This window comes from Xiphophorus couchianus, chromosome 2, assembly GCF_001444195.1.
Source record: "Xiphophorus couchianus chromosome 2, X_couchianus-1.0, whole genome shotgun sequence".
NCBI classification, from domain to species: Eukaryota; Metazoa; Chordata; class Actinopteri; order Cyprinodontiformes; family Poeciliidae; genus Xiphophorus; species Xiphophorus couchianus.
The window spans coordinates 8,911,131-8,980,628 of NC_040229.1; the positions used below are offsets into that span (position 1 = coordinate 8,911,131).

General features: G+C 39.4%; 6 protein-coding genes across 10 annotated transcripts; 3 read left to right on the top strand and 3 right to left on the bottom strand.

The window, feature by feature from the left end:
* The first annotated feature begins 253 nt into the window (after positions 1 to 253).
* Positions 254 to 15,021, top strand: LOC114152801 (uncharacterized). The gene is given in 11 exon segments (XM_075410504.1): positions 254 to 390; positions 663 to 887; positions 1,704 to 1,761; positions 8,663 to 9,032; positions 9,615 to 9,773; positions 9,776 to 9,873; positions 11,027 to 11,102; positions 11,601 to 11,692; positions 12,456 to 12,574; positions 12,659 to 12,758; positions 14,786 to 15,021. Coding segments are annotated over 10 exon segments (1,278 nt in total). The 5' UTR covers positions 254 to 390; positions 663 to 753; the 3' UTR covers positions 14,858 to 15,021.
* lyrm5b (LYR motif containing 5b) lies at positions 14,938 to 17,136 on the bottom strand. Of its 2 annotated transcripts, none has more exons than XM_028030888.1 (3): positions 16,459 to 17,136; positions 16,128 to 16,183; positions 14,938 to 15,257 (listed from the first exon to the last, which is right to left on the bottom strand). In XM_028030888.1, the coding sequence occupies exons 2-3, from the start codon at positions 16,173 to 16,175 to the stop codon at positions 15,051 to 15,053; spliced, it is 255 nt and encodes an 84-aa protein (XP_027886689.1). In that variant the 5' UTR covers positions 16,176 to 16,183; positions 16,459 to 17,136; the 3' UTR covers positions 14,938 to 15,050. The 2 variants fall into 2 exon arrangements, with proteins under 2 accessions (XP_027886689.1, XP_027886698.1); XM_028030897.1 differs by having other exon boundaries at positions 16,128 to 16,233.
* A 115-nt stretch (positions 17,137 to 17,251) lies between these two features.
* On the bottom strand, positions 17,252 to 27,756 carry nedd1 (NEDD1 gamma-tubulin ring complex targeting factor). Of its 3 annotated transcripts, none has more exons than XM_028030818.1 (16): positions 27,615 to 27,756; positions 26,613 to 26,756; positions 25,469 to 25,563; positions 25,087 to 25,203; positions 24,861 to 25,001; positions 23,229 to 23,458; positions 22,928 to 23,129; positions 21,863 to 21,983; positions 20,893 to 21,021; positions 20,465 to 20,521; positions 20,309 to 20,383; positions 19,526 to 19,692; positions 18,712 to 18,886; positions 18,494 to 18,641; positions 17,796 to 17,862; positions 17,252 to 17,690 (listed from the first exon to the last, which is right to left on the bottom strand). In XM_028030818.1, exons 2-16 carry the CDS (start codon positions 26,746 to 26,748, stop codon positions 17,586 to 17,588), a joined length of 1,965 nt encoding a protein of 654 aa, XP_027886619.1. In that variant the 5' UTR covers positions 26,749 to 26,756; positions 27,615 to 27,756; the 3' UTR covers positions 17,252 to 17,585. The 3 variants fall into 3 exon arrangements, with proteins under 3 accessions (XP_027886619.1, XP_027886607.1, XP_027886628.1); XM_028030806.1 differs by having other exon boundaries at positions 20,893 to 21,024; XM_028030827.1 differs by lacking the exons at positions 26,613 to 26,756; positions 27,615 to 27,756 and having other exon boundaries at positions 20,893 to 21,024; positions 25,465 to 25,563.
* Positions 27,757 to 28,202: 446 nt separating this feature from the next.
* Positions 28,203 to 31,412, top strand: pclaf (PCNA clamp associated factor). Its single transcript, XM_028030875.1, has 4 exons — positions 28,203 to 28,367; positions 29,497 to 29,583; positions 29,662 to 29,839; positions 31,178 to 31,412. The coding sequence occupies exons 1-4, from the start codon at positions 28,322 to 28,324 to the stop codon at positions 31,218 to 31,220; spliced, it is 354 nt and encodes a 117-aa protein (XP_027886676.1). The 5' UTR covers positions 28,203 to 28,321; the 3' UTR covers positions 31,221 to 31,412.
* A 401-nt stretch (positions 31,413 to 31,813) lies between these two features.
* Positions 31,814 to 48,227, top strand: fcsk (fucose kinase). The gene is made up of 23 exons (XM_028030795.1): positions 31,814 to 32,181; positions 33,008 to 33,159; positions 34,398 to 34,448; positions 34,522 to 34,647; positions 34,730 to 34,802; positions 35,363 to 35,460; positions 35,542 to 35,622; positions 35,701 to 35,820; positions 36,792 to 36,963; positions 37,039 to 37,148; positions 37,388 to 37,489; positions 38,013 to 38,186; positions 39,061 to 39,134; positions 39,246 to 39,601; positions 40,407 to 40,641; positions 40,711 to 40,877; positions 41,147 to 41,374; positions 42,407 to 42,550; positions 43,475 to 43,594; positions 43,664 to 43,851; positions 45,799 to 45,898; positions 46,283 to 46,506; positions 47,779 to 48,227. Exons 1-23 carry the CDS (start codon positions 32,100 to 32,102, stop codon positions 47,866 to 47,868), a joined length of 3,267 nt encoding a protein of 1,088 aa, XP_027886596.1. The 5' UTR covers positions 31,814 to 32,099; the 3' UTR covers positions 47,869 to 48,227.
* A 331-nt stretch (positions 48,228 to 48,558) lies between these two features.
* On the bottom strand, positions 48,559 to 56,508 carry actr6 (actin related protein 6). 2 transcript variants are annotated; one of them, XM_028030852.1, is made up of 11 exons: positions 56,327 to 56,508; positions 55,431 to 55,548; positions 55,280 to 55,348; positions 55,059 to 55,182; positions 53,309 to 53,444; positions 53,162 to 53,218; positions 51,849 to 51,947; positions 51,681 to 51,759; positions 50,665 to 50,836; positions 49,248 to 49,386; positions 48,559 to 48,992 (listed from the first exon to the last, which is right to left on the bottom strand). In XM_028030852.1, the coding sequence occupies exons 1-11, from the start codon at positions 56,392 to 56,394 to the stop codon at positions 48,863 to 48,865; spliced, it is 1,191 nt and encodes a 396-aa protein (XP_027886653.1). In that variant the 5' UTR covers positions 56,395 to 56,508; the 3' UTR covers positions 48,559 to 48,862. The 2 variants fall into 2 exon arrangements, with proteins under 2 accessions (XP_027886653.1, XP_027886662.1); XM_028030861.1 differs by having other exon boundaries at positions 55,280 to 55,355; positions 56,327 to 56,506.
* Positions 56,509 to 69,498: the final 12,990 nt, after the last annotated feature.

Consider the following 69,498-nt stretch of genomic DNA (forward strand, 5'->3'; position numbering starts at 1 on the left):
AGGACTGGAGTTTGAGACCCCTGGAAGCGCTGAAAATGAATCAAGGACATTAAATACAAAAAAAGATTTTTTTAAAAATGCAGTTGCTTTTCATACCAAAGGGAATTTTTTGTCTTAAACGTTTGAGAAAAAATAATTGGGTCCTTTGTTTCAGTCTGAATTCGGTGGGATCTTTACTAATAAATAAATCTATAAATTTCTTTCTTCTTTCTTATGTCATATTGAAACCGACAGTCTTTTATTGTGAAGGGGGATTTTTCGGTACTTTCTCCATAGAGTGCTACCGGAAGTAGCTCACCTTATTTTGAAAAGGACTTTCTGTTGTGAGCTAAGCGGCGGTTCTCTGGCTGTATGTCCGTTAAGAAACCGAAAAGAAGGCAGAAATTGAAGGTAAACTCGTTTTTAATCTTATCATGTTTCCTGCTCTAGCGAAGGCAGTGAAGTTTAATTAATCTCTGATGATTTAATTGTCTTGTTTGTCTTTAAACCGCTTATTAATTAGCCTGTTGCAGCTAACTGAGCTAGCTATCACTGAAACTACTCTCAATTTTAAATGAATTATTTTCTCTGTTTTTAAAACAAATTTCACTGCGATATTTGAGGTATCAGTACGGCAGGTATTTCGGGTTTTATACCGGTGTAAATCTGGTTGTCTGCTACAGGCGACCTGCTCTTTATCCTCGTCGCCATCCCGTTGATATGAGACTGAACCGCAGGTGATTGGTCAGTTTGGAGACAGGTTTGTGAAACGCGATGGCTGAGAGGTTCCCTGCCAGCCCTGGTTCTTCAGAACCGGACAGTCCCGGAGGTCTGAATCGAGGATGTCTGCTGGACCCCACAGAGGCCCTCTTCAGTGATCTGTCCGTCATTGTTCCAGAAACCCCCAGGTACAGACACACGGTTGTTTTTGTTTCACTAAACATGGGGATCCGCTATGAACAGACCTGTTCACAGCCCAGGCTACATCTCTGGCTGTAGCTTTAGACCAGAGTCGGTTTGTTGATTCTGGGTCACAAATTTTAGTTTAGTTCAGAGTTTTGTCCATTTTGTCAACAGACAGCTGTCACAAAATATACAAGGTTTACTTTTTTGAGTCTAATCTGTTAAAATTTAAAGATGGCACAGTCTGACAGATGGAATATGGAAAGTAGATGTGGGCGATACAGACTCAGAATTTTATCGCGATATTGTGTGGTACTATTGTGATAATGAAAATGATTTAAAAATGCTATTTATTACTTACTTCTTTTAGGTAACAGTATGTCTGACACAAATATATGTGCCCCAAACACAAATATTGTTCTTTCAAAACAATCCCATTTCAAACTGGGTCCTTCAGGAGACCTTCTATTTTTTTTTTTTTTAATAGTGTGATTTTATATTACTGAGCTGCACAAAGTAACTGCATTTAGTCATATTTTAAAATTTACTGATATTTTTCATGGTCTTGTGAAACAAACAGTGGGCGGAGAAAATGCCAAATTTAGCATTTCCAATCAATCTATAAGTGTTTTGTTTCTTAAGGTTGATAACTGAAATTCATCATAACATCGATTTTTATCATAAGAAATTTTTCAGGATAAATGATAACAATAAATGCTCAAACATGAGTTTTCCTCCATGTTGGTCAGTTTTAGACTGCAACTGAAGGCAAGAGAAATATGAAGCTCACAGCTATTTGGTTCTGACTCTTTTTCTTTCAGCCCACAGCTCGGCAAACGGAGGAGACACCGCCGTACCGCGGAGGATCTCTCCAGCCCCGTGAGTCCCGTTCTGGCTGAACATGATGTTTTATCACAATATTTGCAGTGATATTATGATGGTCATGGAAGTGACAAAAACTATTAATTACATCTTTTTAGGTAACTGTATGGCTAACACAGCAAACACACAAACACAAATACTTCTGTTGAAAAACATTCCTTTTGTAATACGCGTCTTTAGGACACCAGTCATGTAAATAAGTGTGATTTGTATCACTAACCTGCTCACACATTTTCAAATTTATGAAATGAAATGAAATGAAATGAAATTTATTCGAACATGATACAAATATAAAAATAAAATAGTGCACAGTAACAAGAAGTGCATAAAAAAGAAGAGGAAATACAGATTTTTTGTTTCAGTTAACATATCATGCTCAAAATGGGGTAGGAAGAAGTGAGAACTTATAAACTCCTACCCCCTAAACACTTGAAACTTTAGAGTCCTACTGTCATTAAAAAAATCAAAATCAAAATGGCAGTCAGAAGTAACAGTTACTAATATTTACCCATACATTTTCCTATTTTTTGCTGGTTTGTCTTTCTAAACCCTTACACCAAGTTGTTATCTGCAATACACACCTTATTGCTTTCTGTCACCCATATGTGTATCTATTGAAAATTACCTCCTTGTACTTTCTTTTGAATTGTATTAAGCTATTGCTTTGTTTTAAATCTTCATGTAACTTGTTCCATAACTTTACACCTTTAATTGAAATACAGAAGCTCTTTCTTGTTGTTCTAAAATTGCGGATCTTGAAGTTTGAGTGACCCCTTAAGTTATACCCCCCTTCTCTTTCAAAAAACGTGCTCTGTATGTACTCAGGTAACAACTTTTTAGATACTTTGAACATAAATTGAGCCATTTTAAATTCTACAAGCTCCTCAAATTTGAGAATTCTAGATATTATGAAGAGCGGGTTTGTATGCTCATAATAACCGACATTATGGATGATTCTAATGGCTCGTTTCTGTAGGACGGTTACCGGATGTAAAGAGCTCTTGTAATTAACTCCCCACACTTCACAACAATATGATAGATATGGTAAAACCAGAGAGTTATATAGAATATGAAGTGATTCAGCATTCAATACATGTCTAGCTCTAGCCAATATGGATATACTTCTACTGAGTTTACTCTGTAAATATTTAATATGAGGTTTCCAACTGATTTTGTCATCTATTATTAAACCGAGGAACTTATTAGTAAAAACCCTTTCTAGAGTTACGTCCTCTATTTGAACTTGGATTTCAGTATTTTTATAACAGTTCCCAAAGACCATGATTTTCGTCTTGTCCAAATTTAGGGATAATTTATTATGGTCAAACCATATCTTTAACTTACTAATCTCTGAGGTGACTGTTGAGAGAAGACGCTCTAAATTGTCGCCAGAGACTAGAATATTTGTGTCATCAGCAAATAAGATAAATTTTAATACATTGGACACTTTACTGATATCATTTATATAAAGATTAAATAAAACTGGTCCCAATACTGATCCTTGTGGTACTCCACAGACAGTCTCCTGCCAGTCAGATTCCACATCTCCCAATATCACAAATTGTTTTCGGCTCTTTAAATAACTCCTCATCCAGTCAGAAACTACTCCCCTAATTCCATAGCGTTCTAATTTTTTAAGTAGGATTTCATGATTTATTGTATCAAAAGCTTTCTTTAGATCTATAAATATCCCTACTGCCAGTTTCTTACTATCTGTTGCGTTGGTTATTTCTTCTATTAAGTCAGTTACGGCCAGCGATGTTGACCGGTTTGCTCTGAATCCATATTGACTGCTGATAAGTAGCGAATGTTTTTCTATGAATTGTTCCACTCTTTTCTTAAAGAGTTTTTCCAGGATTTTAGAAAATTGTGGGAGAAGAGAGACAGGCCTGTAGTTAGTGAAGAGGTGTTTGTTGCCAGTTTTATACATTGGTTTAACCTTAGCTATTTTCATTTTGTTGGGAAATGATCCCGTTTGAAATGATAAATTGCAAATATAAGTTAGTGGTTTAGAGATTCCTTTAATTACTATTTTAATAGTTTTCATGTCCAGATCATCACAGTCAGTGGATGTCTTATTTTTACATTTATTCACAATGTTTATGATTTCTTCTTCTAGTACAGGGTTGAGATATAAGGAGCTGGAATTATTCTCAATTTGATATTGCTGAGTTGCAGTTTTTGTAATCGGTATTTTTTCTGCTAATTGAGGTCCTATATTAACAAAATAACTATTGAATTTATTGACGACACTTTTCAAATCAGTAATATTCTGTTCATTATCTATGAAATAGTCTGGATAGTTGTTATTGTTAGATTTTCTAATAACTCTATTTAAAATATTCCATGTTTCCTTAATGTTGTTTTTATTCCTATCCAGTAATTTATGATAATAGTCCTTTTTACATGTTTTTATAATATTAGTTAACTTATTTTTATATTTCTTATATTTATTTTCTGATTCAGACGTTCTATGTTTTAGAAATTCTCTATAAAGTTTGTTTTTCTTTTTACATGCCTTTTGTATTCCTTTTGTGATCCACTGTTCATTATTTTTGATTGCTTTTCCTGTTATATTGTTTGATTGGGCAGTGCTTGTTATATAATATTTTAAATGTTTTTAAAAATTCTTCATATGCTGAATTCACATCATTCATTTTATATATTAATCTCCAATCGTAGGCCAACAACTCAGCTTCTAGAGCTTTTAATGTCTCTTCAGACGTAACCCGTCTGTAATGCGTCTCTATTTTTTGATCGTCTGTTTTGCACTTACAGTCGTAGACTATGAACACTGGTAAGTGATCAGTTATGTCATTCATTAATATTCCACTAGTTAAATTATTTTCCAGCACATTTGTAAAAATATTATCAATTAAGGTAGCGCAGTGCGATGTAATGCGACTGGGCCTGGTGATTTTAGGATACAGGCTTAGACTGAACATGGTGTTAATAAATTCTTCAGTCATTCTATGTTTATTTGGATTAAGAAGGTCAATATTGAAATCCCCACAGAAAAATGTTATTTTTTGATTAATTGTTATAAATTTTTCTTCTATCCAGTTGTTGAGTACTTCAATGTTTGATCCAGGGGCTCTATAAATGCAACTCACTAAGACATTTTTCCTTTTTTCCACGAGTATTTCTATAGTCACACATTCAAACATGTTGTCCATCACAGTTGACATTGTTTCGATCAACTTATAATTAATCTTCTTGTCAACATATAAAGCTACCCCCCCTCCATTTTTGTTTTCTCTGTTCTTACAAACCATTTCATAACCATTGATTTCAAAGTCTATGCCCTTATCACTATTGAGCCAAGTTTCTGATAAGGCAATAACATTGAAGGTCTGTGAAAGTTGTTGGAGGTATTGTTTGATGCTGTCAAAATTTGCATAAAGGCTTCTGCTATTAAAGTGAATTATTGACAGCTTTTGTTCTGTTTTAATGCTGTTGTTGAACTGATCATCGCTGTAATAGTGACAACTATCATTGCTGACATTGTAGAAGTTGTTATCAGGATCAGTGTCAGTTTCAATATCTTGCTGATGATAGTTTCTGTGTTGGAATACGGGTAGCTCTATATCCTCATAGGCCGCGATCTGTTGCATGTTTCTCTTTCAGAAGTGAACGTCAGCTATGTCTGGCTGTCTGTCATACATTGTTGGATAATTTAGGGGTACTAGTACGTGGATGGGTGATCAACTTATCATAACGTAGGTAAGCAATGTCCCCTCTTTGACGTGCTGCTCTTAAGTCCGGCATTAGTTCCGCCCTCCTTTTCCTTACTGCATCCGTGAAGTCTTCGTTAATGAAAATCTTAGATCCCTTAAGTGCCTTGGTGCTCTGCAGAATAGTTGATCTGTCCTTGTATCGTAAACATTTGACAACAATGGGCCTGGGTCTGTCTCCTCTAGGTTTACCTGTGCGGTGAGCTCTCTCAATGTCAACCTTATGTTGAAAGTGTAGCTTTTCATTTAAAATAGTTTTCACTTTCTCCTCAGTCTCAGCCCAAGTCTCATTTGGTGATTCAGTAATTCCATCAAAAACCAGATTGTTTCTCCTTGATTGCCCCTCAAGGTACTCCATTTTATCAGTGATAGTCATCATGCCCTCACATACTTTAAATATGTCTGACTGCACCGTGTCACTTCGGTCCTTGTGCTTAGCACTTTCTACTTTAATATCGTCAACGTCTTTCTGTGTAAATTGCAGGCTGGTTTTAATGTCCTGTAGTTCTCGTGTCATTGCGTCCATTCTAGTGTTAGTAGTGTCCACAATGATTTTAACAAAACCTTTAAAATTGTCCTGTTGTTGTTGGAGTAACTCCATATACATTTGCTTTTGCTGGCTCAGCAGCTCTTTGACTTGCGTGAGTGATACATAGTCCTCATCTTGTCTCCCGTCGGTCTTGGATCCTTTTGGAGGCATTATTTCGCTTCTTTTTGCCTGTCGCTTCCTTAAGGCTCCTGCTCAGCAGTTGGAGGCCACTGCGCTGTCTCTCTCTGCTTGCTGTCAATCCAACGTGTCGTTTTCCACTGGTTGTTTTCTCGGTTAGCTCGGTTAGCTGCCGGACGTTGGCCTCGTCCCGGTTAGCAGCCGCGATGTTAGTAAGCTAGCCGCAGCAAGCTAGCCGCAATGAGGTGATTGCTCAACAAACGGCGTAGCAGATTCAGGCGAACAATCCCCATCGCCTTCAGGTCACCTCGCAGGATTTTGCCGTTCAGGAGGCTCTGCAGCTGCTCGGCGTCCACTTCTTGTCTGTTTGGGTCCACTTCAGAGTAAACTCAGACGTTTCTTTGGACTCAGTCAGGCCAGTTCACATTCCACTTGGTATTGGTATTTATAAAAGAAAATGTTGAGAAAATAGAAACACTAACATTCCTAACAATATGGACATTTTTGGGGGGGAGGACAGGAGGTTATGCATCATAATTAAAAATGATGCATAAAACAATAAATCAAAATTCTTATTATAACAAATTTATCATGATAAATGATTTGTATAGCACATTTCAGTAACAAGGCAGTTCAAAGTGCTTTACATCATAAAAACACCAAAAATATAAAATATTTGAAACAATTAGGCCTGTCGCGATAAACGATAAATCGATTAATCGTACGATAAATTAAAACTATCGATGTCATTTCAATTATCGGCATTATCGTCTCTTCTGACCTTTTTCTCTTTCTGTTGATGACACCAATGAAAAAAAGGCTAAACTCCGGTGCTCTCCACTGACCCTCCTTCCTCATTTCCTTAGTGTAAAGCCCAGCGCACACCACACGATCTTAAAGCTGTCGGCCGATTGTCGGCCCATTTTCAAACCTGACAGATCACACGTTAGCGGACAGAAATCCTAGGTATAACGGTTCGATCGGTTCGTTACTGCCGTGTGGTGTCCAACAATGGGAACAAAATAATGGCTACAAGTTCAGTTAACTAATTTTAAAACCAGACATTAATCAATGCTTTACTACAATCTACCTGCAATGCATGTGGCTAGTGTCAGCGTAAAGTCCTGACTGAATGAAAATCGTTATAACTTATTTACGTCACGTTAACGAAGAACAGCTGAAAAGTTACCGGGTTTATCAACTGCGGTAGCAATTTTGCTCCAGCTGCTCCCCTTGTCATTTCTATATTCTTTGCATGTTGAATAAACATTAATGTTGTTTCCACATATCATCTCCAATGTCTGCTGGACTTCGGGTTGCTCCGTGTCAGCTGTTTGGGATTCTCCTCAGTAATTTCCCCTCAGAAAACACTGAGGAGAATCCGTGCTTTCTGATTGGCTACCTGTCACATTCAACAGGCTGCGTTAAGATCCCAGTCGGGGAAAACCCCTGATTTAGATCGGAGAGGCAACAACGATCTACCATAACACACCACACAATCTTAGAAAGATCAACGTTTTAAGATTGTTGTAAGGGGAAAAATAGGAGCAAAAAATCGTGTAGTGTGAATTATTGCATCAGGTAGTCGATGTGCCCATCTTCTCTATTTAAATCTAATTATTACTGATGGGCAACATAATATACAGACTTCATAATCTGCACTCTTTTGGTTGAATGCAGTATTTATTTCCACTTTGGCTTTATGTTGTTTAGTTTTTATTAAGTACATTTTTTGTTAATGGAGACTGAGAATCCATTTTGTTTTTGGTTGTTTTGTTTATTTTGTTTATCAGTTCCAGTGTTTAATGTTCTTTTGAAAATAAAGTGTATCTATCTTTGGCAGGAAATCACATGCATTATTACCTCATTTCCATTAAATCAGTGTAAAAAAGTCTTCAAACAATATTATCGTTTATCGCAATAATTCTTTGAGACAATTAATCGCTCAGCAAAATTTGCTATTGTGACAGGCCTAGAAACAATTGAAACTTTACATTTTGCTAAATGCCATCATTACACATCAAAATGTTCATTTATGTTTCATTTATTATGTTTCAAAAGCAACTCTAAGCAGGTGGGCTTTTAGTTTTGATTTAAAGGAACTAAATGTTTCGGCTGTTTTGCAGTTTTCTGGAAGTTTGTTCCAGATTTGTGGTGCATAGAAGCTGAATGCTGCTTCTCCATGTTTGGTTCTGGTTCTGGTCTTCTAGTTCCAGAACTAGAAGACCTGAGAGGTTCTGGAAGGTTGCTATGACAACAGCAGATCTTTAATGTGTTGTGGTGCTGAGCCGTTCAGTGATTTATAAACTAACAACAGTATTTTAAAGTCTATCCTCTGAGCTGCAGGGAGCCAGTGTAGAACTGGGTGATGTGCTCCATCTTCCTGGTTTTAGTCAGAACAGCAGCAGCAGCGTTCTGGATCAGCTGATTAGTTTTTTAAGCAGACCTGTGAAGAAGAATGATAAATGCTCAGTCAGCGTTCTCTCTCTTTGTTTAGGGACCTCAGGTGGCGGCCGGCGGCTCTCCAGGATCAGAGAAGTCCATGGGGGGCGGCGAAGGTTTTTCACGTAAATTTAAGCGCCGGCGACTGGTCGACCCGAGCGTCGGCTTCCTTCCAGCATCATCTCTCAGGAGTTTTCCTCCGGGCGGCTGGCTGGAAGCCCCGTCCTCCTCATCCTCCTCGTCTTCGTCGTCTTCCTCCTCCTCCGTCTCCTACCTCACTCCAGAGTCAGTCCTCAGGTCAAAACGTATCGATGCATCAGCTTCAGCGTTTACCCCTGCAGCAGCTTCCTCATCCAGCTCACTGTCCTTCCTCACCGATGAGGAGAGGAAATGGCTGAACGAAGGACAAGGAGACGCCGCTCTAGGTCAGGACACAGCGGAGCTCAGCGATGGGGCTTAGAAATAAAACCCTCATGTATTCATACCAGATTTTAATCAATTTATTTTTTCTCACTTTCTTTTCTAAAATATATGACAAAAAATATGTTCAAAAAATGGCTTTTATTTTAGTAATCCCTTCTATGAGAAGCATTAGGGAGTTTTAGAGTCTTAAAAAAAGACAATTTTCTGAAAGAACAAAAATATTCAGAGCAGAAATTAAGCCAAAACTGTACAAAAAATATTTGCATTTAATTGTTCCTACGGCTGGACAATAAATCAGTTTATAGAATTTTTGGATTTTGAAGATTAATTTTTTTGCAAATCTGGATTTTCTTTCCACCAATGCACTCATTTAGTTTCCCTAGTTTAGCGTCAAACACGATGGCCGCCCTGTGCTGATATCATTCTGAACTATGGAAACCAAAGGGGCGCATTGGTGGAAAAAATCCAGATTTTCCAGATATTAAAATTTCAAAAATCCAATAAATCAATAAGATCGATTTGTCTCCCGGTCGTAGATCACAGTTTGGACATTACGTAGCTTCATCTGTCTGTTTGTGCTGCAGACATGGTGGAGCAGATCGTCATCAGCGACGACGAGGAGGCGACGGTTCGCTCATTACAGATGAAGGAAGACGAGGCGCTGGCGCGGAGCCTGCAGGTGGGACTTACTTCCTGCTGCAGACTCAGCAGCTCACCTGAACAGGTGGAACCAACTTCCTGTTTTGTTTGTTTCAGGCTCAGTTCGACCAAGAGGGGTCGTTCAGCACACATTATTATCACAGCCATCATCATCATCTTCATCATCAGCACAGCCCCCAAAGGGTGAGGAGAACAATTTATCAAAAATAAAATGCCTGCATATTTAAACCTGATTTATTTATTTAGTGTTGGTTGTAGAGCAGGGGTGTGCAAAGTGCGGCCCGGGGCCATTTGTGGCCGTTGGACTGATTTTGTGCGGCCTCAGACTGCAGTTCAAAGATGATGCACTTATAGTTGACGCGGATGGAGACTTTTTTTTATTGGTAATTAACTTTTTTATTGGTCGTATTTAACATTTTCCATTGTTAAATACGACATCAAGTATTGGTATTTTTATAACCAACATTTTATAATAAGTGGAATAGAGTCTATCCGGAGACTTTGTCAACTTTGTAGCGTCCAGATCAACTTTTATTTATGTTATTAAACTTTACTAAATGTTGCGAGTGTTTTGAAAGGAAGTGACACAAATCCTGTTCTTGTAACTGAAAATAAAAATTTGTCCAACCGACTTCAAAAAAATTTGGAAACTAGATGTTTCTTTCAATACAGCAAATGTGCAAAAAAAGTAACACATACGTGGTAAAACAGAAAATCTTTAATTTCAGAGTCAGAGTTTCCCCCAGTGTATTATAAGCCTGGTGGGCAATTAGGCTTTTTGTGCCCCCTGCCAGGCTTAGTGTTGTTTATTTACTTTAAATACAGTACAGACCAAAAGTTTGGACACACAGTTGTGTCCAAACTTTTGGTCTGTACTGTATTTCTTTATATACCACTAACAGTGACAGCAAAGATGGATTAAGCTGGGTTTATATATAACAAGACATCTGTAATCTTTAGCAGACAATTATCTATTTAAAAATCTGATGGCATGTGATTATACAAACATAATTTATAGAAAAACTAGTTTTGTTTAGGTCAGTGCTGTATTTCCTTTGCTGTTTGTTTTATTTCCATAATTGTTATCTTTTAACATGTTTCAACAGAAATAGTTTTAACCTGAAATATATTCTGCTTATTAATGCAGTGATGACCAAAGTGGAGCGTTAGTCGAGTTCATCTTTACAGGCAAAATATCAGTGAATATTAATGTGACAAGTTTCATATTTACTGAACTGTTACTTTTGCTCCAGTTGGATCTTTGACACTCAGCTCCTGCTGTTTGGTTTAACCCGGTTCTGGTTCTGGTGTTGACGGTGCTTCTCTCTGTGTGCAGTGTTTATCCTACATGCAGCCCAGCTGGATGTCTCAGGTGTTGGCCGCCGTCTCTCCTCTAGTTGGATTTGAAGATGGTATGATCAGAAAGTTGTTGGACTAATTTCCGCTTTATTTACATCATTAGCTGCGTTTCCATTACAAATGAGCACAAGATTTTGTTGATATTCCGCTAAAGTAAAAAAAAAAAAAAAACACAATTTTGCTATTGCTTTGTTTCCATTTAATTAGAAATGCAATAAAATAACATGTTAATAAGCTTGTTTACACAATAAGTCATTAACAAACATGCAAGGTTTACATCTTAAATACTAAATGTGTGTTTTTTGTACGGTTTTGTCTTAATTACAGCTCTGAGTGTGTTATTTCAGTAATGATCTATTTTAGAGTCTGTACACTTCAATTAACAATTAAGTACTACATTAGTTGACTATTTCAATAATTGATTAATTTGATAAATCGTTTCAGGACACAGAAACGTTTTGAAAGTAATCATATTACATGTCATAGAGATGATATAAACTAGCACTTGATTTGTTTATTTTTTAACCAATGCACCTGGTGTGTTTCTATAGATCTGATTGGTCAGCACAGGCGGCGTGGGCGGGGCCGAAGGAGGAGCCGGTTACCCAACTACGCAGAAGATCTTCAGGGGAACGACTACGAGGTGAGAAAACGACGTCGTCTCCAAACCTCAGACGGCGTTTTTTTGTCTTTCTGTAAAGTTCCGGAAGGTTTCCCCCAGAGCAGGGAACCATGGAAACTAGAGGTGTGCCGATCGATCGGCCGATTTCCGTGAAAAATGTATAATCGGTGATCACCGATCACGGTCTCTTGTTGCCGATCACCAAAACGAATCACATTTATCTCACTTCGCAGCCACAGCTAATCTCTTCTTTCCTTCACACTGCTGAAGCGCGCAGCAACAAATCCTGTCGTGTGGAACTTTAACGCTCTGAGACTGAATGGGACGTTTGCGTGTTGCAGCGGAAAATTACCTCAGACTGAGGGTAATTTTCGTTAAAATGCATCAACAAAACAAATCTAATGTGACATTTAAAAAAAAAGCACTTGACAGAGTTTGGCTGCGTCGAGGCTTAATGCAGGAACAAAAGAACATCCGGAGCGGCCAGATAGCAGGTAAAGTAACGCACCACTACCAACACTCACCTGGATTAGCATCACAATCAGAAAGCTAAAAAAAAAAAAGACCCGAAAAATAATTAAAGTCTTCGAGCTGGCGGTTCTGCTCTCGCTCTTGGACCACTGCTACGCGCTACTAGTAGTAATGTTTCAAATCAGCCTCATGAATGATCGGTATCGGAATCGGCAGCAAAAAACCTGATCGGAGCATCCCTTATGGAAACGCCTGGTTTCCGTGGTAACCGGAGTAAGCGGTCTCAGTCTGGATTCCTTTCTTTTCCTCTCAGACTCTCCTGGAGTTCGAAGAGCGGCAGGGCGCCGTTGTGTCAAAGAAAATGAGTCGCAGGGAAATCCAGAGGTTTCCAACCAAAACCTTCTGCTCTGCGACCAACAGCGGGAACACCCAGTGAGTCCAGAACCCGGTCTGGGCCGGCTCGACCCGATCTCAACCGGAAGATTTGACCCGCCTCTCTGTTTGACCCGTCCGCAGGTGCCAGATATGTTTCTGCGAATATGCTGACAAGGAGAAGCTGAGGATGCTGCCCTGTTTCCATGACTACCACGTCCAATGCATCGACAGGTGGTTAAAGGTACAGGCACAGAGAAAACCAACATCCAAGTTTTTATTGTCAAGTTGCTAAATTATCTCCAAACTCTTAAAATATATGATGTGTAACGGTTATTTTAGTAATCAATTATTTTATCGACTTTAATGACGATTAATCGCACATTCTCCAGGGTTTTCATTTAAACATTTGAGCCTTTTTTTATACAATATTATAAATGCATTAGAAAGTGTGAATAAACAATTACGTTTCGTTTAGTGTAAAGCAAAACATTTTATTGCCCAAAATGCAATAATATATTATTCTGTTGATCAATTGCAGCTAAAAAAAAATGCTTCTAACATAAACATATGGAAAGCTCAACCATTTCTGCTCAAGTTGGTATCAATTAACTGATTAATTGATGCCAATTAATCATTTATTGGCATCAATTAATGATTGATATGTAATCCAATATAATAATTGGATTATATTAAATAATTGAAGATCGATTGATTTATTTTACAGAATTTGAACCAGGTGAAGCTGGAAGAGTTCTTTGTAAAACATATTTACAGACAGAAGATTTTTCATCTTAAATGCAAAATGTGCATCTTTTTATACAGTTTCGGTTTAATTACTTGTCTGAAGATCTTGTTCTTCCAGCAAATGTCCTTCTTTTGAGTCTGTGTATTCCAGTTAACAACCAGTCCCTATGTTAGTAAACATTATTTAAATAATCGATTAATCATGATTAATCGTTTCAGCCTTATTGATGTTTTCCATTTCCGGTAAAGCCGTTAATCACTACATTTCCCCACCAAACCAAATTATTCATACAGTAAACTTGCAAAATCATTTTAATTTTGGATCAACTAAGAAAATAAAAATAAAACAGATTTTTTTTTTTGTTTGTTTTTTTGGTCCGACTCGACAGTTTTTTCCCACGCAACCAACAGTTTGGACACCGCTTTAGATCAGGGATGTCAAACTCCTTTTTGTTTTGGGCCATGTCAAAATTCTGAATGTTCTTAAAGGGCCAGTTGTGCCAGAATATATTGATTAAATCAATCAAACTGTTAAAATATCAATAAATAGCTGTTCCTCCAGAATTTTGTGATTGTTTTAGTGTTTTTTTGCAATCAAAATTGCAAAGAATTTTGTGGCGCAAATTTAGAAATGTTTGATTTATGATGTTAAATGTGTCTGTAAATGTCTGTAATTGATACTCACTGTATCAATTAGACCAGTGGTTCTCAAATGGGGGTACGTGTACCCCTGGGGGTACGTGGAGGTACTGCAGGGGGTACGTGAAGCTTTTCAAAATATCTTTAAAAAATCAGTAGGCTCCTCATAATAAGTCTTGGGAAAAATTATTTTGTAAAAAGTTTGATAAAATATAAATGTGTGTTCATGCACTGAATTTTATATTCAGTATTTAGTTTCAATATCCTTTAAAATAAAACGGTTTGACTGGTTTTATACCTTCCTGGTGGTCACCGTCTTCTGTTTTTCTTTTTTGTTTAACCATGCAATGTTTGCAATATGGATGTATTTGTCAGGTTCACTGATATAAGTTGTTTGGCTTTAATAAATCAGACAGTGATTTTACAGCACTGTACCTCTTTTTAATTCCAAAAATGTTTTGCCTGTGTCAGGGGGTACTTGACTAAAAATATATTTTTAAGGGGGTACATCACTGAAAAAAGTTTGAGAACCACTGAATTAGACTATAGCTTGGCATCAAGGTATATAGTCTTGAGTTGAAGCAGCAGTCACTTGCACTCAATGATTTTGACCAATTTTGCAAAAAATGTCAGTACAATCAGAGAAAATGTGGAGATTTGTTGGTTTTGTGTGAATTTTGCAGATTTATGAAAAACTGGATGAACTTATTGATGTAATCTGGAGTCTAGAGGGCCACATAAAAAGCTACGGTGGGCCAGATTTGGCCCCTGGGCCTTGAGTTTTGACACATGTGCTTTAGATAAACCCTGCTGATTTTCTGACAGAGTGAGATGTCTGTCTGTGATGAACATCTCTGTATTAACCTGCCTGTTTTCTCCTGACAGGACAACACCACCTGTCCCATCTGCAGGGCCAACCTGGCTGATGAAGACTCTCTAGTGCCCCCTACGCTGTGACCAGAAACTCCTCCCCGTTTTCTAAAGAATAACAGATCAACTTGATTATTTTTCGACTTTCATTCCCATTGTGTGTTTTGTTTTTTTATATTAAACTCTGCAGGGTCAGTTGAAGCTGCTGCTGTTTGATCTGTTCTTCAATAAAAATGTTTCTATTTTCTTTATTTTCTATGTGAGTCTTTGCAGAGCGTCTTCACTCCTCGTAGTAACGCTTCTTCATCGCCCGGTACTTCCTCAGGTAGTAGAGCGCCTCCAGCTCCCGCGCCACGTACTCCCCCCGGGCGATCATGGCCTTGATCTGTTCCGGGTCCTGGACCGACTTGTTCTTAATAAACGCCGCTCTCAGACGGTCCTTGAAGTAGTTGCTGCCTTTCGGGTATTCCCGGCCGAGGTAGAGGAGCTGAGGAGGAAGATTGGTGAATTAAATTTAAAGGGGACCCATCACGCAAAATTCATATTTTGCATGTTTTTGTACTTCCATTCTGGTCTCAACTACTTCTAAAAACGCCCAGCTGTTTTTGGCAATAAGTTAATCTTTTTTTTGATGTCTGGAAATTGAGCCATTAAAAAAAAAAAAAAAAATCTAGCAAAACTCTGCTGTTACCTAGCAACCCTGGCAGAACCCTGCTCAGTACCTAGCAACCCCAGCTTAGTTCCAGCATGTTTGGTCAGCTGGTTTTACTGTTATATGCACTGTACAATGGCTGCTGAAAAAGAGAAGTGCTTTGTTGCTGACTTACCATCCACAAACTACTTGCTAAATTCTTGTTGGTTGCGCAGGAGGCTCTATTTCTGCTTTTCAAAGATATACGGCTGTATAACTGTTTTCAGCCATTTTCACATGTCGGTGTAAAACGCTTAGTTAGCCGTGTAGCCAGCAGCACCTTATTTGGATTTAAATTTACAAGAGCTCTAAAACAGCTCAAAATAAGCAGACTAACGAGACCTAACATGTTCAAAGTAGCATATCGGGTCACCTGTAAACTGCTTTCATCTTTGTGTTGTCTCAGGTTGTTTTTATTATATTAGAACTAGAATATTGATGATCATGAGAAAACAGTTAAAGTGCAACAGAACCGACACATTTGGACCTCTGATTCACTCTGAGCTTATTTGATGTCCTAACATGTTCACAGATGTGACTCTAAACTCCCCATTTATCAGAGGAATAGAATCACAGGAACTCATTGGATGTTCTGCTGCTTCACCTTAGTGACTTCACTGATAATCTGTCAACTGGTTGGTTAATAATGAGGAACTGAAAACCCACGTTCTTGTAGAGCCGAACCACCTCAGGCCGCAGAGGGTTTGCCATCATCCAAAGAGCTGCGAAACAAAACAACGTGAATATATCTGAAACTTCTGTTGACGAACAGCTGAAATGGACCAGAAAATAAGTCAATATTTTTGCATTTCTACACATTTTCTCTGCATAGTAGTGAGACAGAATTCGGTTCGCTCGGATTACATGTAAAAGGATATTTTTGTACTACAGTGGAGGTTAAACGGCTCTTCGAGCAGGAAGTTCACAGTTGGACTCGGGATAGTTACAAAATGACGACTAACTCCCCTCTGTCCAGTTAAAACCAGCAGCTTCTCACCTGTCCAGGTGACCTCCGGACTCTCCGGTGAACCGAAGGGGAAACCTGGAAAATGGTTCGGTTCGGCCTCAGTTTGCAACAGTTTGTGTGGAAAATAAATTTGGAGCGAACCGCGCAGACAGGCTGATTTAAAGTTCAAACTTTTTTCTGTAAACCTGAACCTTGAAAACGAGAGTAAACAACCAACCAAAGAGTAGCGAACATCAAGATGGTAACCTCCTGAAACGGACACAAAAAGGCCGACGACGATAAAACTGACAGCTTAGAATCAAAGAGCCGCGAAGGTTGGATGGTGATCTTCCAAACACTGACAAAACGTCTAAAAATCTAAATATGGCGAACGTGAAGCTGATAAAGCGTAATAAGTATAAGGGTAACTAATTACATTACCTTCTTCGAGTAGTTTTAGTAGTTATACCATACTTTTAATTTTTCTTGAGTAGTGTTTTAAAGTGCTGGGACTCAATTACATTTTTTAACCGAAATTAATCGCATGAAAATCCAGACGTTCAGGACAATAAATGGTAATCCTCCAAACTGACCAAAACCGAAATTGAATTGAAATAAAAGCGTTAAATGTACACTTCTGATTCTGAATATTAATAAACACATATGAGATTCTCATTATTGTGGCATTTAACAAATACAAATAACATTGGTAATTCTAACTGACCTAAAACAAGAGACGTTTGCTTTAATTTAACTTCATAGAGGAAAAACAGTTGGAAGTCTTGATTCGGTGTATGTAAACTCCTAGTTTTAGTTCATTACAAGCGATATATGACTCTCCAGATTGTTTTTAAATAAGAGTCAATTTATTTGAGGTTCATATTAAGAAACTTCCTAACAAATTTAATTTGTAGTGAAAAACAGCTTCTCTTTTACAATTCTCTATTTTTCACCCAAGATGTTTCTTGATAAAAATACAAACACAGACGAACCGCTCACAATTTCATGCATCAACAGACAAAATATTAAATTACAACAACATAACACGTTGAGTCAAAATGCTTGTTTCTGTCGGTCATTTGCTGAATTTGACGCCGACAAACAGAACAACCAGTTTGGGATAAAGGCACTGCAGCCTGTCAGACGCGACTCGGGGCTAAAGACTCGATGGCAGCGGCTCAGTAGTTCGCTCTGAGCCGGCGGTTTTCCTCCCGCAGCTTCTCGATCTCCTCCACCAGAGACTCGTTGACAGAATATTTCTCGATCAGACTGTGGATCTCCGTCTGGAACACAACATGTCAAACAAACGTCACCGGTTTTAGCTAAATAAAAGGACCAAATTGTACGTAAATCCTGAAGTCCTCAGAATGAAAAACAGAAGTTTTTACCAGCTGGATGTAAAACTGCCGGATCATTTCCACCTGCAGGTTGAGGATGTCTTTGTGACAGGCAGTCCTAATGACAGAGGGGAAAAAACAACCTTTAAATTCAGCATTTCCAAGTTTTCTGTTCAGGTGAGGAAGCTTTTCAACTAATGTTGGTCAAAGTGAGGAGCGGGGGCCATTTACGGCCCCTGGACTGATTTATTTGCAGCCCTCTAACCACAATTCAAGAAAAAATTAGGACAAAACTACGACTTTTAAATGAAAATCTACTAACAAAAATGTTAGATGCAACACAAAGCAATAAACTTTTCCAAACTTTCTGGTTTCCTTCTGTTGTCATGGCGACTAGGACCATATCTACTCATTGGCTCTAAAGTAAACCTTGGTGAACCACAGTCTGCTTTTAATTGCTGCGTTAAGACTTGGCTAAATACAGCAGGTGTTTTCAGATGGGGACTGAACTAGATTCTGCTTTTATTGCTGAGAACAGAAAATATTTCTCAGGATTCTTCAAAAATAACTGGATGTCTTTTATTAAAGAAGGAAAACATGCAACAATTTTGTATCAACAACCCCATTCCTACAAAAAATGTGTTTAAGATAGTTAATTTATTTAAAATATGTTTTTTTTATTTTAGTTTTTAAAAAAGATTTTATTTTTGGCCCGCTAATAGAGTCCAAATGATAAAACGTTTGGACACCTGAACTCCTCCAGCGTTTCGTGGATCATGTTCTGGATGAAGTGGATCTGCAGGGACGTGAGCGGAGCGGCGCCGTCCTGTCCGACCACGTCTGCGATGTTCTGGGACAGAGACGAGCACGCCGCTGCCATCGCAGCTGAACCTGAAGCTTAACGCAGAAATCAGGGTATTAGAAACAGACCCAGACTGATGCCGTAACCATGGAAACCAAGCTGTACCTGCTGCGGTGGCAGGTGAGTTGTAACTGAGCTGAGTCTGAATGCCGTTGGTTCTACGAAGGTTTGGTTCTGGAGTGAAAATAGGCGGCGGCGCCTGACTCTGATTGGTCTGCTGGGTTGTGGTGGGCGGAGTCTGAGGCCCCTCTTCCTGGCTGGAGCCACTGCTCCTCTCAGGCTGAAACAAGAGGGGTCAGAGGTCAGACCTTTGCTTCAGACTAGAGTCTATCAAAGTGTGGGGCCACCAGGGGGCGCCTCAGAAAGTTGGAGAGAAAATGAGAATAAACATGCAAAAAACCCAACTTTTATTTTTAAATTTATCATAATTTTTGTTTTTCAATAACATTTTCAAAATAAAAGTTAAAATAATTATTTCTGATGCTCATTTTCTGATTGGCTGCCAGTTAAATTAATTGCTAGTTTTGCTCCTCAAACTAACGTAGCAATCAAAAAACGGAAAAGATTCAGACAAGAAAGAGACCAGAAGAATTGGAAGAATAAAATAAAATCTTATGTATTTAATGTGAAATATTACATGTTTTCTTTTAATCAAAAAAGGGAATTGCATTGAAGAATTGTATTATTTGGTAATAAAGCCATAATTATCTCATGATCAAATTTTCCGTCACAGAACACATGACCATCTAAAAATCAGCATTTATGCTAAATTAATGTAATAATTATTGAATAATGAATAAAAACACTATAAAAACTGATGTTTGTTTACATTTTGTAGCGTTTTTCCTTGTTGAGGAAAAAGTTTTGCAATCCTCCTGCTACAGTCAGCAGCAGCGATACGAGCCCCTGACTAACTGACCTTCCTGTCAGACGGCTCAATGGCGGCGGCGGCGTTGGTCGGCTCCTCCTCTTTGATCGTCTGCGGGGACTGGAAGACGGACAGCGGGCTGTAGGACCGGCCCCCGGCGGCACTCCGGTGGGTCCCCAGAGGCGTCCGGCGCTGTGAGCCGCCACCCGTCTGAGAGTCTGACAGCAGCCAGAGAGGTCATCGCCATGGCAACAAACACAAAGTTAAAATGAGATCAATGATTTCCTTTCTGATTATTAATATTTATTATTATAATAAGGGCAGCTTTGTTTACAAACACTTTATAATCAATTTAGTGTTTTTTATTTCTGTTCTGTGGAGAGTTTATTAAAAAAATGTAGTTTATTAGTGTTTTTGAGAGGGAAAACTTACACTATTTGCCATTATCATTTGAAAATCATCACAATAATTACTGAGACAATTTATCGTCCAGTAAAATTTGTTTTCGTGACACAACAACGAACAGCGGTGTGAAAAAGTGCCACTTCCTGACTTCTTTTGTGCTTATTTTTCACATTTAAATGTTTAAAAACTTCAAACCAATTTAAATATTAGTTAAAAGAAACAAAAGGTTTTAAACAGAGGTGTTTATTGTATAACGTGCTGTCATTGGCTCGATGTTCTTAAACCCTTAAATGTGACAAATATGCAAAAAACAGGAAATCAAGACATTTTTCACATCACTGTAGATTTATTGCCATGGCAACAGGCAAACACATGTAGATTAATCTGCTAAAAATCGCATCAGAACAGGATTTTCAGTAAAACTCTGACCTTCTCTGACCGGAGAGAAGATGTCCAGGCTGGCCCGTCCCACCAGCTCCTGACCTTCGCCCTCCAAACCGGTAACTATGGAAACACAGACAAGGCGTTAATCCAGAACCAGACGATTTATGAGGAGGTGGAAGGAAGTGACGTGTTCTGCGGTACCTTGTGATCTTCCAAAGGCAGCGTCTCCTCCAACCCCCTGAGTCCCCGGGTCTGGACCTGCAGCAGCAGCAGAGAAACCAAATGAAACACATCTGTCTGCAGCTGGGATGGAGCATAAAAATTTAGATTTAAAAGTTAAACAGAGAAAGAAAATGTGAAACAGCTTCATAACTATTAGCAGCAGAACAAACCACTGTTGTGCTGTGATGGCCCTTTAACATATTGATAATGAAAATTGTAACATTTTCCCAAATTTACAAAACATAAGTTCAGTAAAGGTTTGAGTCGCCCTCTGCTGGCCGTTGCATAGAATAATAAAGTTGTTTCTTAATAAAGTTCTGTACTGATTTCATATTTTCTGTTTTATTAAAGTAAATATAAATTCAGAAAAAAATGTTAATTTATAAAACTTTAAAAGATTTTTGTACCTTCACGAGTAGGAGAGAAGATGTCCAGACTGTTCCGTCCCACGATCCCGAACTTCTCCCCTTGAGGACGTTGCTCTGCCCCCTGCTGGCCTTCACCCTCACGACACATCACCTCCGCACTGGCGCCCCCTGCTGGACAGAACACTCCAATCACTGTCTGGATTTCCTTCACAGAACAGGGTGACACGTTTCAAATGGGAAAACCCTCACAGAACCAGAACTTTCCAAACAAGTGTTTTGAGAAACGTTAAATTTCTCAAGACTGCCCTCTGTTGAGGTTGCATTAATAGTTTTTGTTTTGTATCCTAATTGCCATTTTTTAAGCATTTTGCTCATTGTTATACTTTTTATTTCTTTGGTTTATTCTTCTGTTTGTTATGCTGAACAGGATTCAAGATAAATCCCATTCAAACAAACAGGAGCTTAAAATTTGAGAAAAGAAAATTCCAACACAAATCTGATGTTCAGGTTGGAAACATCATTTAAAGAGTTTTGAGCCTTAACATTTGTTTTTAAAAATGGCAGTAGATCAAATTCCTGTGAAAATTATTGGAGTAATATTTCAAGTTTTTTATTCCTTCAGTTCAGAAATGATTGGACTTTATTCCAATAAGAGACAAAAAACAGGAAACTTTAACACACAGATTGTTTATTTTTCCACTTCGTCCAGACGCAGAAAATGGTCTCCAGTTAAAATTGGATTATTATTTTATGTATTGAATAGAGCTGCTTATATTTTTGCTATATTTTTCTAAAACAAATATTTGCAGCAGAGTCTGCAGACACGCTCAAAAGAAAACAATCATAATCAAACCTCATTGAATTTGCTTAACAAATGATTTATATACTTTTTTAAATTTAAAGAGGGAAAAACAGTTTTAACTTCTCACTCACATGAACCCCTCTAACTGAAGCGTTTAGGTCAGACAGCAGGGAAGCACCTAAACTGTGAAGAACAGTTGTGGGTTACCTGTGCAGGTGACCTGTCTCTGGGGGGCGGGGCCTGTGCTGGGGGCGGGGTCAGGCTGGCTGCCCAGTTTGGAACTGGATCTCTTTGAACTGGAAATCTTGGCAGACCCGAGTTTACTGGACTGAAGCAGGACAGACAGAAAGAAAGAATGAGTGTAAATGTTTTCACGTTAAATAAATGTCATCTCAGATTCGTCAACTAGGGATGCAAGTTGGCGATTAATGAGTTAATTGACTAACTTGATCAGGAGCCATTTTCTTAAAAACTTGAGTTTTCTCTTACAACTGAATTTCCATAACATGAAGGGCTACATTTTTTGTTACAGGCTAAATTTAAAAAAGAGAAAACATCAATAAATTTAGACGTTATTTTTAAATACTGACTGCATAAACAGAAGCATGTTTTTCCTCACATTATTAAAATTAGACAAATTTATAAAATATAACAAAACGGGAACCTTTTGGGTTGATGAATAGAAAAATAATATGTGAAACACTTGAAACGGAGATACGTTAATAAATAAATACCGTCTGCAGTTGCTTTTGAAAGAAAGTTAAAACTTCCCTCCATGAAGCAGATTAACTCAGAAAAGTCTTAAAAATTATTGGTATCATGTTTTTTTCGATCATGTTATAATTTTCCTGTGTTTCTCTCATCACGTCCTCCCGGCCTCCGTAGCACATCAGTAAATTTTAGGATGCTATCGCTGCTCCGTTAAGTATCTCGGCCGAATGAGTGACATTAAAATGAAACTTAACTTATCGAGTGTTTATATCTAGAACTGAACCTCATAAAGTGAATTTCTATCCCACACCGGACTCTATTTGGACCGTTTCTCTTTCCGGTTCTTGTTTGGCCGCCATCTTTGTTTCTGTATCAAAGGATCTGCTTATTACGTGTGAGCAGCGGCGCCCTCTGCTGGATGGTGACCAAACAAATCAAATAAGGCCTAATCAGACATTTTCATTGGAACCAATTTTAAACTAATAAAACATTAATCGACAATTTATTGTAAGTTGATTAATTGTTTGCATCCCTACTCTGATAATCCAGGTTTTACTGCACCTTGTGTCTGCTGGCGTTACTCTGGAAGCGCAGGCAGGTGACGGAGGTTTTGTGGGCCACTGTGATTCTGGTGGGGCTGCTGGAGTTCCTCAGGTCGTACTGGTAGATTTTCCCCTGAGTGGACCCGACCACCAGGCCGGTGCCATCCAGCGCGAAGTCCACCGAGGTCAGAGGGCCGTCCACACGGATCGCCCGCAGGATTCTGCAGGGCGATCAATTCAACACAGACATGTTCCAGATCTCATTGCGTCAGCGTGAAATATCAGAACTGGACCGATGTCTCAAAGCGAACAGAACTCACAGCTTGCTGGCCGTGTCGTAGCAGATGATCTTCTTATCGAGGCCGACGCTGACGACGAGCAGGTCGCTGGTCGGGGAGAAAGCCAAACCCGAGCCGGGCGCCTTGTGGGCGCCGTCGAACATCTGCAGCTCCCTCTGAGTGTTGGCGTCCCACAGCACCATGGTGCCGCTGTCAGACACGCTTCCCAGCAGCGAGCGCTTCACCGTGGACAGCCGCAGGTCGTGGATGGGCTGGAGAGGAAGAATAGGGAAGGGTGGGCATTTATTGTATCGTTTATTATGTATTGTTATAAATTATGTATCATGATAAGATTTTTTATTTATTGTTTTCACAATATATTCCAATTAATGACATTTAAAATCCACAAAACTGTCCGTATATTGTTGGAATTGCTATTTTCTCTGCCGATGGTTAAAGAGATCAATAAATTAAAAAATATGATTAAATGCTATGTGGAGTTTAGTGGCACAAATCACACTTCTTTATCTGACTGGTGTCCTAAAGAAGCCCATTATAAATGTGAATGTTTATTAAGAGCATTGTTCATGTTGGCTATGAATGGTGTGCAAATCTAATTTTACTTGTGATTAGGGCTGCAACTAGCAATTATTTTAGGAGGCGTCCAGGAGGCATCCTGACCAGATGCCCCTCAACTGGCTCCTCTCGATGTGAAGGAGCAGCGGCTCTACTCTGAGTCCCTCCCGGATGACTGAGCTTCTCACCCTATCTCTAAGGGAGAGCCCAGACACCCTGCGGAAAAAACCCATTTCAGCCGCTTGTATCCGCGATCTCGTTCTTTCGGTCATGACCCAAAGCTCATGACCATAGAAGAGGGTGGGAACGTAGATCGACCGGTAAATCGAGAGCTTCGCTTTTTGGCTCAGCTCTCTCTTCACCACGACGGACCGGTACAGCGCCCGCTTGACGGCAGACGCTGCGCCAATCCGCCTGTCGGTCTCCCGCTCCCTTCTTCCCTCATTCGTGAACAAGATCCCGAGATACTTAAACTCCACCACTTGGGGCAGGACAACCACCCTGACCTGGAGAAGGCACTCTGCCCTTTTCAGGCTCAAGACCATGGCCTCGGATTTGGAGGCACTGATCCTCATCCCGGCCGCTTCACACTCGGCTGCGAACCGCTCCAGCGAGAGCTGCAGATCATGACCCGATGAAGCCAAAAGGACCACATCATCTGCAAAAAGCAGAGATGAGATCCTAAGGCCACTAAATCGGATCCCCTCAACACCTCGGCTGTGCCTAGAAATTCTGTCCATGAAAGTGATGAACAGAATCGGTGACAAAGGGCAGCACTGGCGGAGTCCAACTCTCACCGGAAATGAGCCCGACTTTCTGCTGGCAATGCGGACCAGACTCTGAAGAACCCTTTCTCCTGATATTTGAAAGTGAATATGACAGCTAGAGCATCCTTCAGGAAAATATTTTCCTGAACTTTAAATCAGGAAAATGTCAGTTATTGTTTTGTTTTTTATCTTAAATGCAAAATGTATAAATTTTTGTACAGTTTTGGCTAAATTAATAGTTACCTTAATAGTTGATGATTATTTGAATAATTGTTTAATCACAATTAATAATGACTTGTGATTTAATTCAAACTCCTAATATCTCTCTCACCTGGTTGCTGCCGTGGCCGAAGGCTCTGCTGGACAGGTTGGTGGTCAGGCTGTGCAGGACCAGGTCACCGCTGGTGGATCCAGAGACGATGCAGCTGTCGTTAGCGTTGAAGGACACACAGGTGACCTCTTCTTTGTGGTCCTGAGAGACAGAAACAGGAAGCATCAGCAGCTCAGACTCCCAGCTGGTGGGTCGGGTGGGTTTCTGTGCGGTCAGGTCTTCTTACTTTGAGGGAGCGGTGCAGCCTCTTGCTCTTCAGGTCCCACATGTGGACGCAGTGGTCCAGACCGCCACTGATCAAAAACTGAGATGAGGAACTCAGACACACCCGGGTCTGTTTTTTCTGCATCAGAAACAAGAATGTGGAAAAAATGTGAACAAAAAACTAATAATAATCACACTAAACATTTTAAACCGCTGACAGCGTTTCCCACAGTGTATGAGAAGCCTGGCGGGCCACCAGGCTTGACTTGCGCCCCCACCAAGCTAGATAAAAAACAGTTGAATTAGGATGAAACCACTGATATACCCCCTACCGGCAGGCTCGGTGATTTTTCTTCTGGTTTTAAATTTAGCTCAAAGATAAAACAACCAGAGAGAGGACTCACCCCATCAGCCAGTTCAACCACTGGAACAGGAGCCGACTTGAGACTGGAAACCACCAGCTTGTCTCCGCTGCTGCTGGCACTCACCAGGTACTGGTCTGAGGGAACTGGGTCAAGGATGGAGACGTTTATAACTTGGTCGGCTAAGAACAAAAATAAAACACTGAAGTAAAATAAAACATTAATATGAGAAGCAACACTGGTTCTGGCTTCCTCCCACGTTTCGAAAGCACAACTGTTAGTTGCAGGGGAGGGTTGCTCTGTGAGGCTCTGAAGCTTTTAAAATGCAGCTCAGGGGAGGAGCTGCACCTGGAATGAGGGGCTAGATCCACCCAGACGTTTTGTACAGTTGCCATGGGAATTAAAGGACTTCCCAAACATTCACAGAAGACTTAAAGCAACACTCCAGATTTGTTTTGGATCAGGGAATAACGTTATAACATGATGTAAAGCTAAAAAAAGCTGATTTTCATTAATAGTGACCCTTTGAAACAGGGGTGGGCAACTCCAGGCCTCGAGGGCCAGAGTCCTGCAACCTTTACATGTGTCTCTACTTCAACACACCTGAGTCTAACAATGAGGTCATTAGCAGGACTGTGGAGAACCTGACTGCACTTAGGAGGTGATTCAACAATTTGATTGAAGCGTGTTGGACCTGAAGATATCTAAGAGTTGCAGGACACCGGCCCTCGATTGCCCACCCCTGCTTCAAAGAGAAGTAGCAAAAGCAAATGAGCCGGATCAGCAATGTTTGTCAACAACTGATGGTATCAACCCAGACATGTTAGTGTGGAATATAATCTATGCTGGACGGATATTGAGCTGTCATACAGTCTTCAGTCAGAGGCCTCTTCAGGCTCGTTGCAAGACTGACTGCTACTGGAGCTCCTTCCTGCCCACAGCATCACCATCCACAATGCATCTTTGAGGAAACTTGGATGATATACGTTTCAACAATATTTAACTTCCCTTTGGGATAAACAAACTATTAATTCCAATGCTTTTGATGTTTTGCTGCAAATTTAATTAAAAAAATAAATGAATAAAATTTGAATAAATATATATGAGGAGATAGAAACACTTTTTTCCCCCCATGAAGCGTTAGATTATCCATTCAGATCTCAGCTGCAACCATTCATCAGGATACTGTTGGAGCTCCAGCAGGCCTGAGCTACGGGATGGCTGCCGCTGTGGGGGTTAAACTGCTCCAGGGTCGCCATGGAAACCGCATCCCAGATCTTCACACAGTCTCCGGTTGACACCAGGCGCGTCACCTCCTCCATGGCAGCAGCTGGAGGTTAAAACAAACACACCTCAATGTGGTTACCAATCAAAAAATCCATGAACTTTCCACATTAAAAACTAATCCTGCATCTGCGGTGGTAACATATTACAGAAAGGTTTGGGTGGGGTAATTTACAGCAAACATAGCGGCAACAATTTTAGAAATCATGACGTTCAGAAGTTGAACTATAATCCTCACTTGTACCTAAAGCAGCCGAGTCTCTGAAGAGCAAAGATGAACAGCAGATCTCTTTGACAACAAATGTGCACATTCATCACTGAATTCATTAAAAACAGAGTTTCTGGAGAACTTCTCCGTTTTTTCCTCTATCGAGCAGAATTTCATGTCTAAAACTCCCCAAAAACGTTGAAAAGCTGGAAAATAAATTCATTGAAAGTTTAAATTAAAACCACTCATAAGTCTTTTTATTTATTGTCTTTTATGTATGCTTTATTTAAAGTATGTTTATTTTGTAAAGCACTCTAAGTCACTCTGTGTATGAATGGTGTATTATAATCAGGTTTTATTGTAGTTTTCAGATTTTTTGTGAGGATATAAAAACTCAGGTGTTTTTTGTTGTTTATATCACAATGAAACTAAATTTGCTGACAAAATCATTTAAATGTTAGCAAATATACCAAATCTCCCCGCAGCAAACATCAGTTTTTTTTAACCATTATACTAAAAGTTTGTTGGTTAACATTGACCAACCTGACCAACCCAGCTACAACTAGTCAACGTTAACTAGCTAACGTCTGTGAGCTACTGGAGGTTTAAAGTTCCCGAGAAGCCAGAAAAGTGCCGTGAACAACATGAAAGTTTTCCGGAATCGTTAAGGATTTTGGATAAGAAAGTTATACAAACCCTGTAAGTAAAGAGGATCCGCAAAAACTGATGAATATGTTTAGTTTTCGATCCTCCTGCAGCCGCTAACCGCCACTACGGAACACCAGGAGGTATAAAACACACAACAGGCGCCTGTCTCAGCTGCAGTAACACGTCAGCGAGGCCGCCATCTTGGAAGGGGAAACGACACCGAACGCGCAGACATCTTCCATCGGAAGATGACATTTTTTAAATTAAATATATGTCCTCCTTCCATTTCATCTTTCCGCAATCATTTACATGCGGTTTGGATGGTCTTTATTTCTAAACAGAACTTTTGGTCACGTAAGATTTGTAAGTTTTATATGGAATAAATGTTTGTCGTCGTGGTAGTTCACCTGTTTACCAAACTATTTGCATTTCTGTGTGCAAATAGTTTGCAAAAGAAAGCACCACAAAGATAGTGTATATTTACAGCGAAGATTGACATAAGGCTGTTTGGTGTGAGAGAAAAAAAACGTTTAAAGAGCTATTTCTACCGCTTAGACTCTAAGAGCTGCTGTAGCACATCTCCACCGCTAGGGCGCAGACTCGCGTCATGTTGAATCTTAATGTTCCATTAACGGAAGAGAAGAATAAATCTCCCGCCCCATCCGCAGATGGTTTTAAACGGAGGCGGGACGTTTTTCTTTACTTGCTGTAATTTCATCTGAATTATCGATTTACTGTACAGGGTCGCCGCCAACATGGTGAGGACTAAAGCCGACAGTGTTCCTGCATCATACAGAAAAGGTAAAAGTAACGACATTTATTTAAATTCTACCAAGACGTGCTTTTTTATTTCGTATTGTTTAAAAATCTTGATTTTTGTATTGAATCTGGTGACCTGGAATCTGTCAGACACGCTTCATAAACCGACATAAAGAAGAATTCTTTTTAGATTAAGTTTGTACTAGATGTATTTTATTTCCTCCCACATGTGATTAGTGTAACTCTCAATGAGTTAAATCATCGGCTGGTGATGCATCTTTAAACAACCTCCCGCCAACAGGACACTGGTTCCGCACTTTTCGACTCATACTGAATAAAACATATTAAAACACTTTAAAGGTCGTTGTAGTGGTAAAAGAATGTTTATTACAACAGATTCGGACTTATCTGACACCTTGTCAGCTGACAAAAATGTTTATATTGTTTCGTTTTCAGCTTTATGCCAAACTGGCGCCAGTTTTTAGCGCCTTAGAGCGTCTCTGTGTGAATGTTCCACCAAACTCCATTCAGAAGTTTCATAATTACATCTGTTCACGCTAATAACAAGAGATAGATTGATGATAAAATATGATAAACTCGATATTTCTATTTTATTAAATGTTTTTCAAATTCGGCGTAAAAATAAATCACATTTTCACTTCTTTAGTATGTTTAAGCTGTATAATTTGATCAGTACCTTTTATAAATGCCGATATTTACAGAGCTGTTGAGCATAAATGCTCAGGCTTTAGTTATGGTTACATTTTTCACAAAAGTATGGAAATTGCTTGAAGGATTTTCCTGGTCTGGAACTACAGAAACAAGAGATTAAATGATGGAAAAGCAACTATGTTACCTTATATTTGAGTGAAACGTAACTCTTAGTTCTTCGGTTAATTGGTTAGTAATCACCAGTTTTTGGATGCATTTCAGTAATGCAGATTCTGTACCAAGAATCTAGTAAATATTCTTGAAAGTTAGAAAATGCACAAACATGCTGATGAAATCCTAAAAATATCTAAATTGTTTAAAATATTTCAATTTTCTAGAATACAAACGTATTCGTTTGCACTTTTTGCATCATAATCAAGACAAATACATGAGTGGGTTCTTCTAAGTGTGTGTTTCTCTCTCTCTCTCTCTCATCAGTCTGTTGCATCTTATTTTCCAGCTGTTGCGGCATCTGCGCCTCGTAAGTCACTGGGGTCCAGTTTGGCCAACGCGTCGTCGTCGTCCAGCGGCCACTCGTCCACTCTGGGTGAGTCCAAGTTCACCCACAGTCACAGCTGAACGCCGACTGTACATGACGCAACTGACACTGAAGTTTGTTCCACAGCAAAGAACAAATACGCCGGCGGGAACGCCGTGTGTCCCCGCCCGACCCCCACCTGGCAGAAAGGCATTGGGGATTTCTTTGGCGGGCCGCCCAGAAAGCCCGAGAAGGAGAACCAGAAACCCACAGAATCTGATGAAGAAGAGGCCGGCGGCAGCGGCATGTCAAAGGCCAGCAGGAAGTATGTTTGATGAAACCGCAGATTGACATCTGGTCAGATTTCTGAGACTTGGCAGTTAAAGACGATGTTGAATTGAGTCTGATTTTATCCTGATTGTTTAAAAACAGTAAGATGTGATATAAGTGCAGTTAGAGGCGTGTTTGATATCGACTACAGATTTTAACACTTTGACACTAAACTGCAGAGCTTTTTTGTAAAGTTTGAGCATTCATTTATTCATTTGAGATGTTTACTTCAGGTAAAATGGTTTGTGCGCTCCAGGGTTCATACAGGTGATTGAAATCCTTGAAAATGCTTGCATTTCAATTTGGTGTTTGGAAGGTGCTTTTTAAAAATCGTCCATAAAACTACAATCAGTGCAACCCTAAAACTAGACGTCATCTACAGTTGAGTAGACATGTTTATGCATCTAATAAAAGGGCAAACCTTTTCTGTTTCTGTCTGAAGTTAAATCGGAATAAACGTATCCTGTTTTAGGCCAGGTAGAATTACCAAAACTATATGCGAGACATACAATTTTCTTCTATTTTAGTTACTGCAGAATGTCAGATGCCATCACAAGATGTTATTAATAACAGTAATAAATGATATAATAGTGAATTGAATCTTTTTTCTTTTTTTTTTAGTTCAATTGTATAATTTTTTTTATCTCAAATGTGTGGTGGGAAACTTAAACTGCTTAAATGTAATTTTAAGAAAAGTACAAACCCTGGTGTTAATCAGGTTTGATTTGATGAGGATTGTGTTTTTGTTTGAATTCCAACTGTTTTATTTATTTTAAAAAAAATTGATTTAACCTCTGCTATGAGTTGGGATGCACAACATAGTGCTGTTAACATCGGTAAAGGCAGATGTTAGAGATTTTTTGACACATCTGTCATTCAGATAGGTAAAATGGGCCGATATTAATTTATTTTGGGCCTGTGTTTATTTTGGTTTCTTCCTATTTTATATTGATGCAACCCAGGATTTTGGATTTTTAAAGCAGAAGCAATGTCGGTGATCTGGTCACTTTTTTCACTGAGAAATCTGTGAATTGGTCTGGAAAGCCTCAACTTCTGGATGTTTTTTTTTATTATTATTTTTTTCCCCTAATTTCCTTTATGAGCAAAAGCGTAAATGAGCAAATGTTTTTTTTCCACACGTTTTTCTAACATGTGGGGGGAAAAAAAGATTCTTTTTCTTTATTTGTAGCCTTGATCTCCATCTTTCCAGCACATTTGATTATTCTCTTTTCAGATGATTGTTTGTGGAATCTTTCTCACAGAGTGAAGCTCTCCAGCAGGTGGGTTTTGGTCTAGTTCTCAGTTTAATCTCATACGTCTTTGTTTTGTTCAGGTCCAGACCTCTGCCTGCCGAGGATGAGGAGGAAGATGACTGAGAACGCCTGACTTCTCTACCCAGGAGAGAATTTTAATGTACATCTGTATATAAATCCTACTGAATTTTGTTGTATAGCTCATCAAACATTAATTGTTTTTACTGTTTATTTTTACGTCCTGCAGTCAGGATTATGATTTGTGGCTTGACTTCTGCTCAGCTGTTTTCTATTAAAGATTAACTGAATGTCTGATCAGTAGTCTCAAATCTTTACGAATGTGGGATTTTCTCAGACATGCCGGATAATCTGTGGACCTAATCCAGATTGACACATGTTTGTCTGTTCGGTTCTTGGGCTTCATTCCAGAAGAATAACCTGAAATCAAGTGAGATTTTAGGTTGCTTATGCTATTAAAGATGCTTTAATTTTTTTTCACTTAACATCCACTATAAACTAGTCAAAGTGTGAAAAGAAGCTGTTTTGTGTGCAAAATTTAATTAAATGACTAGATTATCCTGCAAATACAAAACTTTAAGGAAATAGATGTCTCATTAATTTGATTAAATTTTCCCCATTAAGCAGAACTGAAGGCCCTTTTTTTACTTTGATACACCGCCCCAACGGATGGGCGGGTAGTAGAAAACAAACGCCTACGGAAGCCCGCGCAGTCACACTATTCCGATAAACATGAGCAAGGGTTAAACAGACGCCATGGATTAGATTTATACGCTTTTTAAGACTAACTACATTTCAAAAAATATAAAAATGAACGAGTTTAATGCTGACAGGTGTTGGTTTTACTTTATTCCGCCTGAAGATCCTCTAACCCGCCCCGCTTTTGCTAGTTTCGTTAACTAGTCGCTGATGCTCGTTCGTGCGGAGTATTAGTAGTTAAACCAGTCAAACAACTTCTGTTGTGTCCATTTTAACCGGGGGAAGATGTCGCAGAACGGCGACTTTCCGTGGACGGTGGTCGTCCTCACCTGCCAACACAAAGACAGCGTGTACGCTTTCCAGAGAGGTGAGAAGCATCTGTTCAATTTACGATCTAAAAGGAATCTTACTGTGCAGTTGCATCAGTCGGCCTGAGGGTGTCGCTGATGTACGGAATGAATTACAGTGAGAAGAATCTGCTTTATTCAAGAAATTTGACTTGGGTTCCACTTCGCTTTCAATGAAGACATTTTAAATCTGACTATATGTAAAAATATATATTATTTTGTTAATCGTAACGATGTGATGGTTTTTACAAAAGACAAAGACGAGATTAAATTAGTGCCAAGGGTGAAACTAGAGCGTCACTCTAGTTTTAGGTATTTTTTTAGTTAGTTATGAAGTTATTGAATTAAAATAGTAAGAAAAATAAGATAACTTTTTTTTTTTTTTTTTTACAACTTTAACTGTGATTAACTACAGCGAGTTTTTATTTATACAGTCAACAAATATAATCCCAATTTTTGGATTAATTGGTTAATGTTTGTTCAATGGGAGATTTTTTTATGTACTGAATTTAAGCCAGGTGAAGCTAAGACTATACCACTTGAGTTCTGGGTAGAACATATTTACGAAGACTTTCTTAATCTTAAAGGCAAAATGTATATTTTTTTTATACAGTTTTGACTTAATTATTGCTCTAAAAATGTTTTTTCTTACTGGACAATGCCATTTTTAGTCTACTCCAGTTAACGATTAATCGGCTATTAAATTAGTTGTTGATTACTTCAATAATCACGTTAAACTGATTTAACTTTTTCAGCGCTAATACAAAGTAAAATGATAAAGCAGAGGCATTCACTAATTCACAGTATCCAGAGGGTTTCCAATATTTTGTGCTCTTGTGTGTGAAGAGTTGGAGTTGCGGCAGAAACGCGGCACCTTAGCTCGGGATGCGTTGCTTCTGACCGTGAGGGACCGCCAGGAGCCGCTGGGCAGCGGAGGGGCGACGCTGAACGCCTTGCTGGTCGCTGCTGAACACCTGAGCAGCAGAGCTGGATACACGGTGAGTCACAGCTAGCTTAGCTTCGTAGAGAGTCCCAACTCTCGACTATTTAGAAACCATGGCTAACGTTTGCCTGTGACGCGTGTAACGCGCCAGTTCGATGCTAGCTTACCGGAAATTGCCGACTTTGTAAATAAATAGCCACTCCCCACTGTAAATAGAGAACTGCTAAGCTAGGACAAGATGGCAGTTAATGTTAAGTCAATATTTGGAAGTTTGGCCACCACGGACTGAGCGGCTTTGTTCACTTCCATCCATCCATCCATTTTCTGGTCACCCTTGTCCCTAATGGGGTCGGGAGGGTTGCTGGTGCCCATCTCCAGCTACGTTCCAGGCGGGAGGCGGGGTACACCCTGGACAGGTCGCCAGTCTGTCGCAGGGCAGCTTTGTTCACTTCTCCGCTGCTATTGTTAAAACTACAGAGACTACAATTCTAACGCGCCGCAGGAAATCGACGTCATCGTCACGACTTCTTCTGCTCACTGATTGGCCCAGTAGAAATTATACCGGAGAAATACATTTCAATGGAAGAAAACCGAGACGGGGCGACGAAAAATTGAGGGATCGATTTCCGCCAAAAAAAAAAAACTCAGAAATTTTGAGATTAGTCTCAGACGTTTTGTAGAAAAAACAAGAAAATTTCTGAGCTCCAAAAGTTGAAATAGCTGCAAAATTTTCTTTGTAGCAGATTAATCTAAACATTTTTCCATTAAAAAAACATGGACATTTCCGAATTTTAAAAGTAAAAATTTTTTAGGAAAAATAAGTCGAAAATTTTTCACTCTAACTCCGAAATTTCCAAGTTTTCTTTGGAGAAAATTTATGAGTGTACGCTGTCCTTTTTTGTTATCTACAATGACCCTATAAGCAGTCATAATGGCCATGTATAAAATCATAAGTAAAAACATTACACTTAAAATAATGTCAAATGTATTATTTTAGCATAAAATAAGCACAAAAATTCAAATATATTTCATGTATTATAAGTGTACATAAAGTTGTTCCATTTTAGCACATAAAAGTAAATGAACTTTACATTTAATTTTAATTGTATTTAAATTCAGCTAAAGTACAAAACAAATTGTTTCAAAATAGAGCTTTTATTATAATATTTCAAATATATTTAGTATATTAGATTTTAGAAAACTTAAGTGTAAATATTTTTCAATTTTTTTCCAATAACATTTCAAACTGTTATTGGAGCTAATCTGCCTCCTTTATTCTTTGTTTGTTTCCAGGTGGTGACCGCCGACGTCCTGGATGACGCTCACATCCTCATCCTGCACACAGTGAGTCCAGAACTGAGTTCGGTTCTGTTCTGGTGTTTCCTTGCTGTAGATTTTATTTTTTTTCCTCTCCCAGGGTCGGGATTTTCCCTGGAGCTCCTGTAGCCGAGCCTTCTGTTGGCTTCCTGAAGAGAAACCCGGGCAGAAAGTCCAGGCGCCGGTTTGTGTTCTGGATCTGCTGCTGGACCGGCTCAGCACCCAGGTCTGCTCAGTGAAACAGAAGAATCAGAAGCAGACTGGTACTGCAGAGTTCTGTTCCATCATTCATCCTGTTTGGCTTTCAGATCTGTCCGGGTTCTCCTCCTGGAGTTTGGGTCTGCAGCACCGACATGATCCTCTCAGTCCCGACACACTGTGGTGAGTTTGTCTTCACTGACGCTGCAGATCTGGTTCTGATCCAGATTAGGCCTGTCACAATAATGAATTTTGCTAAACAATAAATTGTTCCAGAAATTATTGCAACATATTGTTGTTTTGAGACCATTTTCAATTAATATAACAGTAATACCATAATAATAATAACAGATTCTCAAAGATCAGTAAGCTTTAAATTCCGATCAACATTTATCACTGGAACTGGAAAACATTTTAAATATCCAAAATAGATAAACAAAACAACAGAAACAACAGGTAATATAAATTACGACGTCTCTGTAAACAAAATTGTCCTTCAAGTAAAGATCTAGTTGAGACTGAAGCACCAGACTAAACACTTTGATCATCCAGTTTTTAAAAAAAAGAAAAATAATTAATCATGCCAATTAAAATTATTACGTTTGTTTCAACTTATCATGCGATTAATTGATTTATTGGTTATTGTAACAGACCTTGGCTGGATCAGGAAAAAGTCACAGTTTATCATTTGTTCAGTTGCATCAGTCACCAGTTTTCTGATTGTTAAATGATTTTGTGATCAGTTTTATCCTGGGAAGGGTTCTCTGGAGTTCGGGTTTTGGCGGTACCGGGCGATGTCTCGTACGCAGCCGATCATGGAGTCTACCGGAGCGACTCGCAGGTGCCCACCATGTGGAAACCTTCTGTGTGATTTCTCTGGCTGCTGGGGTCAGCTGATGATGTCAGGGGTCGTTGTCTCCAGGGTCGGGTCCGCGACATCATCTACAGAGGAACCAGGGAGGAGATCCGACGAGCCCTGATGCCTGATGGGAAAGTCCCGCTGGTGCGTCCTCGAATGTTTATAGACGCACCACCGTAGGCAGCAGCAGCAGCTTAAACAAATCCTGTGAAATCCTTGCAGGTGTCAGGCCCAGTCTTCTTCTGCAGGTCCGTCTCAGAGAAGCTGCTGCAGACTCACGTCAGTCCTCCCCTGGACGGCTGCACCTACCTGGGCGTGGACTCTGGAGCTCCGCCCCTCCAGGTAGCTTCCTTCATCAGATCACATCATTAACTGAAAAACCTATCATGATTTAAGCGTTTCATATCAGTAGATATCGATAACTGTAGATTCAGTTTTGGTTTTAATGATCTGGAATACTGCCAAACTGATGTCCTGACCAGTTGAGTGAACTGGAGTTACTCAACAAAACTCCAGTTTAGAAGCTGAGTAATCATTATTTGGTTACCTAGCGACATACTTTAGTTTCCTAGCAACAACTTGTTGAGTAACTTGCGAAGCAGCAGGTAAAGGTTTCGCCACCGGGCCTCATAAATGTTTAAAAATTAAACAAAGGCATGGAGTGAAAACTATGGATGAAACTGGAAAGGTCACAGCGCAAGTTTGGCAGTTTTTCAGGTATTTAGAAAAAACAACAACTAATAAATAATTGTCCAAAATTTTTGTTGTTTTTAAAATCTATTGTTTGGTTTTTTTAAAACAAAAAAAAAACAACAAATCGATAATTTTCGACATTATGTTCAAAAATTAAACAAAGGCATGGAGTGAGTTCACTCCATGCCTTTGGTTAGATTTAAAGTAGTTATGAGGCACAATATCAATAATTATTGATATTTGTTTTGTTTTAAATATCTGAAACACTGGCACCATGACATTTCCTGTTTTTTCCAGTTTTTACTCCATGCCTTTAATTTTTAAGCAGTTATGAGGCACAGTGGCAAAACCTTAAACTGCTGCTGCACAGTTTACTCATCAAGGTGTTGCTAGGTAACCAAAGAATAAGTGAGTTGCTAGGTAACCAAAGAGTGAGTGAGAAGTTGATGCCACCACTTTGCTTAGCGACATGGTGACAGTTTCAACAAATATGCTGCAACTTTAAGTTGTTGACTAATAATTTATTAATTAATGATGTTCAGCTGATTAGCGGCTCAAATTAAAGCTTGAATGTTAACAGCTTTTTTTGTTTAAAAACAGCTTTCCGTCTCTGTCCACAGATCTCCCTCTTCTTGGACTTGTTGAAGTGTCTCTGCTCAGATCTGACCCAGGATCAGTTTGTGAATGAGGGGAGAGCAGGCTGCAGTCCCACAGACGGTCTCCAGGGGGCGACAGTGAGGGCAGGCAGGGCGGAGCTGTGGAGGATCCTGAGAGGAGCTCCACTCTCACTGGGTCAGCATCAGATGTTGCTTAAATCTGCAGGTAGTTGGTCTGAGTTTAAACATATCCTGTTTGTCGTTCTCACAGTGTACGTCCCCGGCGGTCGCTATGACTACCTGACTCTGTCCGGGAAGCAGCATGTCGACCGTCTGACCTCTGATTGGACGGTTGGAAACACTCTGTCTCACATTCAGGTGGCACGTCTCACTCTTCTTCATCAACGCCATCCACAATTAAAACTGAATTGAAAGCAAGTCTAGATCATACCAAAAGGGCCAACAACTGATCCCTGCGGGACACCACCAGACTTTAAACGAAGAAAATCATTTCTTCAAATCATTTGAAGAAATGATTTGTTGAATTTTAGAAAAATCACTAATAATTCATATTGATCATGATGGCAGCTCATAGTTTTAATCTGTTTTAATCCCTCCAGAATGAGAACCTGCTCAGTGAAGGAGCTCGGATCATCAACAGCATTCTGGATGGAGGCGTTGCCGTGGCGACCCGGGCAGTGGTGCAACACTGCCACCTACAGGTCAGAAAGAGTCTTAACTCAGTCTTTTCAAGGAAACACTGGGTGGAAATACAATGTGAAGTGGAAAAACTGGATAAAAAATGTAATAATTACCCCCAAAATAGTGAGAAATATGGACTCAAAATCAGTAGTTTTTTTTATAGATCTGTAAATAACAAGCACGGATCTTTGATCTTGCAATTTCTGACAACTTTATTCAAACTTTACTCTCATCTGAAGATATCTGTAAATATTTTACATCTTTGAATGATATGCTGATATTGTAGTGTTCAAATTTGCAAGATAAAAACAACAATAAGAGACAAGATCCAAGATATTAAAGGTCACCTTGAACAGGCTTGGATAGGCCTATGGCTCCATGTCAAGCAAATTGGCATTTACCTCCTAAGTGATGCTGAAATTATTTTTATATTAAAAAGCAGTAAATTAAAAAGTAAATCAGTGAATCTGAACGTGAAACTAATTCATTTGAATACAGCAGGTTTGTCTTGTGGTTCATATTCTATCCTCTGGCGTCCCTCAGGGTCCTCTGGACGTCCCGTCTGGTTGTTTGCTCTCAGGTGTAGACGTGTCGGCGTCAGCTTGCCTCAGGCGGCTCGCGCTCAGCAGTGACATCATCATCCAGGGACATCGGATTCAGCTGGGGGAGCTGAAGCTAAACATGTACACGGTGACCGGCGCTCACGACGACCTGCAGGTAAAAACGCAGCAGGTCCGTTTCATCTGAAGCCCTCAGGTGATTCTCGTGGTTGTCATGGAGACACGGTGATGCTGAGGGAAGCAGACCGTGGCTTAGTTTTTTATAAACTTAACTTAAGGAAAGTAAACTCTTTCTTTCAGAAGCCCAGGGGGTTTCAAGTCTATATTCTTGTCTATATTCACAATGAATGTTCTTAAAGGGCCAGAATATATTGATTAAACACATTAACAAACTGCTGAATAAATATCTGTCTCTGAATTTGATAAGCACTTCATTAAATTAAATAATATTGAACATCATTTCACACTGATAAGTCCCTCCACATTTCATGACTGTTTTCTTTTGTTGTTTTTTTTAGCTAATAGACTCACTGATTTTGTGGAGTTAATTTGGAAATATTTACATGATATTTGCACTTATGTATGATGGTAAATGTAACTTTTTGTTACTTTCAATTTTGACCATCAATAGAGGCTAAAGGCAGCAATTAGTAAAAATAAGAAATACTGCCACCTGCAGGTGGGGGTTATCATCACTTTGCAAAAATGGCAAAAAATGTTGGGCTAAAGCTTAGCCCAACATTTTTTGCAAAAAAAAAAACAAACAGAAAAAAAAAAAATTGCAATAAACTCAGAATTATGCATTTGTGAGAAAAAGTGCAGAGATCTGTCGATGTAATTTGGCAATATTCAGATAAAAACTGCTTTAATTTGATTGATACCCAACTGTTATAATGAAGGTCATAGATAGATAGATAGATAGATAGATAGATAGATAGATAGATAGATAGATAGATAGATAGATAGATAGATCATGTGCTTTACATGACCACAGTCTTCCTCCTCCATCTTCTGCTCCTCCTCCCCCTCAGGTTCCCTTTAATGACAGCGGCGCTTCCTTCCTCAACCAGACCTGGAATGTTTTCTTCAGCTCCTCAGGAATAAAGTAAGATCCAAATCTTTCCACTCTGATTTTGTTTTATGTCTTTTTCTTTATAAACAACAGATTATCCCTGTATGTTGTTTTATTCGTTTTCTCCTCCTCTCTCCTCCTCAGGCCGGAGGAGCTGTGGGTGAAAGGAGAACATTGTTCCCTCCTGGAGGCTCGACTTTTCCCGGTCCTCCACCCCAGAGGGGGCACTGTGGGCCTTGAGGGAGGCGTGGGCTGGCTGCTGGGGGGTCCAGGCTGCCTGCAGAGGTGGAGGGAGGCGTGGAGAGTCTCTCTGAGGGAGGTGCTGTCACTCACCCATCAGGAGGCGGAGCTCCAGTGGAGGGAGGAACTGCTGTTCCTGGCAGGGAGGAGGAGAACTGCCGACGCCCTGCGGAGTCGCACCGACGTCTGTCTGCTGCCTTGCTTCAGGGCGGCAGTGCAGGGAGGGCAGAAGGGGACGCTACTGGAGACTCTGGACAGCAGTGAGTTACCAGCTGCTTTCATGATATGAGGCAGTCTGCCATTTTGTTTTCACACCTGATAGTGCGGTAGATTTGGTTCAATTTGGGACCAAAACTGCAACATTTGTTTCGTTTTCAGCTGCTGCGGTTCTTTTTCACACTGTCAAACAATCCAAACTCTCAGAAAAACCTGTTCCCCTGTGTAGAGGTTTTTTCACCTCTGGATTTTTTAAATTGACGCCTACATGAAAGCCCACTGGTCATCAGATGGTTAAATGGGCTTTACTGAAGAACTGTAGTTTACAACGGTGCATATATCATGAAGCAGTTTCTGAAAACACAGAAATAAGAAATAAAAAAAGTTCTGACTTACTACTGTAATAAAGTAAATCTAAAAATTAATACAAGTGAGTAAATAGACCTAAGCATCAGCATTAATTCCCTCTATCAAAAGTGCTGTTTAAATTTGAATAATGCAGAATAGTACCTGGAGTCATAAAAACACTTGTTTCGTATTTTTAACCATTAAATTTTAAGCTAGTTTTAATCCCAAATCACAACCATATTAACAGTAAAAACAGACATTAAAAAACTCTAGAAATATATTAAGCAACGCTGTCAGAAGTGATAATTAACATCCACCTATTTATGTTACATGACTAATATCTTTACTCACATCATCAATGACTGCCGCACCGCTCTAAACAGTAAACAGATCAGTTTATAGTTCCCTCATTACGTCACCGCTGTGCTAACCCTAAAACACTAATCAAGCCATTTTTACGTCAGAAGAGGATCAAGAAGTGAATAAAACGTTGTGTTTTAGTTGCTGCTGGAAGTGTCGAGTCGGGGGCGGAGCCGGGAGCACAGGTGGGCGTGGCTGCCCGCTGTCTCTCCTGTATCGCTGACGTTCTGGTGTGCATGGCGGGGGGCAAAGGGGGCCTGAGGAGCGGTCCAGCTGCTAACGAGGCCTGGAGCTCCGCCTACTTCCTGTTGGAGGAGGGAAACTTGAGGGGAGGAGTTTATGCTCTTGCTGCACAGCGACAGCTCTGGCTGAGCAGGTTAGCGTCTCGCTGTCTTTTTCCACTGCTTGTTGAATCAGTTTTGACCTTCTTTACTGCCCCCTGCAGGCCAGACCTGCTTGTACGGGCGGCTCGGCACTACGAGGGCGCCGGCCAGGTGCTGCTGCGGCAGGCTGTGATGTCATCCCAGAGGTTCATCTCCATTGGACAGGGGGAAGCCCCGCCTATCGGGGAGTGGCAGGAAGTAGAGTGTTCAGCCAGACTGGACCTGGCAGGTGAGGAACAGGTGTAACTTTTCTGTTAAAGGTGACCTATTATGTTTCCTTGAACAGGTTAGGATAGGTTTTGTCCTATACAAAACATATTTATGACAGTTTTTTGAAACCGTTCTTAGACACAGAGATTTTAGTCTGGTCGGTTCTGCTTATTTTGAGCTCCTTTCAAAATGAGCTGGGGATTTTTAGCAGCAGCATAAGAGGCCGCCTTTAAGTCACACATTGTGGAAACCATTTTCAGCTTTTGAGCTACAGTGTTTGTGTTTCAGGGGGCTGGAGTGACACGCCACCGATCGCCTTCGAGCACGGTGGATCGGTGACGAACGTCGCTGTGAAGGTCGACGGGAAACGTCCAATCGGAGCCAGAGCCCGTCGCATTGTGAAACCCCACATCCTGTTGGTCAGCTGCAGCGGTGGGCCGGGCAGCGGGGCGTCCACAGAGATAGTGTGTGAGAGCCTGGATGATCTGAGGGACTACAGCCAGCCTCACGCTCCGGGTACAACACCGTCAGGGTTCCTGAAGAATGAAATTTAAGATTTTGTTTTGTACGACAGAAATGTACAAAACAAAATGTTGTATTTTTCATAGTAGTAGTGTTAAACATTTTTGCACTGAATTAATGTTGCATTGAGCTAACTGGTAATAAATATACACTTATCATAGGTGCAAAATGCTAGCTAGTTAGCTACAGTTTCACAAAAATTTACTATACTACTTTGACATATTTCAATTCAAGTAAAAGTAAAAAGAAATTACTCAAGTAAGGGTAAAAAAGTATTTGGTAAAACCTCTGCTCAAGTACTGAGCAACTGATCAAAACATCAATCATTTAATATTTAAAAATTACATTATGAGATGGACCAAAACATAAAGTTATGTGTTGAAATGTTGGCATTTTAAATACAAATAACATAATTGCAAAATAACAAAATCAGGGAAAAGCAAAAAAAAAAAAAGAATGCTCCAAATCAGTTTCTTTCAACAAAAGAAAATTATGAAACTTTAACAAATCCTGCAGGTGTGTCTGTGTACGTTAAATTTTTGGTTCAATCATGTTTGTTTTTCATTCAGTGGGTTTAAAATCCAGAAATTTTACTCAAGAGCATAAAAAAATTACTCAAGTAAAAGTAAAAAGTTCAGCGTAGTAAAAAAATACTTTTAAAACTACTTTTTTTTCCCAAAAACAATTACTCAAGTAAATGTAACTAGTTATTACCCAACTCTGCTAGCTAGCAAGAATATGTTAGCAGCTAGTTAGCGTTAGCCTCAACTACTTTGAGTCACAGAAAGCAATTAGTCAGCGTTTGCCTGACAGAAAAATCCCACAAGAAGAACAAACTACTGGTACTACTGGTACTGGTACAAACTACTGGTAGCAACACCAGTTTCTCACAAGAGAAACTGGTGTTGCTACCATAAAATTTAATACCTTTGATTAACATATTTAAGGCCAACTTAATTTTTTTCTAACGAATATAAGACATCTTAATGCCACTGAATACTCATTGTTGATGTGTTTGTGTTGCAGGAGCTCTGTTGAAGGCAGTCTGTGTGTGCAGTGGTCTGGTGTCTCTGTCCTCCCAGCATCCTCTGGGGCAACAGCTGATGCAGAGCTGGGGTGGAGGAGTGGAGCTGCACAGCTGGTCGGACCTGCCGACCGGATCCGGTCTGGGTGAGTAATGCTAAAACACGTCGGGCGGAGCAGCTGCCACATAAAACCTGAGGTGACCTGTTATGCTTCCTTGAACAGGTTAGTATAGGTCTGTGATCTATACGAAACATTTTCTCACAAAATCGTTCTTAGATTCTGAGATTTTAGTCTGGTCAGTTCTGCCCATTTTGAGCTCCTTTCAGAATGAACTCAATGTTTACACTCGCACGTGAAAATGGTGGCAAACAGATTAATTATACAACCGTACATCTTTGAAAAGCAGAAGTCGAGCCTAAAGTACAACCAGCAAGAATGCAGCAAGAGGTTTCTGGATCGTAAGTCATCATCAAAACACTCACCTTTTTCAGCAGCCATTGTACAGCGCATACAGTGGTAAAACCAGCTGACCAAATATGCTGAGCTCAGGTTGGGTGCTAGGTAACAAGCTGGGCTAGGGTTGCTAGGTAACAGCCCACTTCCCCTCCAATGTGACTTAATAGCAGGAGGATTTTGAATTCATGTTCAATTCAAATTCAAAAATACTTTATTGATCCCAAAGAGAAATTAAATGTTGCTGTAATTTATATTAATTCAAAAGTTAGTTATTGTAGATAATGATGGCTGTGGGAAGGAAAGATCTACTGTAGCAGTCTGTATTACAGTGAATTTGAAGAAGCCTCTGACCGAAGACACTCTGTTTTTAGAAAAACATGAAAAAACAGGAATGAAACTACTCATTGTCCAGACGCCAACAAACTTAAATTATTACCAAAAAATAGCTGCTCATTTAGTTGTTTTTAGTTTTTAAATGTTTTGTCTGTTTTTAGAAGCAATTGAGACCCGAATGGAAGCAAAAAAATACCCAAAATGTGAATTTATCACAATAGGTCCCCTTTAATGCTTTGGTAAACCTGCAGGTGATGAAATAGTGTCAATTTCCTGCAGGGACCAGCAGCATTCTGGCGGGGGCGCTGTTGGCAGCGGTCTACAGATGTACAGGCCGGACGTACAACACCGACTCCCTGATCCATGCGGTCCTGTACCTGGAGCAGATTCTCACCACAGGTCCCCGTCTCCCTCCGCTCTGATCTCCTTCCTCTTCATCTCCCTAATCACTTCCTGCTGCTCCACCAGGTGGCGGCTGGCAGGACCAGGTGGGCGGTCTGGTGGGCGGAGTCAAGGTGGGTCGTTCCAGAGCGTCTCTCCCCCTGCAGGTGGAGGTGGAGCGTCTGAGTCCTCCGCAGGAGTTCCTGATATCTCTGGAGCAGCACCTCCTGCTGGTCTACACCGGAAAGACGCGTCTGGCTCGAAACCTGCTGCAGGTCAGCGGAGAAAACAGAAAGGGGCGGACCGCTGTCAGTCTCATACCTTATTTGGAAATGGGACCAATGCAGTCCAGAAGTGAAGGGGGCGCTATTTCCTATATTATCCACGATCTCCTGTTTTTATTTTCTTTTAAAATCTGTGATATATATTCATCTTTAGGAAAGAGTTTAACTCTCAACATTTATTTGAACTTCTCTCTCTTATTTACTTCAGCGCAGCTCAGTTTTTAAACTTCTGTAGCTTTCTGTGTACTTCTAAATCTGCTCCTCAGTTGCATCTTCTCGGGCCTGATACTGCCTCTAGTGGCGTGGGGGTGGTAACACAATTAATATAATTACAATACTAAATCAGAATACCACAAAGTCTTTATTATTTATTATTAATTTTGGCGTTACTGGAACTGTAAAAGATAAAGTCCCTCAAAAACACCATACATTTTCATTTCCTTTAGGAAGTAGAGCTAATTAAATGAGATAAACAAAACCTGAAAGGGATTCCAGTTTAACTCGATAGCCAACCTGTTGAAAATGTGGTAAATGTTAAATACTTTGGGTCATTCCTGGACAGTCAGCTCAGTTTTGCTGAAAACACTGGCTATAGTTTTAAGAAAGGTTTTCAGAGACCCTTTTTAGAAAACCCAGTGATCTTGGGGCTCCCCAACTAGAAGTTGTGTACAACCTCTAGTTAGGTAAAGGTTGTTGAGTTAAAATGTTAAAACTTAACATTTTAACTTGAGTTCTAACTCATGTCAAGTTTGAACTGTTAGTGTTTTAACTTTTCATCTTTTCAGCTGGTTTGGTCACATGAACTGCAGACTAACAAACAATCTTATTCTTATCCAAACTAAATGATAACATTTACCTATAGCATCCAAAGTGTTTTACTCGATGCATATTGTGATTCTAAGAATGAGTTTTATTTTATTGTTTTAGAGTCGAAGAAAAATTTCCACCTTGGAAGACTAAATAGTTTAACCATATTTTTTCCTATATATAAGACTCTACCAACAAAAAGTCTCAGAATAAGTAAAAATAAAAATGTGAATTAATCCTTGTATCTGTTTAACAACCCTGGTTATTCGTCTGTGAACCTAATTAATTTGTTCGTTATTGACTTTTGCTCAATTCTTATGTATACATTTTAAATGGTATTTTTATTATAGTTGATCATGTTTTTCATGTCTTATTTCTTATGTTCCTCATATAATTGATGGAGATATATAGATATTATTTATAATGTGTAAAGGTATTGTTTATGTCACCTAATTAGCTTTACATCCTTAAGAAAATTGAAAAATATGGTGTTTTAGAAGATAATTTATCTTTTATGTTGCCAGTAATGGCAAAATTAATAGTAAATAAAGACTTTGTGGTATTCTCGTTTAGTGACGCAATTATATTAGTTGTGTTACCACCCCCACGCCACTAGAGGCAGCAGATTTAGAAGTACAACCAAAGCTATGAAATTTGTTAAAAACTGAGCTGCGTTGAAGTAAATAAAGAGAAGTTCAAATACATGCTGAGAGTGAAACTCCTTAAACGTGAAGATGTCACAGATTTCAAAAGAAAATAAAAACGGGAAACCGCAGATAATATAGTAAATAGCGCCCTGTTCAGTGGGAAGAAGTGCAAATGGGCATGATTGACAGCGCTAAGACCCACCTCCTGGCTCTGATTGGTTGTTTCTAGTTAGCACTGGGAGAAGCCAGAGGAGATCATCTTTCACAAAATGGTGACAGTTTCAACAAATATATAAAAATTGTATTTCTTATAAAAGATACATACTGCAGTTTTAGTGGCAGGGCCTGTAATTAATTACTTCATCAAAAATCATATAGTGACAAAATAAGCAATTTTTCAATTCAAAATTGGACCCCAATTTTGGACCCCGTTTGGGTCCAGTCTGCTTCAAAATGGCGCTCGGTGTGTGTGTGTTTTGTACAGGATGTGGTCCGCAGCTGGTACAGCCGACTTCCAGCGATGGTTGAGAACGCCCAGCAGCTGGTGTCCAACTCTGAGGAATGCGCCAAATCCTGTTCAGAAGGTGAATTTCAGGAAATACGTAATCCAGTCAGTCAAGTTTATTTGTATAGCATATTTCAGCAACAAGGCATTTCAAAGTGATTTACTTTATAAAAACACAAAGTCATAGAAGAAACCACAGTGAACGATTGAATTTAATTTTTTGATCTTGCAGCCCCTGAACACATGGATGAGTTTCTCTAGATCTCACTGGGACATTAATCCTCTAGTTCTGGAAATGGTCTTCAGGTGATAAAAGCCGACTTTGTGAATGTCTTAATGTTCACATGCCAGAACCTTCTGGCTCTGAAGGTTCAGGCCAGATCGTTCCTCTTTAGGTCCAAGGATAATAAACTAAAGCAAGTCATTAAATGACTCAACCTGGTTGGTAATCCTTCCCTCCCAGGTTCTCTGCCCCGGCTGGGTCGGTGTTTGGACCGCTCGTGGCAGCAGAAGAAGCTGATGGCTCCAGGTTGTGAGCCGGCCTCCGTCAGAACCATGATGGAAGCTCTGAGGCCGCTGGTTCTGGGTCAGAGCCTGGCAGGAGCCGGAGGCGGCGGCTTCCTGTACCTGCTGACCAAGGAGCCCCGACAGCAGGAGGCGGTTCTGAAGACCCTCAGGAACACGCCGGTGAGACGTCTGCAGACATACACAACCGGGCTGAACATAAAAGTCATACAAGCAAAGGTGATTTTTTGTTAAAAAATAAATAAAAAAATCACTGACCATCAGTAGCAGAGTCCAAACATCCCGATTACAGTGAGCCTCAGAGCTTCAGTAGCCCTTCGGTCCTGGATGGTTAGGATGTTTCTCAGGATGGGGAAACACTGGTGGCTGGAGGACAACTGGTTCTGTTGGGGTGAAACTGGTTGAACCTCAGCTGCTTGCGGTTGTAGCGCGACTTGGACTTGTAGGCGTAGACTTGATCCTCGTCATCTACAGGAGTGAAGACCGGCTCGTCCTCACCGCCGGTACCAGTTGAAGAGCTCCAGCTCTCCTCTGCAAACTGGTAAGGGCTGCTGTCACCTGGAGCCCCCTGCTGGGTCCCGTGGGTAGACCTGCTGTCAGAACCTCCAGTACTGCTGGTTCCACTGTAGTACTGAAATCCTGGCTAACTGCCATAGCTACCAGATCCAACCTGTCCACTGGGGTTCTGGTCGACTGGACTGGGTGGTTACTGTTGAGAAGATGCCATGTGCTGCCACATGGGGTGTCCACCTTCATCTGAGGAAGCAGTTCAGAGTCAAGAAACATCTACTGCTTGGTTAGAGTTCATGTTTGTTTGATTATTACCTGGTTTTTGAGCAGCACAGGTGATGCTGCCAATCAGCAGGAGACAAAACCTGCTAAATTAAAGTCACAAAATATTAAAAACAAGAAACATTTACCAACTTTAGCCCAGGATTAAAACCTTGTTAGACCGTTTCTCACCTCATTTTGCTGCTGTTAGTGCAGGATAGACCTCCGATTCCTCTGATAGTGACTCCAACTTGCAGCAGCTGGAGCCGGTTGCCGAGGGGAACCAGCTGCTGTCACAGAGGCTGAAATCAGTAAGATGCTCACTCTGATAAAATAACAGAAATGTTAAAAGATTCTGGGTATTTTAAGCGTTTTAAGACATAGAGAGTATTTATTCTGTTTAACAGATGTAAGCGTCAAACTTTTAATTCGTGAGTTTGAGAACCTCCTGGTTGGAAACCAGCTTGAGTTGAAATATAAAAGGAGTTTGTTTGTCTCCAAACAGGACTGACCGCCAACTGGTTGCAGTTTTTATGAGTACAGATCAAGATTCTGATTTTAATTCGTCCTTTGTATCTCTTTTTTCTCCCTCCACTCCTGCGTTATTCATTGATTTTTCCCTGAGCTAAACTTTGGGTCCACCTCCTCATTTCTGTGTTTCAGGGTTTGGGAGATTTCAGCGTTCACTCAGTGGAGCTGGACATGGAGGGAATCGCAATCCGGCCGCCGTCCGTCACACAACCGGCAAAATGAAGATTTTTCACTCAATTTGGCATCACTTAAAATAATGACTCTTATTTTTGATTTGATTCAGACTCTTTACAGTCTGTCATGGATGGTAGATTTGTTGGAATTGAAACAATCATTGATTGTCCTCACCTGTTGAAACTAACTGAACATTAGCATTTCATTATATAAATAACATTTTTTTGCATATTTTAGAGGTGTATTTGCTCCAAATGATTGAATAAATACCAATACCACCCACAGTTTTCACTTTTTCTATATTTACTTTAGCACCTTTAAAAGGAATGCATTAAGTTTGGGTTGTTTTCTCATATTATTCTGTTTTCTCAGGATTTTTGCTCCTAATAAAGGAAAATTAAACAATGTGTTGGTTTCATATTTGTAAGCTACACCAAATCCTAAACGTAATTTTGCTGAGACGTAGCTTCAAACTATGACCAGACCGCCGTCATCGTCATTTGAGAAGAAATTACGACGTCTTTGTCGTTAGTGAACAATTACAAGATTCCCCAAAGGATAATTTAAATTCCAGGGTCAAGACTTTGTTTTTTTTTTTCTTTATTATTCAGAGATCTCACTGTTTGTCTTCCACATAAATCATAAAAAAGGAACCAAAGTTTTAAAAAACACTATCAGAGTCTGGATGACAGTAAGGATGTTTACCAAAAAAAAAAAAGTACATAAAACAACAAAGAGGAAGATTTACTGAAGTCTTTGTCAGGTAGAAAGCGTCCAAAAATCTAAATAAAACAGACGTCCTGTTGATTTGTGAAGCCACTTTATAACCCAAATCGTTGGTTAATACACTCAGCAGATAGCAGTACAAAATGGATTGAAAAAGGAAAACAGGAGTATTTTTTAATTAGTCAGTAAATAAAAACATTTTTGGAAATGTGTGCATCCGCCCCTCCTCTGATGCAGTGAAATGTGTTTGAAATCCGTCTGAAGATGGTTTCCGTTGCTGATCAGAGACGACCTCCGTCTGAAAATCCGTTTTTACTCAAATATCAAACTTCTCCTCACAGACGATGTGTCCGTTCTCTTCGTAGTCCTCCCGCATCACCACCATCTCGTCGTAGTCCGGACTGTGAGCCAGCAGCTTCCCTCCTTCCCAGGAATAACAGACGGGACTGGAGAACAGGAACAGAGTCACAGACTTTAGGATCAGAACCAAAGACGCTCAGCAGATGGTTCCTCTGCTACACGATTCACACTCTTGAGTTCCTCCACTTTTTTCCACTTTACCCCCAATTCCAACTCCAATCCAACCCTAATTTCTGTTTTGAACTTTGCACCTGGACCTTATTTGTTAGCATTTTAATGGCAGCTCAGCATTATAAGCATCGTTCTGTTCGGACCTTCTGGAAAACTCTGAGGCGTCTTACTTTTCAGGCAGGAACACGTTCACTGGCAGGTGGGCGGGGACAAGCGACCGAAGCTCCGCCTCCAAACGCTCTCTAAAACCAGGAAACAGTGAGTTTCCTCCGGTCAGGACGATGTTCTGGTAGAAGTGGGGGTGCATCTCTAACAAACAAAATCAATCAATCAAGTTTATCTGTACAGCACATTTCAGCAACACGGCAGTTCAAAATGCTTCACATCACAGGTGTCAAACTCCAGACCTCCAGGGCCGCAGTCCTGCAGTTCTTAGATGTGCCACAGGTACAAAACACTGGAATGAAATGGCTTAATTACCTCCTCCTTATGTAGATCAGTTCTCCAGAACCTTAATGACCTAATTATTCTATTCAGGTGTGCTGCAGCAGAGACATCTAAAAGTTGCAGGACAGCGGGCCTGGAGGTCTGGAGTTTGACACCCCTGCTTTACATCATAACCATCATCTAGTCAACATTTTTAAAGTCATCAATACAGATAACATATCGGTCAGCGTTCCAGTGATTATGCTTTTAAAACAACTCTAACCAGGTGGGATTTAAGTCTAGATTTAAAGGAACTCATTGTTTCGGCTGTTTTGCAGTTTTCTGGAGGTTTCTTCCAGATTTGTGGTGCATAGATGCTGAATGCTGCTTCTCTAGATCTGTGGTGTCCAAATGTGTGGTAAAATAGGTCAGAATCCCAAAGTGGAAAGTATTCAGTAGTCATATTGTTTTTCCAACTTAGAACATAAAATAATTTTCTTGTGAATTTTGCAATATTTTTTATGAAATAAAGTGTTTTTTTATCTTTGTTTTAATAAAAGGTGGAAAGTTTTTTTTAACTTTTTTGTAATTTTTTTTCTCACTTTTGTGGTCTAGAAAATCTTTTAGTTTATTTCCCAGCTACAAAAACGACAAATAATAAATCCTTCTATAAACCAGATCTAATGATGGATGAGCTCTGGTCTTTTTCTTATTAAGTCGCTGGATGTTTATAACTCTGCTTAATATCAAACTAAAATTAAAAGAAATATCTTTCCACACTTTCCATTAAAGAAAGTATTTTACCTCAGTTTAGTTTTGTCTGCTCTCTAGGGATTTGTTTTGTTTGTGGGTTAAAATTTACAAATATTTTATTGATATACTTTGTACCGTATTTTTTTATATATATTGCTAATAATCAATAAAAATACATTTGGCATTTAAATGTAGTTGTCAATGAAATTCTAAAAAATAATAAAAGAAAAGACCAAATTGGTAAGATTTTTGAACTGCAGTTGGGGGCCAAACAAAATTGTTCCAAGGGCCACAAATGGCCCCCAGGCCATCTTCATGTGACTCTGGAGGTTCACAGACACGTTTATGTTAAAGTTTAACTGGATTTGAATTTATTTTCAGATCTGACATCGAATTTGAACCACGAACCTTCTGGCAGCGACTGGACCGCGTCAGCGATGGTCTCCGGGATTCCCATCTCCTGGATACCGATGTCCGACGGATGGAAGAGCATCTCGGGGACCGCGAACCGCTCGTTGGCCAACTGCAGTGTCTGCTCGCCTGTCTTGTACTTTCCGCTGAAGACCATTTCCTCCCGCGGCTGCAGGGCGGAGAAAACGTGGAATCAGACCTGAACTGCTCTCACAGAAACATCAGAACTCCCCACAGAGAGAAAAGAACCAAAACCAACTGGTTTAAAGGAAAGACAGGTCCAAACATTTTGTTCTTGCTGTCAAAATACATTAGAAAATTTAAACATTTCTACATTTTAAAGCAGAGGAATCCTAAATTTTTAGATCAGCTCAAAGAGGATGAAAGTGTGGCAGTTTGCTGCCCTGAGTCAAAACAGAAATGTATGGAGCTAAATTGGGGCCATTAAGTTTGCTTAAATTTTTTTTTCTTTAAACTGAAAAATAAGTTTGAAACTGAAAAAAACTAAGTTCAAAACTACTTTTTAGAATCAAAGTTTTCTTCAGTTTCTAATATTTTCTCTGTTTTCTATGAAGACAAGGCTTCATAACTGACAAAAATATTTCCCGCTGTTGCTTTCAGGAACCGTGGGAACTGGAAATGTCTTTAAAACATTATCGATATTCTGTTCATGTGATAGGTTTTGAAAATTAAATGTAATAAAAACTGAATTAAAAAATTACTTTTTTAATCTTTTTTTTCAATTTCAAATTTTTTTTTCAGTTTTTAAATCTGAAACTGAAATTTTCAGTTTCAAAGTGATTTAAGTCATTTTTCAATTTTTTGGCCTCAGGCTTTCTAAATTCAGATATGAAATCATTTGTCTGACAACTGAAGCTTGGTTCCAACTGGTTCACCAACAGAGCAAAAAATCTACAACAAAATGACTAAAAAAAATTAATAAATCAAGTGAAAAAGGTCATTCTTATAAAATACTTTAAAAATATTAGGATGTTTCTGGAGATCAGTCTCACCTTGCAGAAACCTTTTTTGATGGCGCTGAAATCTGGAAGAACGTAATCCCTCATTACAGTGTTTTCTTCCCCTTTCATCCTGAAAAACAGAACAACAGAAAGTGAGACGGATCGAGACATTACGGGTTTGGTTCCAGTACAATGTGGAGCAGCATCGGTGTGCCTCACTGTGCGATCTCCATGTCCTTGTAGAACTGCTGAGAGACGTAGCAAACGTCTTCCTTCACCTGGTTGATCACATACGTTTCATCCATCACGTGTAACTGACTGCAAAATTAAGAGAACACACATGACTATGGAGATCATAGGGGCCGAAAAGTTAATTGATGGCCTAAATTTAGCTCCATACTATTGAGCTAATTTTAGTTCAATACAGAGGAGATAAATTTTAGTAATCTTTCTTTTTTAAACTGGAACAAAATGATATGAAATTGAAAAAATAGTTTGGAACTTAAAATAATTGACACAAAAAAAAATTCCAAACTTTTTTTCCCTCCATTTTCTTATTAGTCATTTTGACTGATCACATAAATGTAGAATGCTGATTATATTTTAAAGACATTTTCAGTTCCTATGGTTCCTGAATGCGACATCTGGGGATATTTTGTTGCGTTATGATTACTCATTAATTTTATCACTCCACACCAAAACAGAGCCACAAGTTTGAAACAGAAAACAACTCTTGAATTTCAAAAGTAGTTTTGAAGTTTTTTGTTTCTAAATTTTTTTTGTTTAAAAAAAAAAATGCAACAAACTTTACGGCACCAATTTGACTCCATACATTTTTGTTGTGTAATGTGTAATTTGACCAATTCTACAGTTCCACCCACTCCATCTCATCTGAGGTCCCTCCTCCAATCCAAATATGGAAAGATATTTGTAAATTAAGAACAAAATCTTGAATCTGAAAAGTACTTTTGGACATTTTTTTGTTTCAAAATTTTTCAGTTTCATACATTTGGTGCCAATCTAGTGCCATACTTTTTCTATTCTGTGTTATCATTTTTACAAACCAGTTCCACAGCAGTTTTGAACCTTTTCCAGGTTTTTTTAGTGTAAAAATATTTTTGCGATTTCAAATCCTTTTTTTTTTTACAGTTTAATTTTTTTCAGTGAAAATTTTTTTTCAATTTTATATCCTTTTATTTTAACCAACTTTATGGTGCCAATTTAGCTCCATTTTTTTGTCATTGCATGTTGTCATATTTCAAAACTAATTCCATGGTAGCTTTGAACTTTTTTTCAGTGCTTCTATGTAAAAGTAACTTTTCAGCTTCAGATCTTTTTTTGCAGTTTAGATTTTTTTCTCCACTTCAAATATATATATATATATATATATTCAACTTTATATCTTTTGTTTTCCAACCTCAAAAGTTATTTATTTATTTATTGTTTTTTACAGATTTCTGACCCCAATTTAGCTCCATACTTAACACTTAATCAACACAAAGAGTTGCTGCTGTAAGAATCCCTCTCCGTACCGATATGAGATTATCTCCTTCAAGTGATTTGTGAGCAGTTTCCCTCCCACATTGATCCTGAAAGGTGAAACAAAGAAACAAGCTCCTGTTAGCGCCCCCTGGTGCTGCTCTCTGTGTCATTTCCTCTAAAGGTTGCTGCTCTCTGACCTGCGGATGCCCTCCTTCAGCTTCTTACTGCGGCAGTAGGGGACAATGTGGGTGAAGGAGAATCCCGAGTCGACTACCAGGCAGCAGAGCTCCGATGGCTTAGTGGTGAAGTAGCGATGAGCGCCGAGCGACCCGGCTGGAGGACAGCAAGGAGTTTTTAGCCAAAATGTTACAAATACAAACCATAAAACAACTAAATTAGAAAGAATATGTAATTTTGATCACAACCATCAGAATAACAAGCTGCTAGGCTTTTTAACAAATACTTTTTCACTCTTACTTGAGTAATTTCTTGGACTTTTTTACTTTTACTTAAGTAAAAATACATTAAAGCAGTTCTACTCCTACTTAAGTGCAATTTTTGGGTACTCTACCCTCCACTGTTAATGATTAATCAATTACTAAATTAGTTGACGATCATTTCAATAATCGATTATAGCGACCGGCCTCCGCCTGAGACTCACCGTTAGGCCTGTCACGATAGCAAATTTTGCTCAACGATTAATTGTCTCAAAAATTATTGTGATAAACGATAATATTGTTTGAAGACCTTTTTACACTGATTTAATAGAAATTACGTAATAATGCATGTGATTTCCTGCCAAAGATAGATACACTTTATTTTCAAAAGAACATTAAACACTGGAACTGATAAACAAAATAAACAAAACAACCAAAAACAAAAGTAAAATGGATTCTCAGTCTCCATTAACAAAAAACGCACTTGAAGAAAAAACTAAACAACATAAAACCAAAGTGGAAATAAATACTGCATTCAACCAAAAGAGTGCAGATTATGAATTGTGTATACTATCTTGCCCTTCAGTAATAATTAGATTTAAATAGAGAAGATGGGCACATCGACTACCTGATGCAATAATTTACACTACACGATTTTTTGCTCCTATTTTTCCCCTTAAAACAATCTTAAAACGTTGGTCTTTCTAAGATTGTGTGGTGTGTTACGGTAGATCGTCGTTGCCGCTCCGATCTAAATTAGGGTTTTCCCTGACCGGGAGCTACTACACCTGTTGAATGTGACAGGTAGCCAATCAGAAAGCAGGATTCTCCTCAGTGTTTTCTGAGGGTAAATTATGGAGTGGAATCCCAAACAGCTGACACCCGAAGTCCAGCAAACATTGGAGATGATATGTGGAAACAACATTAATATTTATTCAACATGCAAAGAATATAAAAATGACAAGAGGAGGAGTTGGAGCCAAATTGCTACCGCAGTTGATAAACCCGGTGACTTTTCAGCTGTTCTTCGTTAACGTGACGTAAATAGATTATAATGATTTTCATTCAGTCAGGACTTTACGCTGACACTAGCCACATGCATTGCAGGTAGATTGTAGTAAAGCATTGATTAATGCCTGGTTTTAAAATTAGTTCACTGGACTTGTAGCCATTATTTTGTGCCCATTGTTGGACACCACATGGCAGGAATGAACCGATCGAACCGTTATACCTAGGATTTCTGTCCGCTAATGTGTGATCTGTCAGGTTTTGGAAATGGGCCGACAATCGGCCGACAGCTCCTGTGCGCTGGGCTTTACACTAAGTAAAATGAGGAAGGGGGGGGGTCAGTGGAGAGCACCGGAGTTGAGCCTTTTTTTCATTCGGTGTCATCAACAGAAAGAGAAAAAGGCCAGAAGAGACGATAATGCCGATAATTAAAATGACGTCGATAGTTTTAATTTATCGTACGATTAATTGATTTACCGTTTATCGCGACAGGCCTACTCACCGTTGATCCGCAGAGCCGACTGGAACTGGTATTCCTCAAACAGGATCTCGTTCATGGACTCCTGAATGGAGGAGAAGTTGAAGTACGGCTCTGTGATGATGATGCTCGTGTCTGGAAACTCCACCTGCTCAGAGAAAACACGCTCAGCTACAGCTTCTAAAAAACAGAAATCATTCAGAGGTTTTCTCTGTGTGGGTGAAAACAAAGCAGCATAAACAAACCTTAAACATCTCCTTTCCAAACAGGTGATCCCACACTTTCCTCTGGACATCCCAGTTGACCAAGTAACCCTGCAGACTCAGAGAACATATTACCTCCATTTTGTTATTTTTTTTTATGAGTAGCTGCAGATATTTTCAGATTTATGCTCACCTTCTGAAAGGGCAGGATGTAAAAGAGACCTGAGGGATCTTTGATCTCATCCAGCTGGTTGGCTGTGAAAGTTTTTAATCTGGACGTCTTCGAGCGAAACTGACAGTTTGGGATTACGCTGAGAGGAAAGGAAAGAAGTCAGGATTATAACTGCTACATGAAACAAACATCCTTTTTATTACTTAGAAATCTGATGAAGCAAAGATCACAAGCAGGGTTTATCAGGGCCGCATGCTTGAGTTACTTTTATTCAATATGTAAAGTTCAGGTAATGAAGTAGAATCTCACCATACCTATGTTGATGATTGACATCTTTTTAGATCTGTGTCACCACATGACCAGATATTCCTCCAGATTAATTCTTAATTCAGTTTTAATTCAATTCCATTTATTTAGGTAGCACCAACTGACAACAAACGTACTGTACAGAAAAATCATTTCAATTGAATTGATCCTAGTTAACAAACAGGACAGCATGCTCTTGTTAGTTGAGTTTAGGTCTGGGCTTTGTTTAGGTCTGGGCTTTGACTAGGCCCTTCTAACGCATGAACCGTTCCATGGCAGCTCTGAATGGATGTTCAGGGCTGTTCTCTAAAAAACTGAATGAAACTGACTTGAATTTGTTTTTATTTTCATTCATTTACCCAAGGCTAAAATTACGATTCGGACATTCTCAGAAGTAGTTGAACTTAACATTTCAACTACTTAACATTTGATTAATGATTATTGTACATAAGGATTTTCGATCTGTTTAAAAACATCGTAAAGCGCTGGGCAGACACGTTTATTCAATAACGGAGTATAATAATAATTTCCTGCATTTTATACCGCCATATTCACTTATTACAGGTTACACTCGCCCATAGGGAATGTTTTGTTTGTAGCCGTGTGCTCACCTGACTTTGTCCTGACTGTAACCGATCTTCGCCCAGTAAGCTCCGTTATCCAGAACCAGCGTAGCCATCCCGGAGCCTTTGATTCAATAAATCATCACTTTATTTTTATTTATCCCCCAATTTACTAACCGCGACGCATTTTGGGATCTCCGCTAAAAAACAAGTCCGGAAGGAAACACGACTCTCTGTTGGTTCCACTTCTCTATTTTTCTGCAGCATGATCTTTTTTTCCCCACCGGAGGCGCAAATGGTTGAGGCACTCGATTCATTGCCTAAGTTACATTAATAAATGTTACTTAGGCATTATTTGTTTTTTTTATTTATTTTTACCTTGCTTGAATATGATTGACCCTGGACAAATTGTTCTGTGTTGCCCCGAAATTCCATCTCGGGGCAACACAGAACCTAATGGTCTATCTCAACAATAAGTGTAATAATAATAATCACCAAAACAAAACACGGGAAATATTAGGGTCAGCTAAATTGTTGTTGCGGGACCTAAATAGGACCCCACGAACTGACTCTGTTGTCATGGTTACCTAGAGACGGACACTACGCAGCCGCAGTGAGCTGCTATCAACCCGCGTCTTTTTAAAATGGCCATCCGATAAAACACCGTCCTTAAAGTAAAACCTCTGGCAAAAATACAGACGGTGGTGGGAAAACACAGGCTAAACAACCACAGTGAAGTTTAATAGGGACATTAAAATAAATGTGTCGGTGACATTCAGTGGGTTTGATATCAGACAGAATGGATCAGGAGAGGAACCGCAGACCCGTCAGAACCTAAAGAACCAGACATCAGTCTTTTCATCCCTCAATCATTTCCTGAGACCGTAAAATTATATAGATGGCCATTTAAAGAACAAATCATACAAATAAATTAATAGTAAATAAATAAATGTTGAGAAGAGAACATTAAAAACGTTTGTTAGGATTGTGTAGGAAAAACGTTGATATCTTTTATAAATACAGCGTTTTGTAGTCAATATTATTTCACCATTTTATTCATGTGGGTTGCCAGTTTGGATCAGGCTTCCTATCAAGCTATAAGAATGATAGAAAACATGCTAACAAAAAGCCTCAGACCTGCAGCCCACAGGCGGTTTGAGACACAGGCTAACAGAAGAGGCTCTTTGGCTCACTGGTACAAGTTTATGTCCGGGGTTGGGGGATGGGGATGAGATGTTCGCATCCACCTGTCAAGGGCATGACTTTTTTTTTTTAATCACTCCGCAAGAGGTCTTTTTGTGGGCTCTAGTGTCCTTTTTCAAAGTAGGCTGACAGGAAAGGGGGGAAGATATGCGGTAAACGTCGTCGGGTCCGGGAGAGACAGCCGCGTCGAGGCTACGTTGCCTCTGAATGTGGGTCTACATGCTCAAGATTGTTGTTTTGCTCCATGCTAAAAAGCCTGTGCACTCATGGCAGACTCAGTTGTGGTGAACCAGTTATAACACAGCAGAAAACACAAACATGATTGACAACACTAAAACCCTCCTCCTGGCTCTGATTGGTTGTTTCTAACCGGGAGCTGTGAATTTCTGTAGATGCCAGGTGGACCACAAGGAGGCAGCAAAGGAGCTGTGACACTATGGTGACAGTTTTAACAATAAGTAAATACTTTTGGTCCACTTTATTTTGCTTTTCTTGTCTGCTGGGCAGAACACTGGCTGTCCAGTAGATGGCAGTGTATCAGACATAGGAGCTTGTCTTAAGTCAGTAATTAAGTCCTGACATAACTAATATAGATTAGTTATGTCCAATAATTATTTACTTAAAACAACTTCCTGTAATCTTGCTGAAAACTTATGTGTAAGTTAGTTTTGTTTTATTCAAGTGCACTAAGATATTTTCACAAGTAACAAGACAAAAATACATGGTAAGCTTCTTTTTCAGTTGCTACACACAAGGAAACCTGTCTTATTGGCAAATTTGAAAAAAACTAAAATTATATCAGTGTGTGTTTTGTCTGATGCAAGTGTAGTGGGTTGAGAAAAAACAAAAAAAAAAAAAAAACAACCAATTTTTTCAATCAGAGTTGGTCTTGTCTTTTGTCTTTGTTTCTTTCTTATGTATATAGACGTGTTTGTTGTGAGCATGTATCTTCTTGCCAGTGGGGGCGCTCTCGTGCCGCTGTGGGTCTAACGAGAACGAGTTTCCTGGCTCTGCGCATGCGCGGCTCAGAATAAACGAGCTCTGCCAGAGTAACTTTTGAGCTCGCTTACTCTGTGATCCACAGGTAGGATGAAAGGCAGCTTGCATAAGCCATTTAAAATGTTTTGTACATACATAAAGATTAGTTTTGGAGTCTATTGTATAACTTAGACGTGTAATTTGCACAGTTTTATATTACCGTTTATCTGTGTCAGCATATAGCTTGCCTTTCGTTGTTGGAGCCTTGGGAGTTTGACATTTATTTATATCGCTTGATCAGTCAACATGGTGTTTATATTTGGGTAGCATTATAATATTTTTATTTCTCATAAAAGTGTATTTATTTGTCTCTTGATCTCCTTTGTAGCCGCTGTGACGGTTGCAACCGACAACGTTAAAACAGTTGTAACTGACAAACGTTGGTGTTTGCTGTGTGTTGTAGATGGAGTGTTTTGTTCAGTTTGGTTATGTTAATTTAGTTAATATTTTTTTGCTATTATCCTATTTGAGGATTTAATTTAATTTTATTTCTTTGTGGAATCTCCGGATGTTGTTGACTGAATTTGAATTGTATTGTAATTGTATTTATTTAATTCAGAATAAACAAGCTCTGCCAGAGTAACTTTGTTTCAACTCGCTTCCTCTGTGATCCACAGATATTGGTCGCACAGGATTCATGTGCCTGTGCACCACTTGGTACTGGCTCAGATTCCCCTACGTCTGGTGCCAGTAACACAAGAATAAATATAATAGGATTTATTTTCTTTTCACTTCTTATTTAGGAAATATTTTTGTGCTGTTGCAATAGCAGCATCCATTTTAATTCACAGCTGCTATGGCCGCCGAAGCAGGTGTTAATCACAGCAGGCCAACTCACCCAAAGCCTCGAGTGGCTGGAACTCATTAGAAAAAGCTGACCGTGTTTTGGTGCTGCCATAGTTTGTTCATCCAGAGACCCAATGTGAGACGTTCCTCGGGGCGGAGAGAGGTTAATCAGAGGTTAATCGGTGTAAATCGGCAGTAGCCATGTTTGGAGGCATTTTATGTAGTTTCTACAAGTGTGTGTCCATAATACAATATATTTTGTGTTTTAGAAAGATAATTTGTGTATTTTGTAACTCTGAACATTTTTTGTTTTCTCACTTTGTAAAAGCTATGGTTAAACTAAGCTAAGTTTTCGGTTAAACTAGTGATTTTTATCATGTTGCTATCTTTCACTTTAATTAACATTACAAGTAACTGAAACACAAGACTGGAGTAATGGGAAGAATGTTACCCAATATGGCTTAGGCCTAGTAAAGCCTTTTGGGTCTACAAGACAAGAATGTGACTATATGTTATGTAGCCTGCTAATATGATGTATACTTTGGATTGTAATTTGTATTATGTTTGTTTACTTTGTTTTGTAGAACCACACACACACTCAAACCCTCCTAAATCTACCAAAATTTACCTAAATCTGCCAATTAAAGAACCAGACAATGTTCTGTCCTTGTCACTTTGGTCATTAAATTTCAATGACAATTTTATTTATTCTTAATAGGAAATGTTAAGCACAAAGTATTTTTCTTATAATTTTAATTTAATCGTGAGCAGAGCTATAGACTTCTATAGACATTTTTGACTCAAACTCATGTATTTGTTTTATTTTAGAACATTTATGATTTTTTTTCTAGCAACTTTTGGACTTTTCAAATTCAGCGATTTTGAAAAGTCATGTTTTGTTTTCTTGCATCCTGCATCCAGGCACTGTGGCATTTTGATTCACCTTAGTTTCTTCTCTTATTTTGAAAAACTGAAGGCATGTGGAGACAGATTTGTTAGCACACCTGGTGAAGATGTGTAAAAAGCCATTTTATGTGTTGGAATCATTCAGTCGTTTATTGCAGCAGCAACGTCTCACTCTGCACTGCAAAAACTTCTTACCAAGTATTTTTGTTTAGGTTCTAGTGCAAATATCCTAGTCTTATCTTATTTCAAGTGCACCAACTTACAAATAACAGAGGCGGGGTCCTTACTCTGAGGCAGGTCCTGACTCGGAGCCCGGTAATGACTCTGAGGCAGGTCCTGACTCTGAGACAGGTCCTGACTCTGAGGCAGGTCCTGACTCTGAGACAGGTCCAGACTCGGAGCCTGGTCCAGACTCGGAACCTGGTCCTGACTCGGAGGCGGGGTCCTTACTCTGAGGCAGGTCCTGACTCGGAGCCCGGTAATGACTCTGAGGCAGGTCCTGACTCTGAGACAGGTCCTGACTCTGAGGCAGGTCCTGACTCTGAGACAGGTCCAGACTCGGAGCCTGGTCCAGACTCGGAACCTGGTCCTGACTCGGAGGCAGGTCTTGACTCTGAGGCAGGTCCTGACTCAGAGCCTGGTCCTGACTCTGAGACAGGTCCCGACTCTGAGACAGGTCCTGACTCGGAGCCTGGTTCTGACTCGGAGGCAGGACGAGGCTCAATGTTTGGTTCCCTCTGAGACGGTTTTTGCCTCTGATAATCGTCTGAATCCTCTGAATCGTCTCCACAACAGACAACATATTGAAAGCCCTTCCATGCTTTTCTAAGATAGTCTTTTTGAAGGTTAACTTTCCTGGGACGTGCCAGGGTTCTTCTGAAACACTCTATGACCTTGTAAATAATGTTTGGGTTGTCACTTCTTATCATTTTGAATAGCAGTTCTCGAACTACATCATCATTGCCACAGAGAAGTTGAAAAATGTCTTGGCAGTGTTTCCTTTCTATCTCGTCAAAAAAAACAAAATCAATGTCCTTTACTGCTTCCCAGAGTCTTGGAGCAAGCTTTCTTTAGACCGGTTCGGTGTGCTTCCTTTTGTAATGTCCATAACTCGATCTATAACTAGACTTGTAAATTGATCTCCAAATTTTGTACCTTATATCTTCTTTCTTCTTCGGTGCCACGTTTGAAACCCATCTTCTTGGCATCCCTCAAAAACTGTTCAGGGTCCATGACTGCCTTAGTGTAATCTTCACTCAGGCACTTAGTACAAGTCCTCAGTAGGAAAAAAAGTCTTAATGAACTTTTCCTTTGCAAATGCAAACCTTTTCTTTGGAGGAACAGGATTCTCCAGGTGACATTTGAAATTTTCCACAATAACTTCATGTCCCTCCGGGTAATCAAGCAGTGCAATGAAATGCAGCCCAGAAGCAAAGTGGAAAGACTCACTGGCAATACTTTGAAAAATTCGTTCACTGAGTTCTTCCGACACCTCAGAGAGCACGTCCACATTTAACTCTCCGGTTCTTTTCAAAAGCAAGAGCAAAATTCTCCTATGTTCTTTCTGAAATATTTCCTTGACGAGATGCAGAGTTGGTTCGTCCGCAGATTTTTCAATCACTTTCCAAAGCAGTTGGCTGAGAAAATGTTTCTTCCGGTAATCGGAGCTTCTTGGACAAGGATGGACTCTTCTGGAGAAGTTTTTTTGATTTTCGTCCAGAAAGAGTCCTTAGGTCTCAAATGAACCTCACTCTGTGAGCTTTCAATTCAGTCATCTTTGTTGAGGTGAGGTAAGACCAAATGAATTTTGTTTACTGACCAGAGAATTAGCTGATCAGCTGGTCATGTCACGGATCCTATGACATCACAAAGTCATCCTTAGAAGGTCCTCCTGACACAGACATCATTTGAAGTCATGCTGATGACATCATTGTCAGCAGCATGGCAACTGTTGCTAGGGGTAATAATAGCACGCAGTGAGCATTATTATGAAATAAAAGAGAATCTGTGGGCACTAAATCATTATTCCCACAAGTCTGAACTGGAAGTGATCCGCTGGAACCATTGGTCCCTCCACTTTACTGCCCGACCCATTTTTATTTGTTATTTGGGTTCTATCTCCTAACAGGTATAGGGCAAGTGTCAATGGGACCGCTACATCCAACCAGTTACTCAGCAAATCCACCACTTTAACCCAGAAGAGTTTGACCATTTTGTAGTCCAATATTCAGTGTAAAACTTTTCATCTGCTCCCCTGCAGGAATCCGCTGCTAATGAACTGTAGACGTTCCGCTCGGTTCGGTTTGATCGCAGTCACGAGGTCATATTTAAATATTTTTCTGTATATTTTACAAAGTGCTTCTCTGTCACCTAGTCATCCAGGTGAAGTAGTGAAAATGTATATTTTCTCATGGTGACTCACTAGTCTCAACACCACGCAGGGGCACAGCAGATCGGACAGCGACACCAATCGAGTCTATCAACGTCAGCTCAGGTCCTGGGAGTAGATCTAATTTTTAATACAGATTTTATAGTTAGAGGAACTTAAAACAAAAATTCAGCATCAATGTAAAATTCCAAATAAATTGAAGGGGTCATGAAATGTTTTTTGAAAAATTTACTACCAAGTCAAATGGTATTGGTTACCTTTTACTACCTGGTCTTAATTTGAGCTAATTTAATTTACTACCTTTTACCCAGAAACCCTGTTACATGAGGCAAGAAGCTTCTGACCCACTGTAACGGTTTATAAACCATTGACCTACTTTAACACGCCTGATTAGCGCACCATTCTGTCCTAACATGCAACAAATTTAACGCTGGCGGAAACACAAGCTAAAATGAAACAAAACCAAAATAAAAAAAGAAACAAAGGAGTAAAGCGATATTGCGGAGGTCGGGGGATCTGTAAATAAAGTTTTTTATCCCTCTCGGCCCCTCTTATTATTTTCCGGTAAATATTCCCCCAGTCCAACAGTCATGTCTCCCCCCGAATCCCCCGTGCCCTCTCGTCCCCTGGTGGTCAAACCCAAAATTACAGATGTCTAGGCCTGTCGCGATAAACGATAAATCAATTAATTGTATGATAAATTAAAACGATCGACGTCATTTCAATTATCGGCATTATCGTCTCTTCTGACCTTTTTCTCTTTCTGTTGATGACACCGAATGAAAAAAAGGCTAAACTCCGATGCTCTCCACTGACCCCCCCTTCCTCATTTCCTTAGTGTAAAGCCCAGCGCACACCACACGATCTTAAAGCTGTCGGCCGATTGTCGGCCCATTTTCAAACCTGACAGATCACACGTTAGCGGACAGAAATCCTAGGTATAACGGTTCGATCGGTTCGTTCCTGCCGTGTGGTGTCCAACAATGGGAACAAAATAATGGCTACAAGTTCAGTTAACTAATTTTAACATCAGGCATTAATCAATGCTTTACTACAATCTACCTGCAATGCATGTGGCTAGTGTCAGCGTAAAGTCCTGACTGAATGAAAATCGTTATAACTTATTTACGTCACGTTAACGAAGAACAGCTGAAAAGTTACCAGGTTTATCAACTGCGGTAGCAATTTGGCTCCAACTCCTCCTCTTGTCATTTCTATATTCTTTGCATGTTGAATAAACATTAATGTTGTTTCCACATATCATCTCCAATGTCTGCTGGACTTCGGGTTGCGCCGTGTCAGCTGTTTGGGATTCCCCTCTGTAATTTTCCCTCAGAAAACACGGAGGAGAATCCTGCTTTCTGATTGGCTGCCTGTCACATTCAACAGGCTGCGTTAAGCTCCCAGTCGGGGAAAACCCCTGATTTGGATCGGAGCGGCAACGACGATCTACCATAACAAACCACACAATCTTAGAAAGACCAACGTTTTAAGATTGTTGTAAGGGGAAAAATAGGAGCAAAAAATCATGTAGTGTGAACTATTGCATCAGGTAGTCGATGTGCCCATCTTCTCTATTTAAATCTAATTATTACTGAAGGGCAACATAATATACAGACTTCATAATCTGCACTCTTTTGGTTGAATGCAGTATTTATTTCCACTTTGGTTTTATGTTGTTTCGTTTTTTTTCCAGTACATTTTTTGTTAATGGAGACTGAGAATCCATTTTATTTTTGGTTGTTTTGTTTATTTTGTTTATCAGTTCCAGTGTTTAATGTTCTTTTGAAAATAAAGTGTATCTATCTTTGGCAAGAAATCGCATGCATTAAGTCATTTTCAGTGTAAAAAGGTCTTCAAACAATATTATCGTTTATCGCAATAATTTTTGAGACAATTAATCGTTCAGCTAAATTTGCTATCGTGACAGGCCTAGGTTATATTAAACAATTGAATTTAATTTACTTGACAAATTGTGCTCTACTCCTTCCCCTTTGTCTTTTAAAAAAAATTTCAACAGCCGTGTTGTAGCAACACCAAAGCACTTTGTCAGAGGAACCTAATAAACATTTTAAATAACCATAAAAATAAATATCAATCATGTTCTAAATAAATTATATTAATAAAATCATATTCACATTGAAACTTTATCGTCTTTTTACTTACCATGTCTTATTTCAAAGTAGAGGAGAAATCCGACAGGCCACATTCACAGTCTTGTTGAAAATGGAGGCTTGTGAAGAGGGGCGTGGCTTCTTCCAAGTTTCGTCTTTAACCCAACCACTGACCCAACACAGGTATTCAAGCTGTAGAGTTCCAGTACATTTCTGATCCAACTCTTGAGTTATGAATTTTGACCCAATATTTGGCCAAACTAACCCAACCTAAGACCCAACAGCTTCTACCCAGAAATTGGGTTATGAAAATAACCAGCATTTTTTACTGTGTACTAAAACATGTCAGGAGCTCATTATTGGACCAAAATAATCCACTGAAATGCAAAATCTCCAAAACGCTGATCATTTATTGACTGTTTTTTTTTTCATCAAAAACGGATATCGGGCTCCAAGATTCAAGTTTTAGCTAATAATTGGTGTTTTCCATGAAGTTGTGATTAATGAGACCAAATACATGAGTATATATATATATATACACTGCTCAAAAAAATAAAGGGAACACTTAAACAGGTGTTTAACACTTAAAGTGTTCCCTTTATTTTTTTGAGCAGTATATATATAAACATAAATATATATATGTGTGAAAATTTTAAATGTACTTAGTCATGTAGTCAGGAAAACCTCTGTTACCTTGTTTTTGCACTGGACCTGTTGGACGTGTTGTATACTGTTCCCCTTTCTGCTTTGAGATGATCTCTCTCCTAATTTGCATTTGATGTAAGTCAGCGATGACAGTGATACAACAATAAATATCTTGAAGTAAGCTTTGTGCTGCTTATCTTTTCTTCTTTTATACGTTGCACCAGAAGAAGAACAAATGTTTTTCTGATACGGTTAGAAATTCCACAAATCACAATTTCAGCTAAAACTCAAAATAAACCACACCAGCGTTCTCTGGCATTGGGTTCTGCTGTCTGACGGCCACATTTACCATGGCTGCTGAAGGTTTTTGTTGTTCACAGGTTGTCCCGAGGGTCACTGACAAAGACACCCATTTTTGCACACATACTTAAGATCAATTTCTATCTGTTGTATCCCACTAGCCTGGAAAAAACCAGCTCCTTGATTTACGCTTTCATACACGGGGTCTAGACCCTCGGCTACTGAGAAATGATTGTCTAATGGAGGTGTGAACTTCAAGTTTCAAAGAATTAGATTACGATACCCGATTGCTAGCGTTTGGCCGTGACGTATAAAATGTGCCAGCTCAATCATGAAGCCTACCGGAAAATGCAAACCATCCAAAATAGAAATGCCAAGCCAAATGGCATCTTTACAAGGAATAAAATGTCTTGAACATTCTTCTTGGTCTGACTTTAATTTCTCAATGCTAGGAGAAATGGCCAACACAGACTGAAAGACTTTGTTCACTGCAGAGTCAGCGAACAAAGCTACAAGCAGATTATAACACTAAAGGAGCCCAGAAAATCGATATCATCGTTCACAACTTCACCTTCTGTTCGCCGATTGGCCTGGTTGAAATCCTACTGGAGAAACCCAGGTCAATGGGAGAAATCTTAGACAGAGTACTGAAGGGAGATGAGAATCAAGCTGAATTGCATGGAAAGGCATTTGCCCAGCTAGTCTTTCACATCGGGCTGATGGGGTAACAGGTCCAGAAAGGAACCACAGACATCCCTCCCAGGTCAGACTAGACACATAGACCATCTTCATCAGTCCCTTTTAAATCCTGCATCGTATTCAAAAACAATCTAATTATTATTAATAATAATGTCACCAAAACCTGCAAATGCTGGTCATCTGATGGAGACATAAGAGAGAAGCTACTATTCTTTTAAAAACAGATATAAACATTTGTTTACCAGTTTGTTTAATAGTTAAAATACAAGAAAAGTGAAAAACCACCAGACTCATAACCAGTTTACAGGAGAGCATAGAAATGTACTCATTTATCTCCTTCCCGGCTATCAGCATTGTGGGCTGGAGTTGGTGTCAAGCTCTCAATTACACAGAAAAAGCTGGAAGACATTACATTCTGTCTATTACTTACATTTCCACACCATACAGAACAAATGTGTTCGAGTGGGTTGTTTACAACCCATCAAATATGGAGCGGCAGCATAATTTCTTTGGGATCATTCTTTATTCTATATTTAGAATATATATCTGTCTTTTGCAAAGATTTTTAAAATGGAAAAGCTCTTAATAGCCGCCATGTTTTTTTCCTTGTCTTTTGGCGCCGGATACTTGATAACAACTGGAGTGAGAAAAGTTGTCAACACACTATTTCCTGGTGTTGAATTTGATACGAGTAACTCTGAAGACGAGAGCATGGACTATGACGTTTATCTTTTAAATGCTTCTCCGGCTGGAAAGCAAAATTCACAGCATGGAGAAAACTCAGAGCAAACAGAGTTTTCAGAAGAGGATACACTTGAAGAAACTTCCCCGGCTGGGGAAATTTATGGTGAAAAGACAGTTGAGTCTAAAGAGTCAACCTCTGCTTTAACAAAAGCAGCTTTAGAAGACTGGACCCATGAAGAGAAATCTGTCCCAGGGAACAATTTCTCTGTGCCCAAAGAAGAAACTTCCCTGGCTGGGGAAGTTTACAGTGAAAAGAAGCAAACTTCAGAGGTTGAGTCCAAAGACTCAACCGCTGATCTAACGAAAGCGCCATTAAAAGACATGACCCATGTCGTAAGAGACAATTACCGCAAATCTCCCAAGGTCCAAAGACCTATCTTACCCGGTTGCAACATTTGCAACGAGGAGGAAAGACGTCGCGCAGAAATGAGAAAACGTCACACAGAAAAATCTTGTTGCACCGCATTTTGAATGACACCATGTTACATCTGTCACGCTCCTCCTGATTTCGTCTTGGTCCAGTCTGTTGTCCAGATGAACACCGAGGTGTTCATATTGTTCAACAACCATCACTTCTTCTCCCATCTAAAAACTCAACCTCTGCTTTAACAAAAGCAGCTTTAGAAGACTGGACCCATGAAGAGAATCTGTCCCAGGGAACAATTTCTCTGATCCCAAAGAAGAAATTTCCCCGGCTGGGGAAGTTTACAGTGGAAATAAGCAAACTTCAGAGGTTGAGTCCAAAGACTCAACCTCTTTAACTAAAGCAGAGGTTGAGTTTTTAGATGGGAGAAGAAGTGATGGTTGTTGAACAATATGAACACCTCAATGTTCGTCTGGACAACAGACTGGACCAAGATAGGTCTTTGGACCTTGGGAGATTTGATGGAAATTGGGTTTGATTTAATCTTGTTCCTCCTGAAATCAGCAATCATCTCCTTTGTTCTCTGGTGCTCAACCTCTGCTTTGTGATTGCACTGTTGCCTCGCAGCAAATAAAGTTTTAGGTTTGAATCCCGGCCTGGTTCTTTATGCATGGGGTTTGCATGTTCTCCATGTGCATTAATGGGTTCTCTCCGGGTGCTCCGGCTTCCTCCCACAGTATAAAAAGACTTTGTGCACACTAGATAATAAATGGATGATGGAAAATTTTTTTCAAATTAAATTAAATTTTATTAAGTTGTTTTTCCAATTAAATTCTTGATTAATATGGGTTGTTGCTATGTTGTTGTATGGTGTTTTAAGATCTTGTTCAATGTTCCCTTTTTTTTTTTTACTTTGAGCCCCTGCCCCTCCAAAGGTCTCTGCACGGCCCTGGTCTACACCTGTTTATATCTATATTCAGAGTGATAGCTGCAGCATGAACCATGATATGCTAACTTTTGGGAGTCATGACAGAAAAAAACACCCCCTAATGTTTTATCCTACAGTCGCAAGCGTAAACAGGTGACGTTTGCTCTACTCTGCTGGTACTTTAACTAGAAATGTGCTTTAATTGGGAAAGACTCATGTCTTCCTTATGTAACCCACAAGAAAGGTTACTTTAAATTCACCTGATAATAATAAATGGCAGATAAATTAATTTACTTCAATGACTAATACCAATTCTATACAATTACAAAGAAAGTTGGGCTGAATCAGAAGATTTTAAATTCTAGGGAGCCTGGGTGTGAGTAACAACAGGCTCACAGGCTATTCTTTATTTGTTTATAAGAAAGAATAGAATTTAATATAATAATTGTGGATCCAAATTTATAAACAAATCAAAATTGCGCGCTTTTTAAAGAGAAAATAAAATAAAATACAGTCTTTTCCAATGTGTCCGTCAATTCAATGTTTCACAGCTAGTGACCAGTCGGTCACTGTCTACCGGTTCTCTTGATTGTCTGGACTGGGGCTCGCCATCCAAGTTCAGATGAGGATGATCATCGGGTCTCTGGGCACCACAGGCCAAACATTGCACCATAACATGGAAAAAATAAAGACCTGACCTGGAACAAGGCCAAAGTAAAACATCTTAGGATATAAAATGCCAATATCAATAAAGTTTAAGCTATAATTAAAGAGATCTTTCATACTTTCTCAGGTTTTTTTTCATGTTGTACAATATCCAAGTCATCAGAATACAATGTTATCAACACATCAGCAAAACTAAAAGAAAATTAGCTTATATATGGTAAAGGAAAATAATAATAATAATATATTTCAATCTAAAAGTGCCAATGAAGAACATCTACAACACTAGAAGTTCCCTGCAATGCTAACGGAAAAGCACTGACAAAGCAGTTAACTGTTGAAATACCAGAACATGTACTAATAGAAAACAAGTACAACTACACAGAAAAAATACAACACCCACAATAATAATAATACAAAATCTTACAATAAAAAATTATT

Excerpts from the sequence above, each read along its gene's own strand:
- lyrm5b (XM_028030888.1), bottom strand. The coding sequence starts at position 16,175 with ATGATGGCAAACCCTCTGCGGCCTGAGGTGGTTCGGCTCTACAAGAAC. Across the intron at positions 15,258-16,127 it reads TGGTTCGGCTCTACAAGAAC|CTCCTCTACCTCGGCCGGGA; the intron begins GTGGGTTTTCAG and ends CTTCCTCCTCAG.
- nedd1 (XM_028030806.1), bottom strand. The coding sequence starts at position 26,748 with ATGGAGGAGGTGACGCGCCTGGTGTCAACCGGAGACTGTGTGAAGATC. Across the intron at positions 25,564-26,612 it reads GGCCTGCTGGAGCTCCAACA|ACCAGTACCTGGTGAGTGCC; the intron begins GTATCCTGATGA and ends CAGTTCCCTCAG. Across the intron at positions 17,691-17,795 it reads GGCAGTTTTACATCCAGCTG|ACGGAGATCCACAGTCTGAT; the intron begins GTAAAAACTTCT and ends GTTGTGTTCCAG.
- pclaf (XM_028030875.1), top strand. The coding sequence starts at position 28,322 with ATGGTGAGGACTAAAGCCGACAGTGTTCCTGCATCATACAGAAAAG. Across the intron at positions 29,584-29,661 it reads CGGCCACTCGTCCACTCTGG|CAAAGAACAAATACGCCGGC; the intron begins GTGAGTCCAAGT and ends TTTGTTCCACAG. Across the intron at positions 29,840-31,177 it reads ATGTCAAAGGCCAGCAGGAA|GTCCAGACCTCTGCCTGCCG; the intron begins GTATGTTTGATG and ends TGTTTTGTTCAG.
- fcsk (XM_028030795.1), top strand. The coding sequence starts at position 32,100 with ATGTCGCAGAACGGCGACTTTCCGTGGACGGTGGTCGTCCTCACCTGC. Across the intron at positions 35,461-35,541 it reads TCTACCGGAGCGACTCGCAG|GGTCGGGTCCGCGACATCAT; the intron begins GTGCCCACCATG and ends CGTTGTCTCCAG. Across the intron at positions 40,642-40,710 it reads CGACAGCTCTGGCTGAGCAG|GCCAGACCTGCTTGTACGGG; the intron begins GTTAGCGTCTCG and ends TGCCCCCTGCAG.
- actr6 (XM_028030852.1), bottom strand. The coding sequence starts at position 56,394 with ATGGCTACGCTGGTTCTGGATAACGGAGCTTACTGGGCGAAGATCGGT. Across the intron at positions 51,948-53,161 it reads AAGGAGATAATCTCATATCG|TCAGTTACACGTGATGGATG; the intron begins GTACGGAGAGGG and ends TTAATTTTGCAG. Across the intron at positions 50,837-51,680 it reads TCAAAAAAGGTTTCTGCAAG|CCGCGGGAGGAAATGGTCTT; the intron begins GTGAGACTGATC and ends TCCGCCCTGCAG.